The sequence below is a fragment of the Clupea harengus genome, chromosome 6 (assembly GCF_900700415.2).
Source record: "Clupea harengus chromosome 6, Ch_v2.0.2, whole genome shotgun sequence".
Taxonomy (NCBI): Eukaryota; Metazoa; Chordata; class Actinopteri; order Clupeiformes; family Clupeidae; genus Clupea; species Clupea harengus.
Genome location: NC_045157.1, coordinates 12,498,741 through 12,570,829, shown reverse-complemented (window position 1 = coordinate 12,570,829; position 72,089 = coordinate 12,498,741). Strand labels below are relative to the sequence as shown.

At 42.9% G+C, this 72,089-nt stretch overlaps 3 protein-coding genes across 4 annotated transcripts in view; all 3 read left to right on the top strand.

The window, feature by feature from the left end:
* Nucleotides 1-9,269, top strand: part of furina (furin (paired basic amino acid cleaving enzyme) a) — a 115,187-nt gene extending 105,918 nt beyond the window's left edge. For both annotated transcript variants that reach the window (XM_012836554.3, XM_031569032.2), the window contains exons 13-16: nt 91-270; nt 561-685; nt 1,829-1,957; nt 4,385-9,269. In XM_012836554.3, the coding sequence (XP_012692008.2) occupies nt 91-270; nt 561-685; nt 1,829-1,957; nt 4,385-5,058 (1,108 nt within the window). In that variant the 3' untranslated portion in view covers nt 5,059-9,269. The remainder of the gene's footprint in view (nt 1-90; nt 271-560; nt 686-1,828; nt 1,958-4,384) is intronic.
* Nucleotides 9,270-13,584: 4,315 nt separating this feature from the next.
* fes (FES proto-oncogene, tyrosine kinase) lies at nt 13,585-46,659 on the top strand. Its single transcript, XM_031569034.2, has 19 exons — nt 13,585-13,833; nt 14,373-14,546; nt 16,508-16,604; nt 17,102-17,285; nt 18,568-18,705; nt 19,981-20,100; nt 21,857-21,982; nt 24,017-24,209; nt 27,164-27,244; nt 27,982-28,104; nt 28,519-28,605; nt 28,901-29,023; nt 31,139-31,192; nt 31,360-31,478; nt 33,357-33,451; nt 33,757-33,880; nt 34,280-34,437; nt 36,035-36,157; nt 44,972-46,659. Exons 1-19 carry the CDS (start codon nt 13,609-13,611, stop codon nt 45,103-45,105), a joined length of 2,478 nt encoding a protein of 825 aa, XP_031424894.1. The 5' UTR covers nt 13,585-13,608; the 3' UTR covers nt 45,106-46,659.
* Nucleotides 46,660-62,577: 15,918 nt separating this feature from the next.
* rhcga (Rh family, C glycoprotein a) lies at nt 62,578-69,370 on the top strand. The gene is made up of 11 exons (XM_012836557.3): nt 62,578-62,923; nt 63,750-63,942; nt 64,503-64,653; nt 64,955-65,102; nt 65,217-65,383; nt 65,676-65,813; nt 66,389-66,525; nt 66,895-67,019; nt 67,544-67,617; nt 67,791-67,864; nt 68,344-69,370. Exons 1-11 carry the CDS (start codon nt 62,698-62,700, stop codon nt 68,375-68,377), a joined length of 1,467 nt encoding a protein of 488 aa, XP_012692011.1. The 5' UTR covers nt 62,578-62,697; the 3' UTR covers nt 68,378-69,370.
* The last annotated feature ends 2,719 nt before the right edge of the window (nt 69,371-72,089 follow it).

Sequence of the window (72,089 nt, the reverse complement as noted above, 5' to 3'; positions counted from 1 at the left end):
AGCTGTCAAAGGAACACTGAAGCTGATTCCTCACAGCCTTCGGCTGTAGTTGCCATTTTGACCAGGGCTGCATTTTTTGTGTGCGTGCAGGAACATCGGCGGCCATCTTGTGGTGACTAAGACACTGGATGGGTGTTCGGGGCAGGCCAACTTCGTCAGCTCGCTGGAGCACGTCCAGGCCCAGCTCACGCTCTCCTACAACCGCAGGGGCAACCTGGGCATCTACCTGATCAGCCCCATGGGAACCCGCTCCACGCTACTGGCCCCCAGGTACAGCAATTGCTCATACACACACACGCACACGCACACTCACTCGCTCACACTCTCTTACAAATTACTCCCACTAGAGAATATCTACCTGATCAGTTTTAAGGACCCCCAGATAGACACATGCAGGCATCTACACTCGCAGATGGAACTAAACTAGTGACCACAGGCACTTGGTTGACATGGCTGGCTCACACACACACACACACACACACACACACACACACACCCCCATGTAAACCCCACGCGCCCCTGCCCCCTGTCTGTGCTGATTGTGCTCCCTGCTCCTGCAGACCCCATGACTACTCGTCTGAGGGCTTCAACGACTGGGCCTTCATGAGCACACACTCCTGGGACGAGGATCCCCGCGGAGAGTGGACACTGGAGATCAGGAACACGGCCGGAGCCAGCGACTACGGTAAGCACTGGGACTGGCTCCTCTAAGGAGAGAGGGTGGGGGGAGAGAGGGGGAGAGAGAGAGGTGCCAGGAGAATTAAAGATGCTGTGTCTTCTAAGAGACAAAGCTGGGACAGACTGAGAGAGAAATAGGGGAAGAAGGATGGAGAGAGAGAGAGAAATGCATAGAGAATAGAGACATAGAGAAGAGAGACCCAGACAGAGAGAAAGAATGAAGGACAGAAAGAAAAGAAAGATGGAGAGAGCAAGAGAGCGGGGGGGGGGGGGGGGGGGGGCTTGAGGCCAAACGAGCGCACCCAGCCTCCTCCCTGAGAATGTCCCTTTTGCTGATTTGTGTTTTTATGAGCGTTCACAGTCCACTAGTTCCACGCCCCACTCTATGGCAGTTTAATTGATTCCCTTTCTGTGAGTAAGTGTGTGTGTGTGTGTGTGTGTGAGTGTGTGTGGGGGAGGGTATAAGAAGGAGAGTCAGCCCATGAGACCTCTGAGCACTTGCTCAAAATCAGTTCATTCACTTTCCCCCGTAGGCCGTAAATATGAATGAAGTCTCAGCCCACCCAGGTCACTGCTGTCCTCCCCCTCACACATGCACGCACACACACACACACACACACACACACACACACACTCTCACGCACATGCACGGACGCATGCACACACAGACACATGCTCACGCTCACACACACACTCACTCATACATACACACACACACACACACTCACTCACTCTCACACACACACACACACACACACACACACACACACACACACACACACACACACACACACACACACACACACACAAACTCATTCACACTCACACAAGGCTCATTGTATTTGCTCTGGAATGGAGGGTCACACAGCAGACGCATAGTGGTGTTGTGCGTTCACATGATCCCTTCAGGGTCTGCCAGCACAACAGTCCACTCCAGGCAGCCCCTGATCTCTGGAGCAGAGCACGGCTCTTAGCGCCTGGGAGTGAGCTAACAGACATGTGCCAACAGTAACACTGCCCCTCTGAAATCTGCCAGACATCAGGGAGAGATACTGTGTGTGTGTGTGTGTGTGTGTGTGTGCGTGCTCTCTGATGTGGTGTTCTGTGTATATGTGTTCTGATGGTGTGCGTTCTGGTTCCTCTGTCTCAGGCACTCTGACCCAGTTCATGTTGGTGCTGTATGGCTCTGGCACAGACACCGTCGACACGTCCAGCCCTGACCTCAGCCAGGCCAACAACGGCAGCTGCAAGACCTTTGACCTCAACCAAAACTGCATTGGTAAGGCTGTGTCTCTCTCTCTCTCTCTGTTCATCAATATGTGTGACGTTGGATGCTAGTGTGTGTCTGTGTGTGTGCTCCCAATGCGCTTTTGTGTGCATTAGTGTGTGTGATTGTGATTCTTGTGTGTGTGTTTGTGTGCAAGTGTGCATTGCACACACACTCCCAAGAGTATGTCTTTGTTGTGGCAATACAGTGACCCCTGCTGGTCTGCTTTGGTAATAGCAGGATGTGTGAATGACACCAGATGAGGATCCAGACAGATGGATGACCAGTCATACTGAAGTGAAATGCTCTCATAATTGCAGTCTGAGAAACTGTTTACACTTGTTTATCCTTTTGTTTGTTTTTTCTTACAAATCCTTTTAATTACGACTCTTATGATTGCTAGTGTGTGAGAATTAAATTGCTTAGTCTTGAATATCAGTAGATCTGTCATAAGTGTAATCCCTTATTAAGACTCTCTAATTAGACATTTGCTGGAGAGCTTCTGACTTGCATTAGACACCGTGTTTAATAGTCCTTCAAGAGCTCTGATCTCGAGAGCCGTGGAGCAGCGTAGCTGTAGCCCTGATCTCGAGAGCCGTTGAGCAGCGTAGCTGTAGCTCTGTGCAGAGCAGCGATGCTGAAGTGAGGGAGGCAGCAGCCGCGGCTCGTGTCGGCCTCTCTGTTAGTGTTTTGTAAGGAGCTGCCGTTTGTGATGGCCAGCCCTCTCGCCGCTTCTCTGACTCGAGCGGGAGTCTCTCCAAACTGGATCTCTGGAGAGAGAGGGAAGGAGGGAGGGAGAGAGGAATGGGGAGTTCACAAACATGCTCCCTTCCATCTCTTTTCTCCTCTCTCTTTTTATTGTCTTCAAGTTTAAGTGCGTCTTTTTTTCTACCTTTCGTCCTCTTTTTCCACTCGTCTACACCCCGTTCCCCTTCATCTTGTTTTTTCTACCTCCTGTCACCACCTCTTTCCTTCCTTTCCTCCCCTGTCCCTCTCTCTGATCCCTCTCTTTCAGACTACTCCAGTTACCCTCAGGCTCCTTGTCCCCACATCTCTCTCTCTCTCTCACTTGCTCGCTCCATCTTCCCTTTTCACACTTCTTCTCTCTTTTCTCCTTTTGTCTCTTTCTCTCCTATGTCTTCCCTCTGACTCATTCCTTTCTCCTCCCATTTCTCCTCACACTTGCCTCCCTCTCTCCCTCCCCCCTCTATCCCTCTCTCCCTCTCTCTCTCCCCCCTCTATCCCTCTCTCCCTCCCCCCTCTATCCCTCTCTCTCTCCCCCCTCTCTCCCAAAGTGACTTCATGGGAATGATCGTTCACATGCAATTACACAAAGTATGGAAAGACAATAAAACACAACATTGCCTTTCTCGAAAATGTTATCCAAACCTCCAAGTAATTATTTTGATATGTGGACAAATGGTACGCCATTTAATGACTATAAGCCGCGTGGTTCTGATTAGTCCCCGTGGCTCCCCGTGCATGCCGAAGGCCCCAGCCCTCCGTGGGCGTCCATGTTTGGCCCGGCCGGCGTGTTGGTTAGTGTCGGCTAAAGACGCTTCCTGTGGGCTCCCACAGAAAGACCATCTGGTCATCTGAGAGGAATCTAAATACATTCATTAGACCCCCAGGCAAAGAGAGAGCAGTCTGTCGGGTGGTGTGTGTGTGCGTGCGTGTGTGTGCTTCATTAGCAGCTAATCTAAGACATTGAAATCCGGCGGAGGTGTCTAGGCTGTGCATTAGGCTCTTTAATCAGTGAGGGAAATGCAGGGGTGTAACAGGAAAACACACACACATATACACACACACACACACACACAGACACATACAACTACTGCATCACACATACTATGGATAAAATTGTTTGTCTTTTGACGAAACTGTAGTTGAGTAGAAATGGCATCCCCTGTGTTTCATCACTGTCTTCAGCAGTCTGCCTCACATTTACTCAGTGTGATGGCTCGGCTCCTGCTGTCAACTCGGCCCTGTTGAGTTCTGGGATTTATCTGGGATTTGTGTCATGATAAAAAAGATGAAACTAGGCAGTAAAGCGCCGGTCTAAGTTAGGACGAAGGCCAGGGCTGGCTGTAAAACCAAGACGTGTGATCTCATCGCATGGGTTTTAACAGGCGTGATTTACGTTATCCCAGAATGCACCTCAGCCTGACCCACTCTGCCTCTTTTACCTCAGAAAGGGTTGGATCATCAGTTCTTCATGCGCAGCACACACACAAATATGAGCATGTGAACGAGCCTCTTGGATTTGTGTGCTCTTATGATGTTCATTCCTTCTACAATATTTGATACTGTGTGTGTGTGTGTGTGTGTGAACGCGTGCGTGTATGTATGATTCTTGTGTTTTTATGGTTGTTTTATTGTTTACAGGAACGTGTAGTTCAGTCAACTCACCTCTCTCTCTCTCCCCCCTCCCTCTCTCAGAGTGCAGCCCAGGGTTCCTCCTGTTCCAGCAGGGCTGTGTGCTTGCCTGTCCCCCTGGCTACACAGGAGGCCCCGAGCCCCTCAAGTACGCGCAGGGCAACTGGGTCACACCCCCGTCCGTCAAGACCTGCCAGCCTTGCGCCCCCCCCTGCCTGACCTGCCGCGGCCTCACCTCACAGGACTGCCTCTCCTGCCCCCCCCACAACCACCTGGACTCCGTCACCGGCACCTGCCTGCACCAGAACCAAATCGAGCGCGAGTCCCCCGACACGCTGGCCGGCGTGGCCGGCGTGGCCAGCCTGCACGAGTCCGGCTACGCGGGCGCGGCAGCGGGAGAAATAATGGGCAGCAGACCCCTGGACTCGTCCTCGCGGATGCCCGCCACGGTGGCCGTCCTGAGCTGTGCCTTCATCGCGGCAGCGTTCGTGGCCGTGTTCGCGGGCCTGCAGCTGCGCAACGGCCCGGCGCCCAAGCGGCTGCTGCTGGGCGAGACGGGCGCGGGCTCCCTGAGGGAGGGCCTGCGGGGCCTGGGGCTGGGCTTGGGCACGAGCCGCGTCATCTCCTACAAGGGCATCCCCAGCGCGTGGCGCGAGGACGGCTCCGACTCCGAGGCCGACGAGTTCGACGTCCACAACGAGAGGACTGCCTTTATCAAAACACAAAGTGCTCTTTAACGTCCCTCCTCCCCTTCCTCTCCGTCTACTCCCCCCTGACTGCTCCCCTCCAATCCCAGGTTTCCATTCTCCCTCATCCTTAGCAGTCCAGACCCCCCCACCCCCCTTATTTCTCTTAAGGAACTATCACTATTTCCAATCATTTTGATCTACATTTTGATTTTTGCTCTTCTCCTCTTTCTGGGGTTGTTTGGGATTTCTTTCACTCTTTTTTTCACTCTGGAATTCTGGGACATTGTCCTCTCCGAAGCGTCCGTCTCGCTGGTCTTAGGGGATCTTCAGGGTGACTCTCGCGAAAGGCCTGTTAGCGCGCGCGCTCCCGGCTTGAATGTGACTTGAGATTACAAATCAAAGCTCTCGGCTCTCCCGTGGGAGCCCGAGGGGACGATTATTTTTTCTAATGTTAGAATAAATCATGCTCATGGTTCCTCGTGTTTTTTACACCCGCCTCCTTCACATCTTTGCTTTCCAGCCTCCTCTTTCATATCGAGGTTGCCCGATGAGATTGTAAGTCGTAAGGGTGCAAGGTCAGGCTTGTCTGTGTGTGTGTGTGTGTGTGTGTGTGTGTGTGTGTGTGTGTGTGTGTGTGTGTGTGTGTGTGTGTGTGTGTGTGTGTGTGTGTGTGTGTGTGGGTGTTTGCCTTCTAGTGCCGTGTGCATTTGATATAGCCGGCCATGCTGCACTTCTGAGTGTGCCAGATTGATCCTGAGGTGACCAGTGAGCTCACAGAGATAAATACTACATGTCCCACTGGCCTCTTGCATGACTTAACTCCTAAGGCCGGTTAGTGAGATTGAGTGAGAGTTAAAGAGGTTCATCCACTTCTCTGATGTTAATGTGTGTGCATATTTGTTCTTGCGTGCGTGTTTCTCTGTGTGTGTGTGAGTGTGAGTGCAAGACAAAGAGCACCGGGTTGCTGTCTGCTTTGGATGAATGTAGAGTTTCAAGAGATTGCAGCAGCCTCAACTCTTTCACACACTTACACAAACAAACAAACACACACACACACACACACACATGTGACGGCATGAAAGAGAAGCCATCAAAGTCAGTCAACATGGCTTAAAAATTGATGTGTGATTTTTGCTGGGCTGAATGAACTGCAGTGATCACTGTGATGCGTGTGCGCACTCAAGCACACACACACACACACACACACACACGTTCAAAGTTCCTGTTTAAGAGTAGTGCAGTGTGTCCCTGTTAAAAGTTGAACAGGACCCCTCCGAGGCCTGAGCACTGGCGGTACTAAGGCCTCTGATGTGCGCACACACACACACACACACACACACACACACACACACACACACACACACACACACACTAAGGCCACATTAAAGAGGCCCATCTCCTCTCAAGTCGTTCATGAGCGCCTGGCCATCTGCTAAGAGAGTCCACATTAAAGTAAACCGAAACTCAAAACCTTTTTTTTTGTTTGTTTGTTTTATTTGTACTGTGGGCACTGCTAAAGGGGTCTGAAACATTTAGATTTTTCTCTTTTATCCTCCCTTTAGCAAACCTCTGAAACTGTATGTCTCTGAGGTCTGACACACATTGGTATTTTATTTTTGCCACCATGCGGTAATTGCTGCACTAACCTGCAGAGGAAGTATAAAGCCGAAACATCTGTTCACACCGCAGCCTTACTAGAACCATCCCCGATTGCTTGCCTGTAGTTCTCAACAGAGCCGTGTTTGCGCTTTACTGTCAAAGCAGTGATCGTTGTGACGCGGGGAGTGTAGACGACCCAAAGGCCCAGGCAAACCCTGTTTTTCCCTTGTGCAGACCAGTCCAAGATAATCATCCAGAACATTAAAGTTGCACACACTACAGGTTCCTTAGCGACATTGGAGTCTAATATGTCTGACATAAGAACAAGACCTAGTCATGGACTGCAGTTATAGTTTAGTTCTAGAATAGTTTCATAGTTAGCCACAGATATGACCCCATTTTGGTTTCAGTTTAGGCGTTGATTGGACAAAGTCCTCGTTTAGTAATATTTCACTATTTCTATATTCTCTTTCAAAAGACACAAATCCTCAAGATCAATTCTTTTTAACACTACTCCTTTAATCCAAATTCAGTCCAGATTTAGTCATAAAATGCCTTTTCCTGAGTGTCTGATTGAAGAATGAAGATCACCTGATCGATTTGCATATCTCAAGCTGTGAGCCCCCTTGTACAACTGAGCTCCTCCCCTAGTTATCATGAAAGCCTGCTCAGCATATCGCCTCATATCCTAGACACGAGCTGGAAGAATCGTGCTGCACTAAACCTGCCATCATTGCTGTTCGAGAGAGACGAGTTTGTGCCTGAACCCCTTGTGCGAGGGTCCTTAGCGTGCAGAGAGGGCAATCACCTCCATCCAGTGTTCTCCGAGAACACAACACTGCATTATCAGGTGGACTGAGTATGTGCTATGAGCATCTGCGGTTTACCAACTTAACCCGTAAGACCAGTCACCCCCCAACCACCCAATACCACCGCTTTCTCCCAGTGCTTCCATCACAAACACTGGGCAGACGACATCAAAGTTCGGGATTGCAGAGTGACACAGTGGTTTGCCATCTGATGACCTCTAGGGGGCGCTCAGCTCCGGCAGCCCTTGTGTTTTATTTCTGTGGTTGTTCCAGAGAGGCCTGTGCTCGTATCTGATGCGTGTGCCTGGGAGTTCTAATGCCCACATCACAACCCATACCTCATCGCTCCTTCAGCTAACGTGCTGAAATAAAATAGGGGTTTAAAATGATCTATCGTCCAAGAGAGGGAAAGGTGACTGGATTGATTTTTCATCCGAGCCCTTCCTCTGCGATGAAACTTCCCATATTTTATAATTAAATATAATAAATAAATGTATGACTTACTGTAAGTGGAAAGCGGGAGAAGAGTGCTTGAGTCTGAGAGGGCCTTTCTTATTGAAACATTTTTAATGGACTATCAATTTATTCATCTTTTCAGTGCCAAGCTTCTTTCTGTCTCCCCCACCCCCTCATGCCCTCTCTCTTTCCCCCTCTCTCTCTCTCTTCTCTCCCCCTCTCGCTCTCTCTCTGCGGGAAGAGTTTTACGGGAATTGAATTTATTGCTGTACTATATTGTTTCTGTGTGGGTGCGGGAACGCTGGGAAGTGTGAGCCCTGAGCTCTGCAGTTGGTGAAGGCGTGTGGGTCTTAACCTGAGACCTGCATTTTAACCAGCTTCAGCTTCAGGTGGAGACCAAGAGGCCCTGCTGTCTCTACCGGCTCTCTACCATCCCATCACTTCAGGGCAGGCCAGATACTAAACTCCATCTGTTTTTTTTTGTTTTCTTTTACACAAATTAAGAGGGCATTGGTTACTGTAGTGAAGCAGGCCGTGCCCATTTTAATCCACTGCTCGAGGTGGTTCCCCTAAAGTGGTCTATTTTTTGTATTCTCGAAGAAAAGAAAAAAAATCCTCTGATGCGTCATTCTGTATAGTATCCATTGGTAGTTCACTACGCCCCCTACTGTTCAGTCTTCGCAGTACAGTGTGTAAATAAGTGTGTGTGTGTGTGTGTGTGTGAACGAGCACGCAGACGTGGTGTGAGGTGTTGGGGGCATTACCAAAGACTGATGGTGTGAGTGGTGTGTTTGTGGAGCGGCTTGAGCCTTCTGACTAAAAGCAGAGTTGTTGGTATATTCGTTGCTGCTCTGAGCAGCGCCTCCGGCTTGGCGTGGCCCTGCGATCATTAAGTTCAAAGTTCACCGCCTCCCCTCCTAGTAGCTGCCGAGGGCTCCTTCTTCAGCCTGTAGGAGCAAAAGAGTGAATGTGTTCAATTTTAAAGGACAGCCTCTTGTATGTAAAACAAACACATACATAAACACACACACACACACACACACGACACAGCATACACGGATCAAGGGCTGAATGTCTCTCTGTGTGCACTACAGAAAACACACACACTGATTTATATTAGACCTCGCTCTATCTTTCAGGCTGAGGTCACAAGCCTTTGGCTGCGTAGAGACATCTTAGTAACAGACACCGATGAGATATGATGGATTGACTACCTGTGATGGGACAACTAATCTAAAAATAAGGCCTATTTTTGTACTATATATGGTGCAGTGTCATTTACATGTAATTTAAAAAGATTTTGCCTTTTTTGTTTTGTTTTTTTCCTTTTTATTTAATTGATGTCAATATGCGGATTATAGATTTTACGAAAAATAAAGATCTATGCAAACTTCAGTATTCTGTTGTCAGTTCTTTGCAATGATATTCTGGTAACTGAAAGACATGAATTATCTAACAGAAGAAAGACATGGTCATCAGATGAATTCTCCCCTCCCAGAGGCATCTATTTGAATTTTACTGTAATTTCCCCTTTTAAATGATCATCTTTAGTAATAACCTGCATGCAATGTCGCATTAATTAAGCATTACTATCAAGTCAAGGTCACCAATTATTAAATGAAACACCTGTCTCCCTCTCTGACACATATCTTACCCAAGCACATTTTTCTATCAGATGAATCTTGCATTTCAGATAATTGGAGGCTACTTAAGGAGAACTAAGTTAAACATGCAGATCTCGCGAAAGTGATCTACCCTCCTGGCAGGATCATAAATGTGTGTATTTTTCTGTCAATGTATCAAATCAAAGGACAGCAAGAGTAATAGCCACGATAGCAAAAATAATAGGCTTTCAGGTTTCATATGTAGATTTTGGGGTATTAGGTTGCTTTAATGTGTTACCCGTCGCCAGTTAATGAATAACCTCGGCTGTAGCGCAACAATGACGCGGCGATTTTCATGTCTGACCGACGATCATCAATGCCCCGCAATGCTTATATCTAATATTCCTGCAGCCTTTATATGCGTATGCTAACGACGGTGTTTATATCATACCTGTCACGAGGGCGAGTTCACACACGTTCTAAAACCATAGCCGTGCTCTTCCTGGTTTCAGCGTGCTCTCGACGCCGATGCGCTGTCAGTGTTCTCGTTCGGTGCTTGTATGATGTGCAGCAAAGGTTGAGTTTACATCAGAGTGGCTGCCTGTGTTTCATCTGTAAATGTTTTGTCCTGTGGCGGACCACACACGTCTTGAGAGCGGGTTTGCAGTGCAAGATTGTCAAGGTGAGAGAGCCGCAAGTGACTGACAACCAGTCAGATGTTTATGTGAAACGGCAACTATCACGGACTATTATGTTTCTAAAGAACATAGATATCAAATAATCACTGGTTCTAAAAAAGAATCGAGAAATGTACTTGCTGGAAAAGTTGAGGGATTTAAGCTCATATAACAGGTTTTTGCTGGTCTGTAAAAGGCTACTGCAGTGGCCAAATGGTTAACGTAGCCGCTGAACCCGAGATACCAGGTTGCACAGGTCAGGTCATGGTTGTAACGCTTGACAAAGAGCATGCAATTCGCCAATTATCCCTAAAGTTGGGATACAAAAAAGGGGCAGATAGTAAAACCATGCTGTAAGCATAGCGTAAACTGGCTTTTCCACGCTAGGCTATCTCATGCCTATTTGCCATTAGCCTGGGCCTGTATGTTTTAATGGTCAGGCCATCCTTCCTTAGACGTGTCGCCAACAATAGCCACACCATAATTCGAGTTACTCAGAAGATGATTTGGGATCTCTTTGCTTGTGTGTATATTTGTTTGTGTGTTTTTATGCTTTTAGCACAAACATCAATTTAGTAACGTTAGATACATTTTGGTAATCCATTTCTGTAGGCTGCATACACACATTGGCTACCGTGGGAGGCATTAAGGACATTGTGAACTTAGAATAATAATTATTATTTGTAAATGCATGTACCATGCTTAACAAATGTGTTTTTCTATCCACAAACATAGAATTCCTTGCTTGTGACTTATACGTCCTCATTTGAATAAACGTACTATGATTTGTACAACTTAATGTGTATCTGTAAATATATACTTTACAATTTGTAAATATGCATTATGCTTTACGTGTGCATTTGTCATGAAATGTCATTGGTAACTCTGTAATTATGTGTGTGAAGTGTATGTGCATGAGTGTAAATGAATGGGAAATCTCTTTTTGGTTGACAGACACAAAGTGGTGTTCAAATTGTTCTAATTCTACAAGGCAGGCATAAGCACTTGAAAACATCAGCCTTCTCTGGATTTTTCTGGTACATCGTGATTATCAGTAGGCCTAAATGCTAGCTAGAAGTAACTCACTTTGCTGGGGAAGTTGTTTCACGCAAATTATGTTTTGCTGATTTTGACAAATACAATGTATAGCCTAGGATTTAACTCGTCTCGTAGTGCCATTGCTTTGAAAATAATTTTGATCAGTAGGCAGAGTAAAGATAGAGTACAGGCCTAGCTCTAGGTATTTGCTTGCAAGATGTAGACTATGGCTTCAATGCGACCTATGCTAGCAAGTAGGCTTAACCATGCATTTCTGAAGTCCTTATCTTCTCAATATGCTTAAAAAGAAATTAAACCGAATAACAATTCTACTTGCACCTCCTTGCACCCCTCCATTGTTTTTTTCTTCCCACAAAAACCTATATCATCATATCAGCCGCAAACATAGAAACCTATGGTCCTCTGCTGTAATGTTAAGCTATTTAAGGACCTTTTTTCCTGTGATATTGGTCAAAAATGACAAAACATTTCCTTTTCACATCTACAGTTCAAGCAAACCACTTTGATAGTTTTGATAAGCTAATTATTTAGTTTTGAAGGGCGATCCTGTTGTGAAGTTGTATAGCCTACACTATGGTAGGTTATTTTCCAGGAGATAATGGCCATTGAATTGGAGATTGTTTGATTTCTACATATTCAATTGTTTAATATTACACAATTGTTTAATCGTTTAATTTCAGAGTAAGAGCCTACACAAACACCACCAAACATGGAGGTATTAATGTTAAGTCTAAGTGGTTCTCGTAGATGTTTCAATGTCCAAATCTGATGAAATACAGTGCTGAATCAGTCAGGCAAGAGCTATCCATCACGCCCCTGTTCAAGACACGATTAACCTTTTCTCAGTTATAGTAGCATACCAGTTTAAAGGCTAGCCTAAAAAGTCAAACCCAGACCTCGCATTAGTATCTCATCACATCTGTCATCCAACAAAAATTTTAGTATGAAGTGTTGCCATGTTTATTTACGACATGTTGCAGTCCTGAACTAAACGCTCAGCACAGATCAGCTTGGTTTGTTTTCTAAAGTAGCTGTGCACCATTAATCAGTGTAGGCCTATGTCATTGTACAGTACTTTTCCAATTCAATATGAAAAAACAACTCTCAGTGCATAGTACTCAGTACACTAATCAACTAAAGAGGATAAAAAAAACACTTGTCTGTATGTATTAATCTATTTACTATTTCTAACGAGTAAAGAAGACATAGGTTAATATAATATATAAACTTATAGTACTATCACTAATAAAGTAAAACAATCTTCTATTGCGAAAAAGCACCCTGAGGGTCCAGAGTCCTGTGGCTCATGCTCCGGTGCTGAAGAACATCTCTGGGGAAGCACTGTTCCTGTACTCTTCCGTGGAGCATTTTGTTGTGCAAATTTCTGCAGCAGGATCCAGTTTCCACTTCAATTGGACACATCCTAACTAGGCTATTAGAAAAGGAAGGCAAGGCAAGTTTATTTATATAGCACAATTCATACACCGTGGTAATTCAATGTGCTTCACATAAATACACAATGGCAGTATGGAGAATGGAGAAGGTTGTTTCATTTTTACTCAATAGACTAATGGATGCAGTTTTGTGTACATGTAGGTTGTGAAAGGTGGAAATTTCATTAACTGTCCTTGAAAAGTCATGGGAAAGTTTTGAAATGTTGTCAGTGAAAATGGATGGCAACCTTGTAGGCGTCCTGGACATGGACATACAATAAGACAGGGTTTAGTGGTTGGGTGTGAAGTCCTCAATTCACAGTTTGACAGTGTCGTTTTTGGTCAGCAGTTATGTTTGAAAAAAAGGAAGTGCATGCCAGTTTTTTCACATCCTTTTATATGCATGAATCAGGAAGTAAAAAATGTGTAAACAAGTTCTGTTTGGTTTGGTTCTGCTTTACCTACAGGGAGCCCAATGTTGGGATGTATTAGATCTGCACAATGTTGGGATGGCATTAGATCTGCACAATGTTGGGGATGGAATTAGATTTGCACAATGGTGGGATAGTATTAGATCTGCACATTGGTGGGATTGTATTAGATCTGCACATTGGTGGGATTGTATTAGATCTGCACATTGTACTCCACTGTTTGTCATTGGATCATTTTCAAAGAATCAAAAGGAAATCCAAAACGCCTGAAATAACAAGTCCGACTGCTTGTGTTATTGTGTCTGTTTGTGTGTGTGTGTGTGTGTGTGTGTGTGTGTGTGTGTGTGTGTGTGTGTGTGTGTGTAAAGGGGTGGTGAGTGCTGGTTTGGTTTGTGTGTGTGTGTGTGTAAAGGGGTGGTGAGTGCTGGTTTGGTTGTGTGTGTGTGTGTGTGTGTGTGTGTGTGGAGAGCAGTTCTCATTAATGTTCATGCTTGTGTGTGGTCAGCAGTGTGAAGAGGGCTATCTTCAGGATGGGCTTCGGAGAGGAGCTGTGGTGCCCGCAGGCCCACGCCTCCCTCATGCGTCTGCAGGACTCGGAGCTGCGGCTCATGGAGCTAATCAAGAAGTGGATGACCCAGAGGACCAAGAGCGACCGCGAGTTCTCTACCCAGCTGCACCAGATGGCCGTCATGGTGGAGAAACTGGAGGGCACCCAGCCTGGTGGCGGCCTGGACTACATCAGCCAGCTAAATAAGGTATGGACCATAGGGAAGCATGTGGAACCACACAGGCAGGCTAGCAGATGACTGTGTTAAAAGATGAAACTGTAAGGCCGGTGTCTGCTGTGTTAAATAAGCGTATGGCAGTAAATTAGACGCAAGACATTCTGTAGAGATCATAATTTCAGTCTAATTTGAAATAGCTGAAATGACCATGAAATACTGACAAGTATTAATGCTTAAAAACCTCCCAAATTATTTATCATCAACAGCAAAACTCAAAGCCACTTTCCAGTCTCTATGATTTTAACCCTGTTAAAAAGCCCCCACAGATGACCAGACACATGTAAATCAGTGAGGTGTGTGTGCTCCACACAGAATTAACCCTCCACCCTGACACACTCACTCAAACGTGCGCACATACACACACACACACACTCACACAAACGTGCGCACATACACACACACACACACACTCACACAAACGTGCGCACGTGCACGCACACACACACCTAAGAGCTACACAAAGTAATTGCTAACACCAACCATGTCCTCCTTCCTCTTCTCCCTCTCAGTCGTGGAACGTGCTAGTGAGCCAGACCGAGAATCTGAGCCGCATCATGAAGAAGCGCTCAGAGGATCTGTCAGTCGGACCACTCAGCAAGCTCACCCTGCTGATCCGGGACAAGCAGCAGCTACGCAAGACCTACAGTGACCAGTGGACGCAGCTGAACCAGGACCTGTGCAAGGTTAGCGCCACAAAGAACTCACTGAGAACTAGCCCAGCTCTCCTCCTAGCTCTATTCAGATATTACCATGACCTTCTTACAAGAGATTGGCTTTAACAATCTCAATTAAAAAATAACGTTGGACTGTCATGAAATAAGGGAGGGAATAAGTATGGGAGCAAAACGCTTTTTTTTTTTTACAGGCCTACCATTCTCAAACAGTTCTGAGAAGCTACAGTTATGTTTCAATTTTTTTTGTTTGGAACAACAGAAGATGCACCAAGATACTCCAGAACCCACGGCGATATTGACATCTACTTACATATTGTAATTTAGTCTGACGCATTCAGTTTAAAGGGATTGCTCGACAATGCTATTGGTCGGCTTTAACCAAACCTTCTGCTAATTAACTTCAGCCTGGCGCTGCCCACTTAGTGCCTTTGATCACACCTTCACCACTCGCGTTATCGCTTGAGCAACAGTGCCCCAAATAGGGGCCAAAGTCTTCAGAGGGTTTCAGTTCACCTTATCAAAGCACTCAGAGACATTTCAGAATTAATCTGGATGTTGGCAAAACGTCACTGTAACAGGTTTCACTTTTGTGTGGAACTCCCTTAGTGGGAAGGAAGTGCTCCCGGGCAGTCTGAGATTCAGCTTTTGTTTTCGTTTAGTGTCCTAGCTGCTTAAAAATAACTCCCTCATTCGCAGCCAGATCATCTGAGCTGACATTTGCAGAAGGGGTTCTTCTGTAAATGTTTTGATTTTGTTTTTTTGTGGCCTATTTGCGTTCACAGAGGACTTAGAACCCATGTTCACCATGTCACCATGTTCACCAGTTGCACCATGGGATGTTTATCAAGTGTGATGTGTGTCACAATCACAAGTATGAGTCAGTCATCATGATGCATTACACTTCTGTTGTAACAGCTAACGTGTCTGCTGTTGTCCTTAATTATATAACAGCATCTATAACCCAGTATTTCACAGTTTGTGATTGATCTGTGGATTACATTTCATAGGCATTGATCGTTAGCACAAGCTCCTGAGCAAAGGGTTGTTACGGTGCAGGTGTATGGACTCAAGCAGTCAGTATGTGGAACAGAATGTGTCTAAGCTCTGCCTGAGCTGTTCAAGTCTGTAAGCAACTGATGGCACCTGTCAACTGATGTTCAGGGCCTGGCCTCCGTAAAGAGACAAATTGCCTTGACACAATTGTATTGTTTTGGCGTGATATAAATACAATTAAATTGAATTGCTAGAACGATCGCGAGGGTGCTGAAAGCCAGTAGGCGAGCCAAACAGCAGGAGCCATGCTGAGGATGCTCATATGCGAGTAGAAAGTGTTCTTTTTGTGCATCTAGCACATCCACAGGAGGATCTGCCCGATTGAGCTTTTCACAGTGTGTTTCATCAACCTCCTGAATAAATTGTTGGCTTGTTCTAAAGAGAACACAGTATTGTATTTGTCCGGGTGATACACTAGTTATTTTGTTTTTGCTTTCAGTGAGAATACTGACTGCCGTCATCCAGAGGTTGTTCAGAGAGTCAGAGGGTGTATCAGCTTTATGGCTGTTTTGGTTGCTTATCTATGTCAGAGGGAAACTGTCTGTGTTGTATGATGTATTGTATTTGCATGTGTGTGTGTATGTATGTTTGTGTATGTATGTGTGTGTGTGTGTGTGTGTGTGTGTGTGTGTGTGTGTGTGTGTCCTTGATATACAGGATATCTGTTTTTTTACATGTTTTTTTACATGTTTTTTTTATTTCATGGGAAGTGTCTGGTGTCGCTGCCTCTTAATAATACTCCAGTACTGTGGTGGTGTTTTACTCAGTATCAATCCAAATAAAATAATGAAAAGTTAATTTGTATAACTGCTCACACTTCCCTGTGTGTGTGTGTGTGTGTGTGTGTGTGTGTGTGTGTGTGTGTGTGTGTGTGTGTGTGTGAGTCTCATCCTTGTGTCTCACCCTTGTTGTATTAGGTGACTCAGACCGAGCCAGAGAAGTTAAGGGGCAGCTATAAGCAATTGGTCAGGGAAGCTGCTCAGGCCAAGAAAAGGTACCTGGAGGCCAGTAGAGGTATGCCAGCAGCTGGTGTGTGTGTGCGTGCGTGTGCGTGCGTGTGCGTGTGTGTGTGCATGCGTCTGTGTGTGTGTGTGTGTGTGTGTGTGTGTGTGTGTGTGCGCGCGTATGCACGTGTTTTCAAGCTCCTGCCAGGAAAATTCCATTGTTGCACTCACTGACCTTCCCAAGATGAAATAAGCATCAAACACTAAGAGCATTGAAATGGATTTACTGAATAACCTTACGTCTCCACTGTGTTCTCTCTGGGGCTGCCAGAGGTGTTGTTCAAACACTGAGTGTTGTTCATTTAGAGGGCCTCTCCGTAAATGTAGTGATGAGTGTAAAATAGTTCAGTGTTGATATTTCAGCGTTAAAGCAAATGCTGCCTACTTTCATCAGCAGGTTTTTGACTTGTTATGATTGCCTGTTGTTCTTTATTGTTTTTTATTGTTTTTCTTCCGCATTCTCTTTCCTGGTCTCTCTCCTTCTCCATCACGTCTCTCTGTGTTGAGATCGTGAGCGTGACCGGGCGAGGGAGCGCTATGTGAAGGCCACGCTGAAGCTGCACGAGCTGCATAACGAGTACGTGTTGGCCGTCAAGGCCGCGCAGGTCCACCACCAGCAACACTACAACCTGAGCCAGCCGGGCCTCCTCGGGGCCCTGCAGAGACTGCAGGAGGAGATGGTGCTCGTGCTGTAAGTCAGGGGGGTGTGTGTGGTGTGTGTACGTGTGTGTGTGTGTGTGTGTGTGTGTGTGTGTGTGTGTGTGTGTGTGTGTGTGTGTGTGTGTGTGTGTGTGTGTGTGTGTGTGTGTGGGGAGGGGTGGAGGTGAATGTGTGTGTGAGTCTGTGTGTGTGTGTGTGTGTATGTATGTGTGCATGTATGTGTTCAGGTATGAATGAGTGTGTTTATGTGCATGGCACGTTCGTGTGTTTGAAAAGTAAGTATGACCTTGTAGCTTGTTTTGTGTATATGTGTGTTAGCTGCTTTATGTCTTTGTGTACCCTAAATGTTAGCTTTTATTTGTGAATAAGTGTGCGCTTGAGTGTTTCTGTGAGAGAGAGGGTGTGAGTACCGGTGTGTACTGTGTGTTATTTACATCTCTAATTCCCCTTTCCCTCCCCTTAATCCAATGGCGAAAACCAAGTGATAAGGGAACAGAGATGGTCAACACAGACAGTCTGCACTCAGACTCATGGAGACCTGCTTTGTGTGTGTGTGTGTGCCTGCGCGTGTGCGTGTGTGCGCGCGCGTGTGTGTGTGTGACTTGTTGTGTGGCTCTGTAGAGCAGCCTGGCTGGCTGCCTGCCCCCAGTTGTTTCAAATAAATTCTGAGATGAAATGAAATGGGAGATATTTCAGTCAGTACCTTAAAGACACATAACATAATAACTCTCCTGAACACCCAAGGGTTGAGGATCGTGCATATAGTCAGCGCTAACCTTTTTTTTGTGGGATTTAAATCGAACACTTGCGGTCCTTTTATTTAAATCTGAAACCTGTACAGAGCCTAGATAGAGAGAAAAACAGAGGATTTCCTGGTTGTAGAAACACAGTGCTGGATCTGTGTCTAAGTAGAGGAAGTTGCTCTGATTTATTTGACTAAGACAGTAGTTCCGCCTAACAGCCCCAAACATTGTTACCTAATCTCTGTTTTAGTTATCAGCCTATTCTGGAAATTAGAAATACGATCCTGCCTTTTGTCCTGTTGAATGCGGAAGCTATCTCTACCTGACCTGTGAATGGAGTGTGTCAACCCAAGTTGTCTTCCCTTAGTGCCCAGTGTTATGTAGTGGAATCAAAAATACCTTTAATGTGGGAGAACCAAAGTCACAACAGATTTGACAGATGACATTTCAGTAAACTTTTGAGTACAGATAATATATATATAGTGTAAAGCTATATAAACAAAATTGAATGCAACATAAATATGACATTTACTTAACTGTTTGAATCCACTTTGACTTTGTACGACCCAGTAAGGAGATTCTGCAGGAATACTTTGACCTGACCACTCTGCTCCATGAGGAAGTGGTGTCAGTTCACAGGGAGATGACCAACGCCCTGAACGCCATCAACCCCCAGAGGGAGTACGACAGTTTCATCCAGCAGAACAGGTACTTTAACATGCCAAAACATCATCGTAATAAAAGACATCTGACGAAGAGAAAGCTGTAGTTCTCCCTTTCCTGCCCTGATAGAACTCTGTGCTCACTAAAAATGCATGAAGGTTTTTGAAGGGCAACAGGCACAGGTACAAGGCCCTGTGTGGATACAGACAGAGTGAGTGCTGCTGGCGCCAAGATTGACTATCAGTCTTAGATCTGTCAAGATCAGTCCCAACCTTACAGCTAATAGGATACACGAGAATGATAGCTGACTGCACAGTAGTTTACAGTTAAGAACAGCATGTTCACAATATATATTTTTTTTTTCCATCATGTAAAATAAATATTTCTTTTCATAAATATTTGAATTTCTAGGCTTACAGTATTTTTTTTTATTATTATTCAAGATATGACTGTTTTGCAAACAATGGTTCAGTTAACACCATTCCCCCTCACAAGGTCATACAGCACTGTCATATTGTTGCAACACTGAGGCAAAGAGTAGACGTAGCAACGGCCAGTATTAAGCATATGTATGTTTGACTTGATAGTATTGTCCGTGGCTTTTGATGAAAGAATATTCTAACACCAAATGAGCTTAGTGTCTTCTGCCTTCCACTGATGGGGTTTTAATTGCACCAACATTCTATTACCCTTTTTGCCCCTTACTCTCCCTATCAAAGAGCCAACTGCGGTTGTTATCGTTTCATTAATCAAATGCGGTAGTTCTGCATCAGGGGCACTTCCTAAATACAAACGAGCTTTGCTGGAAGCTTTATTCTCTGTCAGCACACACACACACATAGAACCACACTGGCACATGGACAGGACCTAATGAATATTAAGGAAATGAGCCTGTGGAAACATTTGAAATCTAACTGTGGTTGTCTAAAGCTAACTGGCTCTGTCCATGCAGAACTAATTCTGGGTCACATTTCATAGCCCCCTGTTGGCAGGTGGTAAAAGGACACTGAAACAGCACGGTACATTAGGGACGTCATGATTAGGACTTTTTAATTAGAGCCGCATTATGGGAAATGTGCTGTAAATAAAAATGATTTTTTTTTACCTTTGTAGCTGTGTAGATTTCTTGGGTGTGTGTTTGTGTGCGTGCGTGCTTGCGTGCGTGTGTGTGTGTGCGTGCTTCTGAGTGTGTATGTGTGCGTGTGTGTGCGTGTGTGGGTACATGCGTGTGTGTATGTGTGCGTGTGTGTGCGTGTGTGGGTACATGCGTGTGTGTGTGTGCGCTCATGTACATGTGTGTATGTGTGTTTGTGTTCCTAGGTCAGTAGCAGAGGTGCCAGTGTGGCTGGAGTTTGACTGCAGTGTTCTGGAGGAAGCAGAGAAACTTCAGGCTGAGGAGCTGGTGCTCAATGACCTCACTGTAGAGGGTCTCCAGCACCGGTAAGATAATATACTGGATGTGTCTCTGTTCAGTAGGTTGTGTCTGCAAAGATGCTAAAACATATATGTCTCTATTTACAGTACTTTCAGTTTGCGTGTCAATCCTCCTACCATCATTCTACATCTTTGTGCATAGAGACTAGATCTAGATATGTTCTCATGCACCCCTGGCCACACTGGTTTTGTGGGATTCTATTTGTGTCACCATACTGGTCACATGACCAGAGCCTTGAAAATACAGTGCTGATGGATGTAGATCAGTTTCTCAGGCCATCTTTGTCTAATGGCAGGTTTGATTTCAATCGCTCAAAATTCAGCAGCATTTTTAAGAAAGATAATGATCACTCTACTGCAGCAGTGCTGCTTTTATCAGGCAGGGCAGAATGAGCTTTTTTGGATGTGCCCTAGAAGTTGTGTACGTCGCAGTTGTGTGTGATAGAGTTGAGGTCCTTTGCCAGTTTGGCCCAGATATGGGATGAAAGCAGCTGAGACCGATGCACAGAGCGTTTGTCCTCCGGAGTTAGACAGCAGTATGAGGCTACCTCTGCATGCTCAGTGGTGACTCAGATCCACCAGTCATGACAAACGAATACACTTGCCAAATATGGACCCGAATGATGACGAATGATGGTCGTGACTGTGTCGTTTTCTTTAACGACTGCTGCACTAGTAGGTGCCTTTCCTTTTATTTGCTCCTGGACTAAAGTTCACTTCAAGAGCACTTCCCATTGTCAGGACATACGGTACACAATCCAACTTCCTTATTCATATTTCCATTTAGTAGCTCAACAAGATCAATAACAGTGCATGATTACAGTCAGCGACAGTAGGAACGTTGTGTCATTAGTAATTCAGTCCAGAAGAGCAATCTCTCTAGCTGAAGGATTCCATTATTCTTCCACTGCCTGATTCGTTATGGCCACGCTCACATTCGAGCATTGTTAGGTATGCAAAGCTAGGCAAAAAGAGGGAGAATTGGACTGGGAGGACATGGTACCATCATTCACTGAACTGTACATTTGAATGAGCACAGTGTTCATCTCCCCACTAATATTGCCTGAAACTGAGATGCTACTCTCTCATTATCCCTAATAATTGAAGCATAAAATTCTCAATTTCATTGTGATCGATTTCAGAAATCGTTGATTGACCCCAAAGTAATGTTCCCAGCTGTCCTTAGTAATGAGGCAATCATCATAGAGCAATGTTTCACTTTAATAATGCAATCATAATGCATCATCAGACCTTCTAATTATCGACTTCCTTTCTCCTGCAAATTCTGCAGATCGGTCCGTTGTTGATGTCGGCTTCATTTTGATGTAATGCAGGCAGAATGAATACTGGGACAGCCTGGGAATAGTGAATCTTCGGCTTACTTTCCTATAGGCCTTTAGAAATATCCACAATCCCACATTACATGTGCAATCTGTAAGGAATCATTTATCCATGGATTATATAGATTGCATACATAACCTCTTTATTTAGTTCCTAGGGAGCGCATGCAGTTACTGCAAAATGTACCATCACAGTATCATGACGCTTCCTTGATTTTTAATCACCAAGTGTATTCGTACAGAGAGCTCCGTACCTAATATGGAGAACAATAGCGATGGACCAGTCTTATACGCTAGGTTTCGGCACAGACTTACAGATTTACATTCTTAAACGGATCTGGTCTTGGCCAGATGTCATCCGTGCTGGAGGCTGTTACTTTAATCACCAGCTCATTCTCTTCCTCCTTCTTCTCGCTGTGCAGGCTGACTACGGTGGAGGACGAGCTGCTGAGTCTGTCGGCCACGCTGGGGAACCAGCAGGCTACTGTGACCCAGCTGGAGCTGGACCTGCAGTCGGAGGAGGAGGGCCTGGTACCCAGTGGGCACAGGTGAGCCCCAAGCCACTTACACTATTGGTGTTTGCGTGCATGAAGACTATATCTCTGTTTTACCATCCTTTTTGTCGGCCTCCTAACATCTGCATCATTGAATTAGGTTCTCTCTCTCTCTTTCTCTCTCTCATTTTCTCTCTTTTTCTCTGTGAGGTAGACACACGCATATGGAGTTGAGAGCTTGATAGAAAGATGGCCGTTGAGTGGATCTATTACAAAATGTGTTTTAACACTCAAATATGGGCATCCATATTTCTCTGGAGGAATATTTTGGTCTTGTTGTCAATAGGCCTTTAAAGCTCTGCGAGTTTTTGTCCTAGCGATATAGAAATAACACTCTGAGTGAGTGAAGTTTCAGCTCCTAATGACATGTCCATTAGCAAATGAGAGCTATTCATATGATAACGACATGGTAATTCAGTGATTGCTATTGGGCCATGATGTGGCAAGAAAACCTGTGGGGGGTAGTGAGCCACAAAGACATTCCAGGGCCATTACGCAATGGCCATTGTATTTGACCCAGGTGTCCCAGGTGTGTTTACACCTACTTCATCAATATTCATTGTGTAGGGACAGTGGTTTTGGAAAAGAAAAGGTTACTCTGAAGTAACTAATATTTAGTAGTGAAACCACACACACTTTCTGAATGCTAAAAGAACCTATGTATAGCTAACACCTATGTTTACAAGGTTCAGAGTTCAAAAGTCTTGGCCAGAAATCTTTACAATGTGTTTTTGTAAAAAGTCTGAACACCTCTGAAAGTAGGTTTTTGTAAGGGTATGTTTACATTTGATTTAAATAAAATGTACTACATTCCTACTACTCTCTCTCATCGCTGAGGTCTTCTAGAATATAATCATATATGCCACCTTTGCATCAATGTTTTTAGTTAGGTGACATATACAAAAACATCTAGGCATGTCCGACTACCTAAAAGAGTCTAACAGGCCTTGGTCTCCCAAGTGTTAATGTGTGACCGCGTATGAATCGCACTAGTTCTCACATCTGAAAGTTCTTCTTTTGCTCTCTCTCTCTCTCTCTCTCAGTCTATTAAGGCATTCCTCTAGAGAGCTCTCCTGCATGCCCAAAGAGTATCTAATCTCTGTCCTTCTCTCTCTCTCCCTCTCTCTCTCTCTGGCACACACTGTTTCCCTCTTTTTCTTGTTCTGCTGCAGGACTGATTAGGTTGACGGTGGTGGGGGTGTATGTAGTCAGAATGAGAAGTGATGTAGAGTGGCCTGTGCTCATTTGTCTTGGTTTATGTGGCTGTCCGAAGCCATTAGCAGTTACAGCTGATTTATAGGGAGTTAATACGCTGTATAATTAATAAGAAGCCTCTCTGGTGGATGTCAGACAAGTATTACTCTGATTTTAGTGGGTTCCATCTTTAAAGTGTGTGTGTGTGTGTGTGTGTGTGTGTGTGTGTGTGTGTGTGTGTGTGTGTGTGTGTGTGTGTGTGTGTGTGTGTGTGTGTGTGTGTGTGTGTGTGTGTGTGTGTGTGTGTGTGTTTCCTTGGTTTGGGAGCTGTACAAGCCCTTAAGTCCGCTTTGATCAGTGTCAAACAAGTAGCATGTTGACACAAATTGCGCTTTAATCGTGCACAACATGTCGGAACATCATAGGCGTCCTCAGAGGCTGATGAGGTGTTCTGATTAGCCCCGCTCCCCTGTTAGAGCTCGTTAATGCTGCCTGCAGCACATCAGAGGCTGCATGGCCTGTGAAGTTCAATATTTAATGGAAAAACAAATGATGATCTTGTGGAAGAGTTATGGGAACTTTGGTGAACTTGTGTGGAGTTGTTGTGGGGTGTTGTTTGATGTTGGTGTACATGTGGAAGGGGTTTTGGGGAGTTGCAGGGTCAGTCGTTGTTTATGAGCATGGTGGGTTTCCACAGGATCTGTAAGTGCTGTATACTGCGTGTGTATGTGCTGTATGTCTGTAGGCACTGTATGCAACTTGCTTTCTTTAAATCAAATGTATGTTTCTGCATGTTCTTGTACACATACTTGTGTGTGTGTTTTGTGCCTGCAGGATATATCAGTTCAGTAAGCGTAATGCTCTGGAGGACGGCCGACAGCTGGTGATGGTCTCCATGGTGACGCGGGCGCGGCTAGAGGCTCAGAGGCTGCTGCTCTCCGAGAAGCTGCAGAAGTTGGGCTCCCGGGAGCCGCCGCACTTCGACCTGGACGATGACCGTCGCTCCATCACCTCCTCCACCTCCATCGTGAGTGACCCACTGCACACACACACACACACACATGCACACACACACACACACACACACACACACACACACACATGCACACAGACACGTACACAGACACGTACGTAGACTAGATACTAGACACCTGCAGACTGTGGAGGTGCATATACTAGGTACTTGCAAAAATGAAGTTCTACCCAGCTACTGAAGTGATCCAAATCCTTTCTGAGTCAAGAAGAGAAACGTCTATAGGATGTCAGTTCTGCCCTCAACCTCAGTTAAGGACTGCATCCACTTTCAATTTAAACTCACAGTCTCCATGAAGGCAGTTTGTAATCAGTATTAGGGAAGTGTGTGTGTGTGTGTGTGTGTGTGTGTGTGTGTGTGTGTGTGAAACTATGAGGTATATTAATGATGACCTTCAGTTTATGCAATACATGCACAAATCGGAGGAAATTGTTGGCTACTTAATGATTATGCTGTACAACCTCCATTCTGCACTGTCATTCTGCGTTCCATAATACCTATAGCTTCATTAGCCAATGCCTTAAAGTTGTTGAGAATGGTTGGATAATTTGGCCTAGTTTTGGGAAGTGGTTGTTTACAGAAAAGAGTCAAAAGACTTGGAAGTTCTAATCATCTAGATCCACACTTTTTAGAAACAGAAATAAAATAATATTTACCATTTTGCCGTAAAGGGCTTGAGATTTGTGCAAGATTCAAGACATAATGCCAATAAAATGGTGGATAGTATTTAATGGCCCATAACTTTACATATTGAGCTCAACCTTGATTGGATAAGCTCTGTATATGACTCAGAGGATCCGAAGCGCTGCCTGTGGTTGTTGCTGTTGTTGGTATTATAAGTTCTTCGCAAGCTTGGTAATAAATGTACCAACAGAGTTTTCCCTGAACGACTCTCTAAGCTTTTAACGCTTTTTAACTTGATTGGTAATCAGACGTATGCCCCACACCCTGTCCTAGTGCTGGCTGTCCTGCGTCTCCTCCTGTTGGAAGAAGAACTTAAAATACTCCAATAACAGGAAGAACTTTCATAGCAATCGTGGCGCTTGGTTGTGAACCGCAGACATGGCTTGTGGCGTGTGTTTACTCAGCAGGTTTGATTCAGCCAAAGAGCAGAAGAATAAAGGCATTAGTTTGTTTTAAAGTCCTTATTCAGGCCCTCTGCCGGTCCCCGTTTGACTGTAGGAGGAGGTCTGTTCATTCAAATCAAGCAGATGACTTACAGCACTGCATTACCGTGGAAGAACCCTAGAGCGGGCTTTCTCACTTCGCTCCACCATCAGTGGTATTCCTGCGGAAACCGTTTCACCCAAGTGTGATCGACAGAGGACTGTTTTGTTCATGAGAAGAAGTTCTCCTTTTAACTAGATGGACATTCGGCAGTAGTCAAGAGCCAAGTTTAGTTCCTCATTTTCTGTGGGAGGAGTGAAAACAGGCCTGCTGTATCTGTGAAGCAGCAGCAGTGTGTGGTGACGTACTGTGTGTAGACATATCGAGAGGGGAACAAGCGAGATTGTGAGGAGTGTATTGTCCCATATTACTTAAGATAAGTTGTTTCGGGGGAAGTTCCGTAAGGTTGTATTTTTGTGGGGAAAATCCTTGTACAAAGTGGGTAATTCAGAGACGGGCACCAGTTTAGTAACACAGGGAAGTTTTGCCTTGTATTAAAAAGCTTTAAAAAGGCATTTCAACTAGAGTTCTGTTGGCATCCCTCATATGAAAAGATCCCAACTTTGTCTCCGACATCTTAGCCAAGCGAATGTTTCACTAAAAAACAAATTACCCTCTCTATTCTGAGACCCAGTGTGGACTTTACTCGACACCAAATCATAAAGTAACCTGTTTCAGTGAGCCTGGCCTTCCAGCTCTATCCTTCCGTCTCTGCATGAAACCATGATTGATGTTTAATATTTAGGCTACCCTGATGGCGCTTTATTTGGATGCAGTAGTCAGTGGGATATGGTCCATTTGCTTCAGAAAATGCTGCTGTGCCTGAATTATTTCCATAATACTGCGCCCCAAATAAAGCGCGCTCCCCACAGAGGGCATCCATGCAAATGATGCGCATTGGCACAGAAGACGTACGTTTAGATAAGGCTAACAATACGTGTATGTAAAGAAAGATAGCACAGGGCTTATCTGCATGTTGCAAATGCACAGGGGCCACAGGCTAGACAAAGCACGTTGCCTTGTCGACATGTCATAGTTATAATTGTGTAATATTATGTAATAATTATAAATATACACCGGTTAGATCCGGCCGAACTATTTATTTATTTCTGATTGGACAAGAGGCATTCCATGAGTGAGGATATCCTGGAGCAGCCTCACTCAGACTCATTAGCGCTAGTAGCTAATCGCTTCGCTTTTGATTTATTTTAACCGTTGAATTGTGCAACGTCAATATTCGATTTATTCAAGGTGAGGGAGCAGAAGCGGATTTTAAACCGTTACATTTAACAGTGTTGGAGTTAGGAAAGGGCGCAAACAGAGTAGAGGAAATGTACAAATGATCATGTACCGTGAAGACAGGTGACTGCAGAAACTAATGTGCAAAAACAGCCTTTCTGACTCCACTTGGCTGCAGAGTGACAGCATTGGTTGCTTACTCAGGGTGGAACTATTTCTCAAGACAGAGAATGAATCAACAAAATAAACAAAATAAAACACAATGAGTCGGTAGTAGAGCTGTTGTATGAAAGTGATTTGAGACTTGTGTTCGTCGGGGTTGGTGAAGGATATCCTCACGGCTGTGATTTACCTGCGGCACTCGACCTCTGGACAACCGAAATCATCACCAACCCCATTCTCACTCATGTTATATTGCTTAATAATAATGATGTCTCTCTTTCTCTCCTTTTTGCTCTCTCTCTCACACCTCTTTCTCTCTTTCTTCTTTTAATCTCTCTCATTTCTTTCTCTCTCTCTCCCATCTTCTATCTCTCTCTCAGGGTGGGGAAAGGGAGTTCAAGCTGCCCAACATAGAATCTGTCATGTCCCATCTCAGTGCCCTCTTCAAGCCCAAGTACACGGTCAGTCCTCCTGATGTCAATTATTTCACTCCTATACTGATGCACTCTTGCACTCTCTGGGGCTGTGTGTTACTCTCTCCTCTCCTCTCTCTCTTCTCTCCTCCTCTCCTCTCTTCTCCTCACCTCTCTCCTCTCCTCTCCTCTCCTCGTTCTTCCACTCTCCTCATTCTCCCACTCTCTCTATTTGTTTCTTTTTTGATTCCAACATTTTCTCCCCACCTCATTCTCGTCCTTTTACCATCAGTCGTTTCCTTTTCTTCTCCTTGGCGATACCTGTCAGCCATCCGACTATCAGGCAGATGCAGGTCGTGGCTTTGGGCACTTGGTTTTAGTGCGGTAAAAACGCTCAAGTCTTTGAGTGTTGCCAGGTGTTACCTAAAGCACTGAGGGGGTCACTGTTCACTAGAAGCTTAGGCATGATGAGGAACAACGATGAATGATTGACAAAAATTATGTGCTATTTACAGAAGTAGATAGATAAATAGATAGATAGATGGATACTTTATTTATCCCGAGGGAAATTTAGGACTTCCAGTAGCTTATACAACTCACAAACACACATACACAAATCACCTGTAGAAGGCATTACAGAGAAATAAATGCATGCATTGTAAGTATAGATGGATGGATGTATATTGTGCATTTTTAGTATTGGGCGGTGTTGTACTTTTCTCCCTGTAAGGTGAGTATTACCATCACTGGAGTACAGTAACACTGTCGTGCTCATGCCCTGCCAGGTCCCCCCAGCGATGTCCCCAGTGGCTGAGGTAGAGAAGCCGCTGCCTCAGCAGGGCTGGTACCATGGAGCCATCCCCCGCCTGGAGGTCCAGGAGCTGCTCAAGAAGGACGGAGACTTCCTGGTAATAAGGGCACTAATGGACTAAAAAACGTCATCTCTTCTGTTCCTTTCCAACACACAAAGAGGAACTCTGAAATATCACTGATCCAAAATGGTAGTAAACTACTGTGCTGAGTTCTCCTGTGGCCTGTTTGGCTCCACCACTTCTGCCATGAGGTGATACTGTACATGTGTTAAGTGTCCAATGCTTGAACGACGACTTAAATAAATGTTTGCTTGGTAAATGTTCTAGGAGAAACATATTTAGAGTAAATGATATGTGTTTAATGGTGTGTTTAAGAAGTGATAGTGTACAATGGAGTCAGTTTCGTGTGTGCGCATTGTGCAATGATTGTGTGTTCACTGAGTGTGTGTGTGTGTGTGTGTGTGTGTGTGTGTGTGTGTGTCCGTGCGTGTGTGTTTTTTTTTTTTCCAGGTACGGGAAAGTCAGGGTAAACAAGAGTGTGTGCTGTCAGTACACTGGGAAGGACAGTGCCGGCATTTCCTGATCCAGAGCTGTGATGTAAGAGTGTGTGTTTAGAATTGTGTGAATGTGTATACATTGCCTTAGGGTTAGTGTGGGTGGGTGTGTGTATGTGTGTGTGTGTGCTGGGGGCAGTGGACGCTGAATGTGTTGATTTGAAATAGGTGTGGCAACGGTTTCATTTGTCCCTGCAGATAAATGGGTTGTCAATTCTAACAACAACTCGCTAACCAGTAACTTAATTAAAGTGTGTGCGTGCGTGCGTGCGCACGTTCGCGTGTGTTGTATACATAAGTGTGTCTGATTGTATGATTGTGTGTGTGTGTGTGTGTAGAACATGTACCGGCTGGATGGTGAGAGCTTCCGCAGCATCCCCCTGTTGGTCAACCACCTCCAGAACTCTAATCAGAACGTCACCAGGAAATGCGAAATCAGACTCAAAAGACCCATACTCAAGGTACACACACACACTCAAACAAACAAACAAATATACAGATATGTATTCTTCACACACACACACACACCTCGGTCCCCTACAAATGTATATTCCCTGACACACACTATCTACTTCCCTGAGCTACACTGGATCCTATATCCTAGAGCTCCATGGGATGTCCAGTCCCAGATAAAGGCACACCCAATTCTCTCCATAAATATTGTCTCTATCTCCTGTTTAACAGGTAAACACACGCCTGCCTCCGAGTAAACAAACCTATGGTGTCTGTTGCTTTACGTGACAGTCTTTTGTGGTATTCAGCAGTACAAGCACTGTTCCAGAGGAATGTGGCTAGTTTGCGGTAGATGTGGTCCTCCTCCCATTTTGCCTCACGTTGGAATTTGTCGACTCAGACCCTACTTTATAGAGGTTAAGTTTCATTTTATAGAAATAAATCAGTAGAATTAATTTCCTCTGTTGACGTTCACATCAATTAGTAGAGGCCAAGCCACAATAAATGTAGTTTTACTGAAATGCCTGTTCACACACACACACACACATTAAATTACCCTTTTTATGCTTTAGGCAATCATAAATCATTATTCGGCAGTAAAACTTTTTAGTGTTCTTTGCAGTACATTTTTTACAGGGCCTGAAATGCAATATATTTGTCAAATTCACTGTAATGACCCCTGCTTAAGCTAGTTAAGCAAAGGTCAGTATTGTAATTGCTTTCATATGACAGTGTTCAGACTGTTCCAGAGAGGGAAGCACAGTGTGTAGGTGTGTAGGTGTGTATTCATGTCGGTCACAAATGTCACAAATACATACGCCCACACACATTCACAACCATACACACTCACAAGCACACACACTCACACACACACACACACACACACACACTCTGGCAGACTCAAATAAAGAACTTGTGTGTTAATCACATTTCCAACATAAGGGATTCAAATATTTTCAGGGATGATATACATTATAATAAACACACAGATAATGTAAACATTGCCTGTGTCACAGAGCAAGGCTTCCAGTTACAGCTGAAATGGAGCACAATTTTGCCAGCTGTCTCCAATCGGAGGCTGTTAACTGTCAGTTTCGGAACATGCCCAATGGTATCAACTATCTGAATCAGCAGCCTATATTTGTAACCTAGCTCACTGATATTTGCAGCTAAGGGCTAGTACTTTGTTAGTTTGTCAGAGAGGGCTATGTCCAAGTATAGGTCAAAGACACAACCCATCTGACTGTAAGACCTTCACTACACAAACAACATCAGGGAGGATAGGGATGTTACAGAACACATCATGAAATCTAAAACAAATTAAAACTAAACTAAAATCAAAAACCAGACTAAATACAATTTTAAATAATACAAATTTCAAAACTAATAACTCTGCTGTGCAGTAACCACACACCTTGCATGTTTTTTTTGTTATTGTTTTTATATAATAATGTAGGGTGCAATTGTGCGTGATACGTTTGTAGGCTTTTCCTTTCTAAGTTCAGGTATTTGTTGAGTGTTATCATGTGTTTGCTTTTGTGTGACATCCACCCCTTGAGGGAAGAAACCAAGTGTAAACCCTATGTTGAGTTTTAAAGCAGCATAACGGCGGAATTGCTAATCGCTAACGAGATGCTAGCGGCTAAAACTAGCGAAACCTCTTGAAATGTGCTTACTTTGACACTATGACAAACTAGTAAGTCAACAACTGTCCTAACACAGTCAAACATCAATCAAGTGCAACACAAGACAAAGTAAGACGGCAAATATGCTACTTACTAGTTCGGCAGACAGTAGAAACCGGGCGGCTTCAGGCAAACCTACAGAACGCAGTAATATGACCTGGTATGGCAATGGCACAGAGACGATTCTTCATATTAAAAGTCATTGTAGCACCCCAATTTGTTTTAAGCTGTTATTTTAAGGTAAAACTGCTTATCCTAACCCTAACCCTAACCCTGAAGTACATTTACTACATAATGCCACTTTAAGTCCTGCCAGTGCCCACTGAATTGCAGATTTCTTTTATGAGACTGGTCACACATATTTTAAATTGGAGCGCATTATATCTCATTCACTTTCTCTCTTGTTCTATCTGTTTCTCTGTCTGTCTTTCCTTGAAGGACAAATGGGTTCTGGAGCATGATGATGTCATCTTGGGCCAGAGCATTGGGCGGGTGAGCGCTCTGTTTTGATGTAAAGCGTGTGTGTGTGTCTATTTTGTAGTGTCATTAGTCTTTTGAAGTCTGTGTCAGTTCACAGAATTCACCTTAGGCAGAGGTCTGATGAGAATGTGTTAATGTGTGTGTGGTGTGTGTGTGTGCACGTGCATTTCCATTTACAGGGGAACTTTGGTGAGGTGTTTAGCGGTCGGTTGCGCTCTGATAACACCCCGACGGCTGTTAAGTCTTGCAGAGAAAACCTGCCAACTGAGCAGAAGAATAAGTTTCTTATGGAGGCCAGGTGAATACACACTCCTTTACCCACACACACATAAAGCAACACACACACACCACATTCATTATCTTAACACAAACAGCTCTTCAGTTGATCTTTGAGTGCTTTTTCTATGTACTGTTTTCCAAGGGCGTCAGTTTGGTTTGAAAAGCGACAGACATCTACGAGCCTAGCACTTCAATTAACCAACTACTGCATGTGTTCCACAACCATAGCTGTAACTAGCTTGCCAGTGACCAACCATACACAGCTAAACTTATTGATGATACACGTACCTTTATATGGTCCACTGACCATTATCCACGTATCACACAAGTTAAGGCCACTGTTATTTCGGTCATGAAGCATGATGTATGCTTCGGTGGTGCCACGGCCAAACGACAGGCTAACAAAAATAAAGTCTGGAGTCAGCAGTGTTAGCTAGTGTAATCACTTTAAAAGATGTGTTCGACAAAAGTTTCACACACTGGCGATGGCTTAGGCCGAAACGCGTCAGTGGATAAACTAGTCAAAATAAATAAGCAATGAGACAAGCTTGAGAGTGCGGTTTTTTCTACTTTAAGTTAACAGTCTTTTTCACTCGCACCCAAATTCGCCTTTATTTTGGAACGCACCTATCCTTACAAACAACAAAAGTGTTAACCACAGTTTCTGGTGTTTTTAATGAAATATTTTAATCGATAGTTCCCTCTAAAATGCACACATACTCATTGCCGTGGAGAGAAACACAGCACTTATGTTCTTCGACCTGTAAAAAAATACAATAAAAACTCCAGTTTCGCAATGTTCTCCTGTCGCAAAATGTACAGAAGTCTGGAGCTGGATGAGCTTTCCATTGGCCAGATTTTAGCCGTTCTTATAGTCAATGACATGGATTGAGCGTTCTCAAATCTGGCTTCCCTTTACAAAATATATCTCCTGTGAGTACTGCACAGGCAGAACGTTTCTTCAGTCGCCTAAAGACGATTTAAAACGTTTTGCATGCCACCATGCGAGGAGCGCCTATCAAACTTGCTACTTTTGATCGAAAGACAGAGCTGCAAACATCTATTTGGTTGAGGGGGGTCATAAGGTTTGTAGGAATGAAATTACATAATTATAGGCCTGTAGCACGGTCACTTTTAATTTCAAATCAAATACAGGCTGTTTGCCTTTTTAAGAATCCATCAATCAGCATAATAATAATGCAGTTTGTTAATACAATGTCTTTCTACAATTCGTATTTTTCAAATTAATTCTGTTTTGTGTCTACCTTTTATTGTATGCCCGCTGTTCAATTTGCGCTTGGAATGATGATTATGGTTAAAGACTATATACCGTATGCGGTATCATTATGATTATGTTATGGTTGCAAAAAATTCAGAAAACACACATGCACTAACATATAACAATAAGCTAATAAAACTGTTGATTTCATATAATTCCTTGAATTATTGGATCATTGATTTCACTTTCAGTGTTGGGAACAAAATTGGTGATCGCAAAAAGTGGTCCCATGTCTCAGCATCCCCAGCAAAACTGGCTCCAACGCTGGTTTCCCTCTGCAATCAGGCACTGATAACAGTCATCAAAGCTTTTCTCATTCAGATGGATTGAAAGAGGATAATATTTAAGTACTGAGGTGGAGAACATGTGTTTGAGTACTACAGGGTAGAGCACTAAACAGAGCTGCATAACTGCAACACTGTGTTTCATTATGCGTGTGGACCACAGAGAAAATCTATTGGGTTATTTCTTGGCCTTGAGAGCATCAATTATTTTGGTAGTACTGTAACTACTACTCCTCCTCGAGACCTAGTCTCCTGTAAATCCATAATGCAGTATAAGACCATTGCTCATGTATAACTTGTTTTCATGGCTCATGTGTTGTGAAATTATCGGTAGGATTCTGAAACAGTATGACCACCCCAACATTGTGAAGCTGATCGGTGTGTGTACCCAGAAACAGCCCATATACATCATCATGGAACTGGTGCAGGGTGAGTACACCCCTCACACGCTCACACGCTCACACGCTCTCACACGCTCACACACTCACACGCTCACACACTATGTAGAGAAATCCTTGTCCTTAATATACATAATATACTGTACACATGCATTACATACAAGCAATCACAATAACAATGTACGCATGACTGTACGTGTGCATGCATATATGTATGTGTATGTTTATGTGTCTGAGGCTGTGGCTTTGTTTGTGTATCCGTGCTGTAATATTTGTGTGTGTGTGTGTGTGTGTGTGTGTGTGTGTGTGTGTGTGTGTGTGTGTGTAATCCCACAGGAGGAGACTTCCTGTCTTTCCTGCGCTCTGAGGGCCACCACCTGAGGGACACCATGCTCATCAAGATGGCCGAGAACGTGGCTGCAGGCATGGAGTACCTGGCCAGCAAGAAGTGCATCCACCGGTAGGAGAGAATGAGAGAGCGATTAAGAGAGACTATGAGCAGAAGTATAGAAACAGAGATAGAGAGATAGAGAGAAACGCATATAGACAGGACAAAGGGATGTACTGATGGATCGATGATAACACTGAGCAAAGCTATTTTGAACGAGATAAGAAGAATGTCTTGTTCTGTAGCTCAACAACATGTTTTGAAAATCAGTGACTTATCTCTCTCTCTCTCCCTCTCCCTCCCCCTCTCTCTCCCTCTCTCTCTCACTCCCTCTCTCTCTCACTATCTCTCTGTCACTCTCCCTCTCTCTCTCTTTCTCCCTCTCCCCCCTCTCTCTCTCCCTCTCTCTCTCTTTCTCTCTCCCTCCCTCCCTCCCTCCCTCCCTTCCTCTCTCTCTATGTCCACCTGCAGTGACCTTGCGGCGCGTAACTGCCTGGTGGGGGAGAAGAGCGTGGTGAAGATCAGTGACTTCGGCATGTCTCGTGAGGAAGAGGATGGGGTGTACTCTGCCGCCGGAGGCATGAAGCAGATCCCGGTGAAGTGGACCGCGCCTGAAGCCCTTAACTATGGTGCGTCTCTCGGGAGCGTTCCTTCACACCTCACTGACGTTTCCCATCAGATGCCATACGTGAGGGATTCGCTACTGACACGGGGTCCTGAACTAGCAACTAGAATTAGTGGGGAACAGTGTTAATGTCATTTTTCTTCCAAAACAATAACAGTATACTTTCTCTTGTGTGAGATTACTAGCCTAAGTCTAAATAAATCTTCATGTTCACTGTCTGGTAAATCCCTCCAATAAGCTTTTATTGTATGACCATTATTTGAGCGAAACATGCATTAACACCGTTGTAATCATTTCAACATAATTCAAAGATTTCGGGCCCTAATTTGAAATTTGCCATAAGCGAAGTTTCCCACCGTGGGTTTTTGGCTCACATTAAAGTAGGCTGCTCAGAAATACATACAATACAATACAAGCGGTAGGCTTACTGCACCTGCACCGAGTCAGGACACAACTCTGCTGCTCAGAGAGAGTGAGAAGAGAGAGAGAAGAGAGAGAGAGAGGGCGGAGAGAGTGAGAGTGAGGAGAGAGAGAGAGGGTGAGGAGAGAGAGAGAGAAGAGAGAGAGAGAAGAGAGAAGAGAGAAGAGAGAGAGAGAGAGAGAGAGAGAGAGAGAGAGGGGAGAGAGTGAGAGGAGACAGAGAGAATAAATACAGGTTGACACTCTATCACATGCTCTGCTGTGTCTGCATTTGAATCTGTTTGACTTTGCCCCTTTTTGGGTCTCTATTCATTCCTGCCTTCATGAGAGCATCTTCAGAAATGTTCTGTCTACCGTTAGTGTGTGTGCGTTAGTGTGTTAGTGTGTGCATTAGTCAGCATGTGTTAGTGTGTGTGTTAGCTGGCATGTGTTAGTGTGTGTGTGTATTAATCGACGTCGACACTTGGTGTGTGTGTGTTAGTAAATGATTTCATGTTGAGCAGAACCTCCTACACAAGAACCTCTGTCTCCTCTGGTGCAAACCGCTCCGTTCACAACCAAAAATTAGTTTGCAATTACTGAGCTCCGTGTGAACGTTTTATAAAGTAAAATCATTTTCAGATATAGATATCCTTGCCTATTCCCACTGCATAGTTGATCATGAGCAAAGCCAGTGCGGGGCCTGTTACCCAATGGATTAGGGCCCTCTGTGAGTCTTACTCATCACACTGCTTTGTTATCAGAGAGCAGCTTTATTGATTTATCTTTTTTTTTTTACCACTAGACGCTGTGTTATGTTTGTCTTTTCGTTCCATGTCAGTCACCTGTCGTGTTATCATCACCATCAAAATTTGCCTGGCAGCAAAACTATCAGTTGCCATGCCAGAGAGGAGCCGCTGGAAATTGGAACTGGGATTTAATTTATTTCTGTCAGAGTGAGTCAGAGCTCTGACTGACAAGGCCTCGGATGTGATGCTGGCACACACACACACACACACACACACACACACACACATACACACGCGTATACACGCGCACACACACACACAAGCGTGCGCACACACACACACACACACACACACACACACGCAAGCATGCAGGCAGGCACACAGACGTGCACACACTGGGCATGTGAGGTTAGTGTTTCTCATCTCACTGCTCCCCTCTGCTGGTTGTTTCAGGGCGTTACACCTCCGAGAGCGACATGTGGAGTTTCGGAGTGTTGCTATGGGAGACCTTCAGCCGAGGCATCTCCCCCTACACCAATATGTCCAATCAGCAAACACGCGATGAGGTGGAGAAAGGTAGGCCTTATATATGTCTTGCAGGACTTTCTGGTTCCTCACTGTTTATTCAGACAGAAAAGCCCTGCCAGCATTTGCGGTTTTGTGGACCGGTTTCTTGAAGCTTTTTTCTCAGAAAGGTTGGGCACAGACAATCTGTGTCAGAGCTTCTCTCTGAAGGCATGCTAGAGCAATAGATCTCAGGGAAGCTCATCGTATTTTTCCATACATATATCATATGTCTCTGACATAAGATTACAATCTGTGTTATGAAAGCTGCTTAGAATGCGGTGTGCTTTTCTAACACACACACACACCCTAACTGGAGGCAATGTGAGTAATTCCTTTTATTGCTTTCCCTGTTTGCAAAGTCTCTTCACTAAAGCGTGGTGGACAATAACGGAGTAAAAGACCTAAAACATCTTTCTGAAATTTTTTTTTTTTTAAACATGTAATATAGGAAGTGTATTTTCCCCACTATAAACCTCACTGTATATGAACCACATTACAATATGTTATGTAATTTTATAACAAACGTATGTATTGACGTATGTATGTATAGTTGTGGTGTGAGCGCTACTAGTCATTTAACAGTTGTACGAGATGGGCATTTCAAGCTAAATTGCTACACCCTCTCCTCACATGTATGCACACACACACATAGGCTACCTCATTCCCACTCACAGTGAAAACCATTCATTTATTAAGCATGTATTTAGTGTTATGGTGTTGTGTGGGAATAGATGATAAATGTTTGTTAGATCCCCTGCCAACCATTGAACCACTTTTTAATAACCTTAAATGGAAGAGTTCCATTTGCATGAAATGATAGCTAGTGATTGAGATGTTATAGTCTCCTCAATTTAACTTATAAAATTATAATAGGAAAAGGTGGAAACCCTCAGGGTGCCTATGCAACTTCATATTAACAAGTTCATATAAACAAGTTCATATTCACAAGTTCATATTCACACATAATAACATGAGTTCATCACACGTTAACAGCTGCCAACTGTTAAGATAGTTCCCTAAGCTAGTTAGGATTGGTAAAAAGTTATGATGGGTAGAAACCGTATAGGTGCCTGTGCAGCTTCATATTAACATTAGTTCATATTACACACGCTAGCAACTAGGAACTGTTAAAATGGTTCCCTAAATTAGAGATAGCTAGGACAGTTCATAGCCAGATTAACTGGCATGAGACCTCACACCTCTTGCGGAGGTCCGTGCTCCATAGCATCCTGTTAAATACAGTCTGGTAGGAATACACCTCCCCCTTACTTACCTTATGTTGTTTATCATATGTAAAAGTGGGGAGACTCGTTCACGCTTTACCTGGAAGAGTTACTGTGCACGATACTAATGACCAGGTTTGAAAAAAGCAAAATCAATGTATAAACCGTTGTTAATAGTGGGGAAATTACGGTCATAATATTAAATGTATCTATTTGCTGAAGTGTCAGAAGCAATCCCAGGCTATACACATGCTCACGAAAGTGACGACAGTTCCACCAATTGATAAAGTATAATGTGAAAAAGCTATGTAATCATAACCCAGGTGTACTCACTTTATTGACAAGGGTCTGAAGGAGTCTTTAGGTGTACACACTTAAGTCAATAATACCGTTTACAACTCATTACATTCATGGAAACATTCCAGCCATCACTGGCCACTTTGATGTGTAGAGGACTTCAGAAGCAGAGGGAGGGTGGGGGCAGGGTTGCCCTGAGGATGAGATGGGAAGAACAAACACACAGCTTTACGGAAGAAGCGGGTTATGTAAGCGGTGTTGCTGTCTCATCCTATATCTCATTTGAAAAATATATCAGTGTACCTTCTATGCCGATATGACACCCAGCCCAAATATAGATAGGCTATATTTTGATAAAAAGTAAACAAAATTGTTTTATCTTTTGACATGCATTTAATCTATGTAGATATACCTCCCCAACCTACCAATGCCAATCTCCCTTAAAAATACTTTTTCTGGTTTCTGAGGGCCTGTAGTAGTGATCAGGGATCTTCAGATGTTAGATACCCTTTTCCCATATACAAGTTAATTAACAGTTTGTAGCCTACTTAGTTGTATCGTGGCTATATGTCAGGGAATTATTTCACCCTTTGTATAAGGACTGTATTTAAACCTCAGTTAGTAAGACACACACAACCAAGAATAAAATCAAGTAACAGACATTTACTCTGGCCCAGAGGAGAGTAGTGGTTTCGGAACGCTGTCCCCACATACACTGCCCCTTGAGTAACTTGCCTGACCATTTATTAAGAAAATCTCACAGAACAAAGACAATGACACACCCATGGCTCTGTCTTCCCATGCCTGGTTCCAAAACACAAGAATGTTTACCTAAGACCCCCAAAAACCCTGACTATGGGTCTTAGACCAATAAATCAGTCTTAACCTAAACATTTCATGACAGTCTGAATTCCAAGCTTCTCTTCCCACAGTTTCAAACTTCCTTTCACAGAACAATGGAAAGAGCTTAGTCCTCCATTTAACTAACTAACTAATATCAAACTAAAACACATCATGATAATAATTAAAAAGAAACATTTCTTTCACATTTCCCTCCTGTTTATCATGAAAACAATACTAGTCTAAACATCATTAAACTAAAGCATCATCATCTTGATGGTTCCAGACAACAGTTCACTCCACACAGAAGTACATACAAGACTAGACATGAGAACTTAGAAACATGTAGAAATACACATCATAAAAATACAAAAAGTATACAAATTGCTACAATAGAGAACAGACCTTTCAACATCATTTACCACCATGTACCAGACGTAAACCAAACAACCAGATTTCACCACGGAACATTAACCACTTTGTCTTGTAATAAAGCATCACATAACAACCTTCATTTGCTGTAAGGCTTCAGTCACAGAGACACTATGAATATAATCCAATATCCAAATACACAGATATCAGTCACAAAACTCCCCCACTAGCAGCAGTGAGTAAATACACTAACTAAGTTGGCATTAACAAAATCCTAAACTATAGTTAAGGGTTTCCATTCTTAACATGACTTTTCTTACTCATAGGGCCTGAAACAGAAACAAAATAACCTTGGAGCTGGTGGTCCAAATCTTTTAATCACCAGTCACGTCAATCCCCCCACACGCTGTCATGCTTCTCAACAGCAAATCTCTTCTTACGAGATACTCTGCCTGCGAGATAGCACTGACAACACAAAAATGGTCCATGACCTGGGCGGGGGCGCTTACGCCACCCCAGTGTGGAAGAAGATGACTGTACAATATACTACCACACAACCACAATACCTCTCTCACCTTAGGGGTACCCTTGTCAGAGTGGCAATGCTCTGCATTCCAACCTCAACATAAGGACCTGTTCCTATGGACAGGGTACGACGTTGGCTGAGGAAGCAGTGTTTGATGACAGTATAGCAGTATCGATGACAATTTCATTACACTGTTTCCGTCTCAGAGAGCCTACTCTCGTTGTTCCTCTAATAGAAAAACACATTAGGAATATGGAATGGACTGCCACTTAAGGTGACAGCTAGGTTGTGGCATGTTTTTTAGTTCTGCTAGTGGGTGGGTATTGTTACACAGATCCTGCACCTGGGTATCGTCTGTATCATAAAATGGCTTACTGTAGCCCCAGTTGTCTGGGGCACACTTCTCTCCAACACAGATCATTGCTTCGAATGAGAGTAGCCTTGATTTAAGTCTAGGGTGAAAGTAGGATGTTGGCATTAAGGTACATACATAGCAATTAGTCTTATCAAGTCTGTTCGCTTGCAAAGATGCATATCTATACCATGAATTAATAAAATACAGATGAGTAACGTTCCCCATGGTCTAATTTTCCCCATATGAAATCCACCTCTTATGGATTCTCTCAATTACACTTGTAGAGGACCATAGACCCAACATTACCCCTGAATTAATCATTAATAGTTACAGTTTAAACATTGTTTTACCCAAGTTATATAATGTATACAGAAAAACAATAAACACAAATAAACAAGAAAAACAATAAACACAGATACACCTCTACTATGTTGACCAGAATCTCTAACCCTCAGGGCGCTCCCTGGAGGTTAGGTGACGTTAAGACGGAAAAGAGCTATATTTCTCAACCCCCTCAAGTAGGCACGAAACCCTACTCAACGCTAGTGGTGCATCCTAAAAAAAAATGAACGAAGTTTACAGTGTGACAGATGAATCCAGGTGGAGCGTTCTGCAATTTTAACGGCAGTGGGGGTAGACAGTAGCACTTGATATGTTTCCTCCCCCCTGTCGTCAGACCAGCTCTTTCATTTGATGATTTTGATGAACACCCAGTCACCTTCACCTTCACCTGGCCTTGTATCTGTGGAGACACAAAAAAAACTCGAACAGTATTTGGTTCTTTACATTTCCTAGTTTGTAGTATAATTTGTGACACACCAAAAGTTGGTCTTATTGTTTTGCACAGTGCTTTTGCTACTGTGAAATTTAATTGAGTTATGTATTCGGCATATCTCACATTTCATACAAAAAAATTTTTTAATAGGTTTTTAATCCATATGTTGTATAGTGCTCATGTACTATGCTAACCATTCCCCCAGTTGATACATAAGTATCACCATGACTCTTAATCACTGCCCATTTATATAAAATCACACTAATATGTGCAAGTTGACAATTCTTCCCTCTCACCTCCTCTCCTTTTAAAATACAGCGTGTGTGTGTGTGTGAGAATGCACAGAGGCCAGAGTTCTCTGTTCCCCCTGCTAACAGCCCCCACCCGTGTGCTTCTCTGTCCGTCTGAACAGCCAACCACACAGGTTTGTTTAAAAAGTCGAAGTTGCCGTAAGCGATTTTACGTCTTAAAAAACAATCTACAATAATTCCGGGCTATGTTAGTCACTCAGTACTTTGGCACATACAATAGCTCACAACACATCACAATCTCGTATTTCCATTTTTCTCTTGTTATGCCCTCTGACGGCGCACTACTAAGGTAACGAGAGAAAGTTTTAATCTGATCTTTTTCGTTTTATGTGCGTCGCGCTCTCAGCAATTTTAAATGCTCTCTCTTCACAGATGTTACACAAAATACCTTCAAGTAAACTATGCCAACAACTGGTCACTTGCTTATTTTAGTTTTAAATATCTATTTAAAACGTTAGGTTCCGATCAATAATCTTGCTCCAATGACTGAATGCCCACATCAACGCAACTAAGTTCGTCATTTCATCTATCAGGTTCACACCCTGAATAAAAATATACGGACATTTGCGATTTACCCCACAGGACTTGACCTATCATCAAACCGTCAAATCTTCGTTTAGTCTCGCTTCGGAGCACCAAACAATCTCTTAATGAAACAAATGAACTCGTTTTTGCAAATACAATTCTTGCAACACTGGAATTATTTCCATTCATTACTATAATATCTATATATTTATAGCACTCTGAGATTCTTCTGAATCCCACTCCTTTATTCTTCATTATAGATGCTACACTGCATTTCGTTGTCTCAGTACTTGTACTCTGTGCAATGACTATACAGTTGAATCTAATCTAATCTTAACTCCGGGCCTCTACCCCTGCGGCTATTCATGCAATTCGATTATTTGGATAGAGATTTTTTAGTTGATCAGACCAAAATTCCTCATCCTCAAATCGATCTGCACTTGTATTATTTTATTTAAGCAGTATCGCCATCATTATCATATAATGATACAATGATAATTAGATGATACACAATGATGATCACAATTCCAATGTGTCCCTTCCCCACCTGTGCTGTTAAATCAGCCACAGTCACTGGTGGCTATTTCAATGAGACACATGGATTGCGCGCGTGCGCAGTGTCTGTCTATGCCAGTATCCCAATTTCTCATTCACAAATGCTCAACTCTATTTATGTCTTTACATAATTTCTAGTAACTCCCCCTTCACGCACTTAAGACTAAAAAGTGCGTGCAAATGAACAAAGCAGATAAAATGTATAGAGTTTGTACGTGGCCACCGTAAAAAGCTCTATAGTTTATCAAGCCTGCAGTTTTCCCCTCTTTCTCCACAAGAATAACACTTATCCTCACTTTCTTTTAATCTTCTTCTTAACTTTCCATTGACTTTCTTATCCTCTCTCTCTCTCTCTCTTAAAACCATCTTGCCTTTTTACTTTCCTCAAACCATCTCATATTCATTAATTATGGTGAGTTTTTTTGAATTAAGCAAAATACTTCTCTTGAGTCTATGAAAAATATCCGGAGGCCGAGCTTCTAGATTGATAAATCAATCCGGACCTCCCCGGGAGTTTGTGCTCTCAGATAGTTTCCAAAGTTTTAATTTTGCTTAATTTCTTACTCCAGGCACTCTCTCATTCACTCAGGTGTACACCTATTCACACTCCCCAATCCCAGATTAGGGTAGAAATATTTCTGTGAGGTCCCAGACCTCAAGAGATCCCAGATCTCTGTATAGCTATTTGTCTGAATATTAAGTAACCCCCGGCTACTCACTTATTATTCTTGTTGTGCGTCTCATCTGGATTTGGATCTCGAGAAGGCAGATGTTCCCGGGGGCAGAAGTCCTTCAGCCGGCCCAACGACGAATTCAACGCGAAGGGACTTTACCTATCCAACTATTGGGCAGGGCGATGCATCGACGTACGGCTTCCGTGGTTCTGCTCCCGGTCGATCTTGTCCTTTCTTGAGATTCCGATCGATGGACCAAACTGTCAGGGAATTATTTCACCCTTTGTATAAGGACTGTATTTAAACCTCAGTTAGTAAGACACACACAACCAAGAATAAAATCAAGTAACAGACATTTACTCTGGCCCAGAGGAGAGTAGTGGTTTCGGAACGCTGTCCCCACATACACTGCCCCTTGAGTAACTTGCCTGACCATTTATTAAGAAAATCTCACAGAACAAAGACAATGACACACCCATGGCTCTGTCTTCCCATGCCTGGTTCCAAAACACAAGAATGTTTACCTAAGACCCCCAAAAACCCTGACTATGGGTCTTAGACCAATAAATCAGTCTTAACCTAAACATTTCATGACAGTCTGAATTCCAAGCTTCTCTTCCCACAGTTTCAAACTTCCTTTCACAGAACAATGGAAAGAGCTTAGTCCTCCATTTAACTAACTAACTAATATCAAACTAAAACACATCATGATAATAATTAAAAAGAAACATTTCTTTCACACTATACCTGAATATCCATCTAATCTATATAAATTTAATATCAGATTGGATACGTTGTTGATGCTATAATTATGCAGATTATGTCTCTATAATCTTTTATCTTGCCTGGCAATCGAACTGAAACATGAACAAAAATCATTTTATCAATACATCTTTTGGACACAGGCATATTTATTTCCATTTTGAAAATAGTAAATCATATTAATGTGATTTAAATAGCACTTTTGATAAGTTACGCAAACCTGCCTTGTTTGATTGTTGTGACCCAGTCTGACCTTTCACAACCACACACAGCTACTGCCAGTAGTATCAGTCTCGTAAATCCTGTATGATGGGCTATGCATGTGTCTTTGTATATTGTCCTTTAATGTGCCATTTGTTGGCAATTCAAATCCATTAATATAGCTCATGGCATCATGTTTGATGACTCTGTGTGCTTGGGAGTTTTAGGGCGCAGGAGGATTTAGTGCCCAGGGTTCATACTCCTTCCATGGTCATTCTCTCACTTGCAGTGCAGTGGTCATATTACGCACCACTACGCGTTATGTCTTTGTTTTCTTCACTGTCTGTGTGGTGTTGAGCGTAGTTGCACAGCTTATGTAGCCATTTGGTAACATGTTTTGTTGAGTTAAATGATCGGTCAATTTAGTAACTGAGTGGTTAATGTTATGTTGGCAAACTGTAGAGATTAGATTAGATTAGATTAGATTAGATGTGCCTGCCAGACGCTGAACTACCAATATGCAGGTTGCATTTCAAAGAAGGAAATCAGACACACCGAAAGAGGCGTTCACCCTCGACGGCGCCTAGGCATGTGTGCATGTTACGAGATAACTGAATGAATGTGCCCTCGTAATATAAATAGTTTCATGTAATGTGAGCCTGCAGTGTGCGTATGAACCACACCGCCCTGAAGGTTGTTTCCCAAGGCTGTCATTGTGCACCATTGAATAATAGAGATCATTGTTACATCCTCTCTCTCGTTTAGTTACCATGGAGGGATTATCATTATTAACACACTATCTCTCGTAGTTACCATGGAGGGATTATTATTATTGACACACTACCTCTCTTAGTTACTAACAGTAGTTACCATGGCCGGTGCACAACAATGTTTTCAGGAAACACACACCAGGTCATGAGGTTTCTTCATAATCTTCAGAGTCACAGATTGCGTCTGTTATCTTTGCATACTGTTAACACTAGCGACCACCTGTGGTCCTGTGCTCGCTACCCTTCAGGCACCTTTCTGAAAGCTAATATCTAAGATCGAGGACATCCACATGTAATGTTGAGAGAGTGATGTGGAGTACATTTACATTACATTTAGTCATTTAGCAGTCGCTTTTATCCAAAGCGACGTACAAAGGAGAGAACAATCAAGCTACGAGCAGTAGAGACCTAGTGTAACAATAAATACTACTTTACATAAGAAACAAAAAAAGTGCAGGAATGTAACTACTGTAAGTGCGAGTTAAGTACTAAGTACTAGTACTGGTGTCTAACCCATGACCTGACAACCTACCCACCAGAACTAGCGTCTAAAGCTTTTTTTTATGTTCTTGTGAGTGAAGGTGATAAGGTGTTTTTGCTGTGTGTGTGTGTCATCTTTGTCTGTTTTTGCATGCAGGCTTCAGGCTGCCAGCGCCCAGTAATTGCCCCCCTGAAATATTCACTCTGATGTCACAGTGTTGGCAATACGACCCCAGAAGACGGCCCTCTTTTACTAAAATAAGGATGGAATTAAGTAACTTGTGCCATTAACCTCCATGGGTGTGTTCCAGCACACACACACACACACACTCACACACACACACACACACACACACACACATACATTCATGTATGTACACGTGTTGGCCTACAAATACAGTACATGTGTACACATACCAATGCACTTACACAGATGCGCACAAATGCAGTCTATTGACTCGGGGAAACAAACACATAGTCGCAGACATGCCTATTTGAGCATTACCTCCTATCTTCTTCGAGGAGATTAGAAGAATGAACGGATGGGTCATGGGACGAAGAAGGAGACGCCACCGATCTATAATAATGACCTCCCACAGATGCAAAAAGGATGACAACAAACATCACTCCATGCGACAGACAGATGGGTTAAAAAGACATCAACTGACTTCCCTTTTTGCTCCATAATTGCCTTCTTTTTATTTCTTTTTTTATTTCTTTTTAACTGCCAGGGGTGTTTTCACAACCTGGGACTCGTCCCTTGACTCACTCACGTAGTGCAAGCCCCAACCTCTCGTTTTCACCTGGACTTGGCATGCTGCGCTGCCCCCGGGCTCCTGTGCCTGGTCCCCCACGACCTCTGCCATGCGCCGTGCCTTGATGAGTGTGCTAGAGTGTCTGTTCTCTCACTACTGTGTGTGTGTGTGTTTGCGTTGCCATGATGAGCCAGCGCCCAGTCACACTCACTGGGTTTCACTTAGACAGGTGCCATGCAGGTGTGCAGACTCCAGACTCCTCATACCTCTGCTGGATACGGCTACAGGAGCGGAGGTCATCTGGGGTCACCTGCGAAAAGGATCGCAGTCTGAGCCCTGACATTTATTAAGCTATCTTTTCACTCCTGTTTTAAGGCATGGATATGTTTGAAAACAGAAAGTGGGGATTTTGTTTCTTTTTTTAGCACTTGGGTTCATCAATTGCTTTCCAAACACAGTCCGTCAGTGTTCAGTGTCCTAACAGTAACTTCAGTAAGATTTAAACTGATACCAGTGCACAACCTGTATTAATATGCACATATTTGCCGTAATGTAGATTTTGTTTGGGTTTTGGAAGTGCCATAGCCTGGTGGATATTGTTATTAGATTTAATGATTAAATTATAAAAGATGAATTCCTTTTCATGCAAAATTGTATAGGAGGTTCTATATTGTATTTGTGTTTGATGTGTGATGTGCTTGATATGTGAGATTTTGAAACAGTTATTTTTATTTGGATAAGATTTTGATCAGGGCACATACCTTTTTTTACTTATCTGAGCTGGGTTGGAGCATTCCTTTGTGGTTTGTCATGTTTAGTGTGTGAATGGTTAGCATTACATGTGTGTTTTCTGTGAACAGGAATGTCGGTTTTTTTGTTTTGTTACTTCTTGTGGAACATCGTTATCACACCTGATCATCAGTTTCCCAGCAGCTTTTGTTTCTCTTTAATTGCTTCTCATGAAACAGACATCTCAGTGTAGTTCAGGAAAAGATCATCCAAACAATAGCACATGTACAACTGTTTTGTTTTTTTATATTATATATTTTTTTATATTGTAATATTAACTGAAGTAAAGAAAATTAGTCTTGCTGTTTGTGTGGTGGTCCTTATCTCCCTCCATCAGAGGAAACAAGTAGAACTTGAATCTCCTTGAGTCAGCTGCAGGCGGAATGCTGCGGGTTGAAGTCACCTGGTGAAATTCCAGCCCATATATTTTAGAACTTTAGATAGCTGGTGAACTTAGGTGACTTACAAGAGATGCCATTGTTACTGTTACACATATATGGCTGATCTCCAAAATACTACAAATAAAAAATGATATAATGATAAATCCTCTATAATGAAGTAATTTCATGACACACTGACATGATTTCCAAACACCTGTCTTTAAAAACTAACCGTTTAAATGAACTGGTTTGATACACTGGGCTTGAAGAACCAACCATACATTGCATGTTTAGTACGGAAGACTTCCTAACACTAACACTTCAACTTCCAAAACATTTTGCATGTTACTTCTCCAAAGCATGACAGCTTTGGTTAAGAACTCTGACATTCAGTGGGATCTGAAAATATGAAGGTAATTATGACGTTTGTAATTTATTTTAAGTGACAGTGACCAAACTGACAATCTTGTACACAAGTCACAGCAACTTGAACAATTAAAGGTCCCAAACGCATGCACGCACAGTCACCCAGTCAGTACTAAAAAGTTCAGGTCAGTGTTTCAGATCCTTTCACTTATTCATGCACTGTGTGAAGTAGACCAGACAATAAGACCATGGAAGAAGCATGTTCACAGTCAGACCACCTGAGGGAGTACCCTCCTACTTCTACAGAACAAACTACAGGATGAGGGATGGGACATTTGGCACGGAGCTGTGGCCAGTTCAATGATCAGGCTAACAATTATTAAAAAAAAAAAATAATTTGGCAAAAGCTAGTTTGTCTGATGGAGTGGATCCCTGAGGCATCAACTGGTTTTGTCTACCAGACTTTCCTGTTGTCGGGCCACACAATGGCTTGGGTATTAGTGTGGCTGCTTTCACCACTTCAAAGGTAATCAGTTCATGATTGGCTGTTACTGCATTTAATGGTCTTGGGGTTTCAAACTCCGGCCCGCCAAGCGATTTCATCTGGCCTGCCGGCTCCTCAGAATGTTGCAAAAAGTTCGATTGATTTAAAGGGGGCACCCCCATAGATATATATAAAGGCTAGATGTCTCGTCCGCGTTGCCAGCCAACGGAGTCGAACGTCCGCACATGGCGGCCATCTTGCCCCAGGCAGCTCGCTCACCCATAACATTGTGTTGGTAGTGGTATGTACTTTTTAAATAACCATAACTTGTTCAATTTTCAACCGATTTTTAAACGGGTTGGTTTGTTATAAACGTCAGAGATGTAGTTATGACACTGCATACTTATTAATTATTATGTTATTTTCTTAAAAATATCCCAAAAGCATCCCGAATTATAACCACGTTAATAACGTTTGTAAGAAACCAAACCATTTGTAAATCCGTTGAAAATTGAGCAAGTTATGGTTATTTAAAAAGTACATACCACTACCAACACAATGGTATGGGTGAGCGAGCTGCCTGGGGCAAGATGGCCGCCATGTGCGGACGTTCGACTCCGTTGGACGAGACATCTAGCCTTTATATATATCTATGGGCACCCCAACGTTTACCGCTGCCATTGGCAACGGGTTTTGTGCTTCATATTCAACATCTTTCATATCATTCCGCAAGTAGTCCAGTCATTTTACGCAATGGGAACGTAATTGAAGTCAGCGATTAATGGGCTGCTACAACACCTGAAACGTTCAAGTTCTATTTGCGTGAAGAACTGTTTTTTCTTAGCGGAAGTCACGAAATGGCAACAAAATCATTAAAAATTAATATTTAGGAGGAATGTCTTATATCATTTTGACAAGTAACCGAATAATAAACGGGGAAATGTATAGTCCGGTGGTCATTATCGGAAAATAAATATAGCCTTGTGTCAAAGACATCAAACATTTCAGTGTGTATTCTGTGGTTCTAGACGGGAGTAGGCTACTGACATATTTATTTCCGTGGTGTTAACAACCAGTTTGAAGAGACAGAGGAATCACTTTGTGTAAAAACATGCACAGCTAAGGATATATTTGAGCAACTGTGTGACGCAATTGAGCATGCTGGTTTGTCATGGAAGTCGCTCCGAGGAATATCAACAGACGGTGCACCATCATTGATCAGCATGTAAACTATTAATTAATAGTTATAGTTCATAATATGAAATGTGCATGTATGAAGGAAAAATATAGATGTAGTTGTCAATGAAGATATTATCCCACTATTACTGCTGTATGTCATGGGCTATCAATGAAACAAAGTCATCCAAAAATGCAACTATAACAAACACCTTTATCCAAAGAGCGTCTTGCATTGCCCAGGAATTGAAACTCAGGTCAGCTACTTGTTATTCAACAACACTAAACAATGTACCACTCATCAAAAGTGGTATCTACAGTATTGTGATAGGCAAGCCAACAGATCAAAACAATCTGGGCCCCCACTGACCAGACTGGACGTTCTTTGGCCCCCCGGTAATTTGAATTTGAGACCCCTGACTTAGGCCAACTCTAGTAGCCACACCCATACACAAGCCTAATATATAAATATCTGTCATGTTGGTTGCACTGCACAATACACAAAACACTTCACTAATCAATACACAAAACGCATCTCTAATCAATACAGAAAGACATTAGTGTTGCAATGTTTATTTTTAATTTACCTTTTGCTATTAAGTTGATATTAGGTAAGATGCTTAAGACCATTTAATGTCATTCCTAAAAGCAGTAACATTTGCTAGATAAGTTCTAATAAGATGTTTGAAGAGTGACATTCCCTTCTGCCTTAGCGCAATGGTAAGGCAGCGAGACAGCACGCCACTCAAGAAGAGAATTAGTGGTCTGAGTCTTTTGTGCCATAATCCTCTTACTTCAGCCCTTAGGCTTGTCTGCAAGCTACTGATACCACTTAGGCTTCAACAGGCTGGGATAGGACCGGAGTGGATGCTCATTCTGCCTGCTTTTCGGAGGTGCTGGTTGTAAAGTGGTAACTGGATACACCAACATTGTCTTTTGTCTTTCATAAGAAATTGGTAGGCCTTGAGGGTTTCATGTCAAATACATAGCAGTCGGTTATTGACTGTGCAGGCGTCTGCAGTTTTGTTGTCAGGATAGACTACATGTCTCCTCTCTAGCTTCAGTAGAGCTAGCAATAAGCAAAGTCTGTACTTTAAGTATGGGCCAGTAACTTTTGAATCATCTTGAATTAGTGTTCATTCATATTCTATTCTTATTGGATCTTATGGTTAACATGCCATTGCATTGAATTTACTGACATTTTGACTGATATGTAGCCCATCACCACAAATTTGTTTTACTGCAAACCCATCTTTGAAGAATTTTTTGATCATTTGTATCTCCTTCTTGACAGGACATTTTATTGAGAAGATACCAAGACACTTATATGCTCTTATTTTGAATCTGAACTTGCAACTCAACATTAGCCATCTGGTTTATATTTAGTATAGTATAATATGTTGCCCCTGAATTTTTATACATATCACTTTGTTATGGTGAATCATCCCAGGTGGATGACTGTCGGTTTGAACTTTCTCTGCCATCACGAGGCCCGATGAGACACCTGTGAACTTTTTGTATGTGTCTTTACAGTAAATCCTGCAGGCAGAACCTGTTTGGTGGTTTCATGGAGCTTTGTGTTGTGTTAGAGACAGTTGCTACTCTGTGGTTAGGCAAATCCTGCCAACTAGAGAAGGTGTGAGGATCCAGCTCACACTGAACCACGGAGGCCATACCAGGGGTCTGCTGCTGTCACCTTACAGACAGTCTGTCAAGGACAAGGGGGAATGAATGTGGAATACATTACCAGAAAGGATTCAGCCAGTGCTGGTCACTGCATAACAATTCTTCTGTAAGGTTTCTCGATGTTCCACTGGTGTAATTGAGCAGAGATGGATGAAAGATGGTAGATGGCCTATGCGCAGTGCTGTGGCCCCTGGAGATGACCTATGCACGGTGCTGTTGCCCCTGGAGATGACCTATGCACAGTGCTGTGGCCCCTGGAGATGACCTATGCACAGTGCTGTTGCCCCTGGAGATGACCTATGCACGGTGCTGTGACCCCTGGAGATGACCTATGCACGGTGCTGTGGCCCCTGGAGATGACCTATGCACAGTGCTGTGACCCCTGGAGATGACCTATGCACAGTGCTGTGACCCCTGGAGATGACCTATGACATCAGGCCATCAGGCCGCACAGATAGAATATAAGTACTTTTGTGTTATTTGGTCACTGGGTAAAATAGTTTATGACTCTTCAACTTCCTGGCCAAATTATTCCATTTCTGTCATGTTCAAAAAGATACATTGATGGTAAAATGATTGATGAATGAGTGTGTGAGTTTCATTTGCTATGAGTGCTATGATAAATGACTGGATATATGATGGCTGATAGGACACAACAAAGTAAACGGAATTGTGGCCCATCATAGTCCGAAGCCTGAAGACTAGATCTTTGCAAATGTTGGCTGGTCAACCAGTACATTGTTTTGTGTTTGGCATCCACTCCATTAAATAACTGACAACAAATATGATTTGATTTTCAGAAACTCAGCTCCTCCTACAGTGTCATGAACCCCTGTAGGTTAGATGTCCAAGAGCAACGGGGGTCTCAACTACCACCACCACCACCTGCTCCTCCTCACTGTAAACATTCAGCTTTTAAAAACAAGAAAAAAAGTTACAAAAAATGGGGGATATATTACTTATCAGGAACAGAACAGGAAAATTGTACTTACCAAGATTCTTCAAAATAGTGTGGCCAGAGTGGTGGTCAAACTAGTTTCAAGCACTAACTTGCTCAGAACCAGTAATAAAATCTCAGTAACAAGTTATAATACCTTATTAATTCTGTATTGTCTTTCCTGTTATTGTATATGTAAAGCACATTGAGTTGCACATGTGCATGAAATGCGCTATATAAATAAAGTTGCCTTGCCTTGCCTATTAAGATAATTAAGGACTGAAACGCTTGAAGAAAGTGAAATGCTGTAACATAAAAAGTGCCCGGTAAGAGGAAATATCTTGTCAGACAAAAAACAAGCATATATTGCCTTGATTTAAGATATTAGTATTTAAGATTTACATTTTTGCAGTGCTCCTCCTCCTCCCAATTATAATAATAATAATAACACTTGCATTTGTTTTTATCACAATAGTCAGGTCACACATATTCTGTAATTGTCAGGTTGAAAAGTTCAGCGTGTTTTGTCCGTGTACACTCATATATCACTCATCACCATCATCATGTCATCAGATGTGGTGTGACGTGACCATATCATTAAGTCTGTCTGATTCACCTGACTGATTCTAAGTGACCCTTAAAGGACTATATCCCTGTGGAGGGATATGTAAATGTTTGTTCTTGTTGTCAATAAGCCTTTAAAGCTATGTGAGTTTTTGTCCTAGAGTCATAAAAAGAACACCCCTATAAACCTTAAATATTGTACATATATGGCACTTGTGCATGAATCTTTTTAGTTAGAGGAAATATACAAAAACATCAAGGCATGTCAGAGTACCTAAAAATGTCTAACAGGCCTCAGTCCTTTAGGTTAATCAAATATGACTTTGATTTGACATGGGCGAAATTTTAAAAGATAAGATGATGTTTCGCTTAAACTTTACTCCCGATTTAGAGATGCAATGCTTCACAGACAGAAAGGGAAAAGACACAATAGGTTACTGTTTCAGCAAAATGAGGATCTTTTAGTCGTTTAATATTCAGCATATCATATAAATATGATCAGTGTGTGTTTTGCCTGTACGGTTGTCATTGTTCATTGAATGTTCCTGAGGTGGGCCTGTATTTGAACGAGTAAATGTAGTCAAAGCCCACTGCAGTTTGTTCTTTGCAAGGACAGTGACAGTGCAAACAGTGGCAGTGTCAAATGTGCTTGCTGTTTGATCATCGCTGTTTTCACACACACTGAGGGGGTGGATGGGTGGAGAAGAGACGTCGTTCTCTTCCAACAGTTTAATGAGATGGAAATGCCAGATACAATAACTCATGTCTGCACCTGTCAACCTCGTTCAACCACATTCAGACAAAGGAAGGTCTCGTGATTATGATGATGATGATGATGATAATGATCACGTGTGTTCATGTAGGAAGAAAACACACTGCCAAGATATATCCTATTATCCTACATTACATAAAATGGCCAAATACTATATCTATACCTGGCTCACCGCCATTTGGAATGAAGTGAAAGGATATATTGAGATCAACCTAATTGAATTATTTTTTGCATTCTCTAACAGCTTTCTGTCATAAAATGGCACCTTGATGTGTAACAAGTGAAATAAAAGAATGACAGGAAATAGATAGACTGAAAAACAAGATGAGAAAATATGTTATAGCAAGGACAATATTCAAAAGTATATTGTCATCTGTTATTGACAAACATGTCTCCTACGTGACAGGTGCACAGTATATGTTGCTGAGAAATAGTGATTCCTGATAGCAGATAGTTTCCTGATGGCATGCTCAGCCTCGTGCAGCCGGGGGGGGGGGGGGGGGGGCAGTGTGCATATGTGTGTGTGTGTGTGTGTGTGTATATGTGTGTAGCTACACATGTGTATTCTTTGGTGATGTTTAGCCAACGCGGAAATGTGAGACAAAAAGACGCAGGACGCATCTTGCCTTGCTTTATAAATCACAGACAGTAGAATGTGCCGTGGACAATGGACATGCAGTGTGTCGGCCAATTCAGGCGGACATTGTGAAAATATACATTGGAGCTCTCTATGTTTTGTGTGTGTGTGTGTGTGTGGGGGGGGGGGGGGGGTTACGTGTGTCTGAAAGAAACGTCTCTGTTGGGCTAGGGGTGTACTGCAGAATGAAAGACAAATGCTCCAAGACAATCCTCCAGCTCCTCAGTGTCTCTGACTTGTCCACAGCTGTTGTGTGATGCAGTCCCCCATTCCAAATCTTAGGCCTTTAAGTAAGCTATAGAGAGTCACAGCCTCTAAACACAGAAGCTTGCTGCTCTAACCTTTGTTTTTTCTTTGTCGTTTGATATTCTTTTGTGTTTCATTTATCAGCATGTCCTAATGTTTTGAACACAGTTATATTCTTCAGAAAGTTTTTCCTGATGGGAATTTCAGGCTTTAACTTGAATGGGGACATGAAACAAACAAGAAAAAACAGGATTATTTGAGTCTCCAAAATGAAACAAAAAGGTTTATGAGTGTTCATACATTCATGGTTCCAACATGGTGCTTTAACAGGATGTAAGCCAGAATCCCAACTCTTCAGAGAGCACCTCCCTTCCCAACTTGCACTTCTACTAGTACTTAACTTGCACTTACAGTAGTTACATTCCTGCACATTTTTCTATTGCTCGTAGCTTGATTGTTCTCTCCCTTGTATGTCGCTTTGGATAAAAGCGTCTGCTAAATGACTAAATGTAAATGTAAATGTAGAATAGGTGTTTAAGCCCACTGACATTAAGACATTAAATACGCTAATGTGCTCTGGTGGTGGTTTGACCATGTGACCATGGTATCCATTTCACCACTCTAGATCAATCAGACTTGTTTTTCATTACTAATAAAACTTCTGGTACTAGTCATGCTGAAGAATTTGACCTGCCCCTATGAATGAACCAGGTATCTGAGTCACACCACCAATGTGCTGGGGGTGCTGTACAGTATGTGCTGCTGCATTGTCAGAGCCTACATAAATCTGCGGGGGACATGTTGTGTGTTTCCTGTTTTCGCCATCATTTCCATCAGAGTGGAGAGATGCTATCTTAGGCTATCTCAAACAAACAAAAGGGAGCTGTTTCGAAGATCATGGCACCTGAGGAGTGCACAAATAAAGGCCTCTGAGTATCTCCCATTTGACGTTGGTGGACTTCTTCATTTTTTTGTGCACCTTTTACAGATGGCGCCAGGTAGAGTCTCTAGAGTCTCTGACATGTCAGGTGAAAAGGTCAAGCTGACAAAAGACTTAACAGCTACCAATTGTTTTAAGAGAAAACATTTGGGTGTATCAACATGCCTGATGATTTCTCCTTGTATGTATTAACCTCCGATTGTGATTTCTGTATCAGCATACCATGCATTCCATACATTCACATGCCAAACATTCATACTTCAAACTTCAAGACATTGTTTTAAAACCAACTACATTAGGACAGGACAGGCACCTTCCTATTCAATTCTGAGCGACAGAATATGGTCAGTATAGCTGGCTGTTGGTGTAAACGCTGTAACTCTATACTGGGCATAATTCCCCTATGCTGTTAGTATTTAAGAAGGCAGAGAAATTTACTTTAAACACTGTAATAAGGATTAGGAATCCTCTTAGATCAACTTAAACAACCTGCCCTCCAACTCCACACTGAAATGATCTGAACTGATCAAGGTGTCCAGTCCAAGATCAACATTCATCACACAATATATCAGGAGCACTGGAACCACCAAAGCACCAAAATGATCTGGCTACATTCCAGAAGGGTAGTCTTGTCTCCACATTGCTCAGCTGACAGGCCATCAGGGCAGCACCTGAGTATTGAAGAGAGTGTACTTCTGTTGCAGCGTAGGTATGGACACATTGTTCATCCTCATAGTCAGTAAATGAACACCCCTGCTATGCTTGTCACCCTTTTTCGCAAATCGCAGGTTCATCTGACGAGACGTGTATTTTGGATGTTGCACAAGTGATTGCTATCAGTACAGCACATTGGCCTTGTCAGTGGCAGCATGTGATGTGCAATTGTCTTTTCATGTGAAACAGAGCTTATCGCTCGATCAGTCGCATGTACTGTACTGATGCTGGTTATCAGGGTGTTCAGTAGGTGCTCCTCACTGTGACTACCACAGTCATGTGTCTTGCGTTCTTTTCTGATAGGCTATCTCTACTTCTCCCCTCTGTTTTCTTCCTGGTAGCTCCCCTCCAGCAGTCTGTCACAGAAGTGTTTCCAAAACGTAACTTTCCACTACTTCTTGTCACATGAACACAAGGGTGATTAGAGAGAACAGGTTCACCTGTTAAGTGGTTCGGCATTGCACAGCAGGAGATGCTTCAGGAGATTTGGGAGTACTGGGTTTAAAACTTGTTCTTCTCTAATGTGGTTTTGTTCAGTCTTTGTTTTCCTAAACGTATCCATCAAGTATTTATCTCCCATCCTCAGCGCCATTGTAATTTAATATTATAATATAATACAACATAACGATGTTTGGAAGATACCATGTTGAACAGCAATTTCGGCAAGTCGTTTGTTAGCCCTGAACTGAACAATTTAACTCACCATGCTAATTTGTCTCAGTAGCAAACAGGTGGTCTTTTGTCAGCCATGGTCAACATTGCTTTTTCTTCATCATTAATTTGTGAACAAGTAGCTCGGCTTGAACCAGCGTGATGCAACATTCATTACAAACACATTCCTATGTGTTTTGCTGTAGGAAGTCTGTTTCTTCCAAGAAAATATTCGAGAGCCCATAAACACACACACACACACCACACACACACACACACACACACACACACACACACACACACACACAAACACACACACACACACAGCTACAGCAAAACGTGAGTGTTAATAAATGCATGGTTCCAACATGGTGATTTTACAGGTGAAAGTCTCCAAATGAAACAACAAAGAGCTATCAGGGTTAATAAATGCACCGCTCCAACATGGTGCTTTTACAGGATGTTAGCCAGAATCAGTGTTTAAACCTGCTGAAGAGACCTTAAATACGCTAATGTGCTCAGTTGGTGGTTTGACCATGTGACGATGGTATTCATTTCACCACTGTAGATCAATCAGACTTGTTTTTCATTACTAATAAAACTTCTAGTACTAGTCATGCTGAAGAATTGTATCTGCCTCTATGAATGAACCAGGTATCTGAGTCACACCACCAAAATGCTGGTACATACATCTATATATAATAAGCTGTCTATATATATTCCTGACAGTACTTTTGACAGGTACTATATATATATATATATATATATATATATATATAGTACCTGTCAAAAGTTTGGACACACCTTCTCATTCAATGGTTTTTCTTTATTTACATTTTTTTCTACATTGCAGATTAATATTGAAGACATCCAAATTATGAAGGAACACATATGGAATACACCAGAATATGTTTTTATTAACAGGTGTGCCTTGTCAAGACTTAATTTGTGGAATTGTGTTTTGTGTTCAAAATGTGTTTGAGACCATCAGTTGTGTTGTGCAGAGGCAGGGTTGGTGCACAGTTCTATACAGTGAATAGGCCTATTCGACTACAGTTCTAATCCATATTATGGCAAGAACCACTCAACTAAGTAAAGAGAAACGACATTCCATCATTACTTTAAGACAAGAAGGTCAGTCAATCCGGAAGATTTAAAGAACTTTGAATGTATCCTCAAGTGCTGTCGCGGAAACCATCAAACGCTTTGATGAAACTGGCTCTCATGAGGACCACCCCAGGACAGGAAGACCAAGAGTTGATGATACGTTTATTAGAGTTACCAGCCTCAGAAACCTCAAATGAATAGCACCTCAGATTAGAGCCCACATAAATTGCACTAAGGGGGTTCAGGCTCTGGGCTCTGTAAAGCGCCTAGAGACAATTGTATTGTTATGGCGCTATATAAATAAAATTGAATTGAATTGAAAATTGAATTAAATGCTTTGCAGAGTTCAAGTAGCAGACACATCTCAACATCAACTGTTCAGTGGAGACTGCGTGAATCAGGCCTGGTCGAAATGCTGCAAAGAAGCCACTACTGAGGAAGAAAAACAAGAAGAAGAGACTTGCTTGGGCCAAGAAACACAAGGAATGGACATTTAAACCAGTGGAAATCTGTACTTTGGTCTGATGAGTACAAATTTGAGATTTTTGGTTCCAGCCGGCGTGTCTTTGTAAGACGCAGAAAAGGTGAGCTGAAAGTTTCTACATGTGTGGTTCCCACCGTGAAGCATGGAGGAGGAGGTGTGATTGTGCTTTGCTGGTGACTGTTGCTGATTTATTCAAAATTCAAGGCATACCTAACCAGCATGGCTACCTCAGCATTCTGCAGCGACATGCCATCCCATCTGGTTTGCGCTTAGTGGGACCAGCATTTATAATTAAACAGGACAATAACCTCAAACACACCTTCAGGCTATGTAAGGGCTAATTGACCAAGAAAGAAAGTGATGGAGTGCTGCGTCAGATGACCTGACCTCCACAATCACCCGACCTAAACCCAATTGAGATGGTCTAGGATTAGTTGGACCGCAGAGTGAAGGCAAAGCAGCCAACAAGTGCTCAGCACCTATGGGAACTCCTTCAAGACTGTTGGAAAACCATTCCAGGTGACTACCTCATGAAGCTGATTGAAAGAATGCCAAGAGTGTGCAAAAGCTGTCATCAAAGCAAAAGGTGGCTACTTTGAAGAATCTAAAATATAAAACATATTCTGGTTTGTTGAGCATTTTTGTTTTTGTTTACCACATAATGTATGTACCAGCATTTTGGTGGTGTGACTCAGATAACTGGTTCATTCATAGAGGCAGGTACAATTCTTCAGCATGACTAGTACTAGAAGTTTTATTAGTAATGAAAAACAAGTCTGATTGATCTACAGTGGTGAAATGAATACCATCGTCACATGGTCAAACCACCAACTGAGCACATTAGCGTATTTGTCTCTTCAGCAGGTTTAAACACTGATTCTGGCAAACATCCTGTAAAAGCACCATGTTGGAACGGTGCATTTATTAACCCTGATAGCTCTTTGTTGTATTTATATACAGAGAGAGAGAGAGGTATGTGGTGATTTCAACCTCATAAAAGGCCCCTTTCTATAGTTTTCCTTTCAAATTCATGTTTTATTGTACAAAAGTGAAAACAACACTTCGGCATTTGGGTATCCATGATAGTGTGTGAGAAACTGTCAACCTTTCTACCCAGGTAGGAAATGAGAGGGCACCGAATTCTCCCCAGCTTTCTAATTTGGCTTTTTCACTTTTAAGAAAGGTCTCCTTTTCCTGCCAACATTTGTTTTAATTATTATTTTCTGATTTCCCATTTTTATAAAAATGCTGTCAATGTGCTGCTGTTATGCAGAAGCCTAATGGTGTCTTGACATAAGCACTAAAGATACTGATCAACCTTGACTTCCTGGAGTCTCTTTGGAGCTTGAACTTTCTGCCTATGAGATGTTTGGAGATAATTCCAGATTTACTGCATTCCCACAAGAATACACAGAAAAAAATGATCGTGTCAGTCAGTCTACATACAGGTGTTTACAAACTGGGACACCCCTATGAACTCTTAGCTGGCTACAACACGTGCTTGCCAGCGGTGACATCTCTCAACCTCTGACTCAATAGAGTGGCCTCACTTTTGCATGTTCCACAATTTCTGTGTTTTTACATTCTTTTTCACATGTTGTTGTTGTTCGCCTTCTCACTCCATAGTGGAGCATAGTCCATTGATAGCGAGTTTCCACCGGATTTGGTATCCTCTTGTTCTCGATGTTTCAGTAATCTAGTAAATCCACTGGGTATCGTCTGGGTCGTATTTATTTATTTCCACCTCAAAGATCAAATATATAATCTGTAGAATTTCCCAAACTTGTGCATACAACTAGGATGTTTACATTATTTCACACCATTGTCTCTTATTAGCTGATCTTTTACTTTTTCTTGAAAGTGCAGGTTGTTCACATTCACATTCATCATACAGACATATACATTCAAAGACCACAGGACACTCTTAAGACATACACGCCACACGCCATAGGTAAATTCCCTTCCTATGTCCTTTCTCCAGAAAAACAGAACTCATGTAGGGTGTGGAAATAGAGCAGACCCTTGTGCCTGTGTGTGTGAGTGTAATGAGATCTCTGTGTGGCACCTAGGCCTCAGGGGACATGTGCGTGCGTTAACTCAGCCCTGAACCTCAACAGGACACAGCTTCACAGAAAATAGACAGGAGGGTACAAGAAATTAAAAACAGAAAAATGAAATTGCTGGCGTGGCAGTGTTGACGTGGCACTAAAATCACTTTGTGGCTTAATAATGTTTCATAAGAAAACGTCTGGTGTTACGTTATCCATGCCTCTTCTCCATCTTGATCTTAACAGGGAGTCATAAGACCTGCTGAACTGCATCTCGCACAGAGACACCCTCCAACCATGTGATCTATGGCACGACAGTAATGTGGCTTTTCAGCTATATCCTACCAACACACCTTAGAGGTACACAGGCTAAGTCACATGGGATATCTCAAGTGCCCCTCTAGCAGATTCTACAGATGGCTTGATTTGATTTTTGTGTCCTGTTGACACTTGTGACCTCTCCATTCAGAGGGGTCATTGTCGGAATAGCTGGAAGCTTTTGAAACACGTGGACCAGGGAAGGAGTGAACATGGTGTTGCACATCACATTTGGAGACACATGATAGATAAATTCTGTGTGCTGTACTGACTAAAAGGTATAGTCTGTGATTCTGGTGAAAGGTTGTTGATAATTGAGCTCAAAACCTAAAAAAATAAAATGACACCCCTCCCTTCCGTGCTTGTGAAGCAACATATTGATTGCCTGGATTTGTTTATGGCTCCAAAACTCCAATGGGTCCAAGCAACTTTTCCCCCTTTTCCACCAAAAGCAGTTTGTCTGGGGCGAATTGTAGGTTCGAATTTGAGTGACACACAGAACGGACAGCTAGAGGGCCGTAAGGAACAATTTGCTGAATTAGATTAAAACCGCAGACTTTGCCTTTAAAGTTAGATCTGACGTGGTTTGTTAAAAATACATTTCTCTCAGAATTAATGTACTTCAATTAAAGGTTGGATTTTTCTCAGTGTGAGACTACGTTATCTCCCCAAAAGGTGAATTTCTTACAACCCTTTTCCCTCATCTTTACCGAGGGTGCCAATGATGGAGGGGAGTGTATATCCATGTATGAAAGTATAGAGGTATGAAAAACAAAGTATCAAAAACATTCAAATGTATTGTGCTTCCATGACACCAGTCACCTAATTTCAGCTGTACCGAAATGGATGAGCACTTTCACATGTTTACATGCGGTCAGTGAAACTACTTAATGGCTTTAGATAACACATGGATTATCCGGCCTTTAGCATTGTAAAAGGCGTGAATCCCTGATTGTCAAGGCGATAGATTTCGACTGTCAGCATTACTTCACTCTAAATTGGCACAACCAACTGGCTGTATCCAAGCTTGATCGAAGCTGGGCTCACAACTGATTCTTAAGTCGCAACAAACAAACTGAACTCAGGGGTATCACTTCTTCTGAGAAAAACAATGACTTTGTTATGCAACAACGTGAGTGTGTAAGTATTTGAACACTCCCTCGAGTCATCTTTTGACTGATAATATCTGGTATGTTCTTTTCATAGTGCCATGTGAGATCGGGCCTCAGTGCTGCAAGTGTATCAACATTCCTCCACTTACATCTGATATAAATGTTCAGTCTCTTAATCTAAAGTGGGCGGTAGAGGTTTAATAGCATGTTAATATAGCACTAATATGACTGATAATCAATCAATTAGCAAAAGTTCATGTTTTGAAAGAGAAACATGTACATGATTCAAGTTTAAATAAATACAAAATAAAAAACTGTCCTGGTATGTGTAGGTCATGAGACAGCTGACTCAGACTACATGAAGTCTCATTTGTGTAACCTGTTTTTATATCTATTGTGTTTTTACAAAGATTAACAACAATGATCATACAGAATAATACACTATTCCATTACAATCCAACTTCACACATGCATGCACAGACAACTTGTATTTTTATTCAACATGAAAAAAGACATGATATTCCTTATCCACAGCTGTGGATTTATACAAATTTTGTTGCATGGTGTCAACATATATGGACATTTAATTTTAGCACAATTTTGAATGATAAAAACAATCTTTTAAAAATCTGATAACGTTCATAATTCAAACGTGAAAAGTGGGAAACCATGTATCCCCATATATCTCAATTTTACTTATTTTGCATACAACTTTTGTTTTTTAAACTATGTGGTATCAATTTCATCACTTTTCATGTGCCCCATCGGAAGAGCCCCCAGATAATCAAAACAAATGTATAAACATGAATGTTTATAGTGAAAGTTAGAAATGGGAGGGTATGTATGGGTATGTATGATGTAAATGTAGTATGTAGTAAATATAGGATATGTAGTATGATGTAAATATCCTATGCCGTAGGTCATTTAGGAGGATAGTGTTTAAATGGAGACAGATGCGCTAGGTCAAGGTAGGCACCTGTTTTGATGTAAATGGTAAATGGACTGCATATATATCGCTTTTCTATTCATAGAGCACTCAAAGCGCTTTACAGATGAATGCCTCAGACATCTATCTATTCACACACCTATGGCGGAGGCTGTACATCGGGAGTGGTTGGGGGTTCGGTGTCTTGCTCAAAGCACTTCCACACTTGGTGAGGATGAGCAACATTCCAATAGCTGAACGACTCATCTACCTCCTGAACCACTGTCGCCCCCGCGATGCAACGATATGACTCAAATAAACACAATTAAATCTCATTTTGTGAGCTAGAAACATACAAATGCAAAGACTTACTGTTATATCTTTCTAAAAAGGAAAATGGTGCATCATATTTCCATAACTACTGTACTGTTGCTATACTGTTGGGCTGTTATAGATGGTTAGTCTCAAAATACGTCCCGGTTCTCTCCCCAGATCACTAAAACCCAAACCAGTTTGCATTTTTTTTTTCTTACCCACCCCATGTTCCTTTTGCTCCCTCCCTTTCCTTCACTCTCTCCCAGAGGGCAGGGCACGGGGAGGGGCAGAGAAGGGGCAGTTTGTCTTGACACGCCTCCACCTCAAGCCATAAAGCATAGAGCATCACGTCCAGGTGTGCAGTGTGCTCCCAGGTGACTCTCAGGTGACTCTCAGGCATCTATCAGAGCCATCCGCACCCCTGGAGAAGAACCTTCTCCAGCCTCACTGTCCTCCCAGCTATAGACCGAGGCCACGATGGGGAACGTTGCCCAGGGCTTTCGGGACTACTTCTGCCGGCCGAAGAACACCAACATTCGGATTAGTCTGCCGGCTGTCTGCTTTGTTTGGCAGACTGCCATGATCATCCTGTTTGGAGTCTTCATCCGCTACGACGAGGAGTCAGACACTCACTGGGTAGAGCACAGGAGAGAGGCAAATATAACCAGTGATCTGGAGAACGACTTCTACTTCAGATATCCAAGTAAGTTTCAACCACTGTTATATTATTTTTGTAGTGTAGTTAGTATAGTATCTATTAATAGAGTGATAAATAAATTCAGGTTTTTTAGCCTCCATGCAAGGACGCCCACTTCCTCCCGTGCACGAGGTTGCCAGTTCGAGTCCGATGCGGGACTGTTTGTCTACACAGATATAATGACACGCGGCCTAAATATTCTTTTGTGCAGTGAAAATGTAGTAACGTCCTCGATAGGGTAATCATTTATACAAGTGAACATAAACACAGAGTCCTTCTTCCTATTCCTATGCCTATCACTTAAAGCCTACTTAAAGAGTAGGCCTACTGTTATGCATTAATGTACCCAGATATCACTTAAAGCCTACTTAAAGAGTAGGCCTACTGTTATGCATTAATGGACGCAGATATTGTGACACAATGTCTTTAGCACACATGAGGGAATGGTGTTTTGCAATCATATTAAGTGAAATAATCCGATAATATTGCACGTTTGATCTCAGCTTTGCAGTCATTTGACATCCTGTTCTTGTGATGAGTGTCAAGCTGAAGGTGCATGACACTTGGGTACATAACAATAAACCTCCAATAGTCCAGTCTGCTCTGTCACAATGGTTATATATCTCAACAGATTTTACAACAGATATCACTTTTTCCTCACCATCCAGAATCAACACAGTTTATGCTCTTAATATTTATTATGGTGCGCATTCCTTCGACTGCTGCAGCAGATGTAGGTGCAAGATCACCAATGAAATGAGTGTAAACAGCTATACTTTAATGATTGTTTTATCTGTGTCCCTCCCTCCTCCGCCTCGTCCTCTCCCCCCAGGCTTTCAGGATGTGCACGTGATGATCTTTGTGGGCTTCGGTTTCCTCATGACGTTTCTAAAGCGCTACAGCTTCGGTGCCGTTGGCTTCAACTTCCTTGTCGCCGCCTTCGGGATCCAATGGGCTTTGCTCATGCAGGGGTGGTTCCACTCGCTTGACCCAGAGACAGGAAAGATCTACATTGGTGTCGAAAGGTAAGAGACGGCACAGCACCCCTTAAGCCCTTGCAACCACATTTTCTTTTTAAAGCACAAACAAAACGGTCAAGCCAAGATGCCTTTATGTCATCGATGGCTTGTAGGAAAAGGAGAGTGAATCACAACTATTACCATTTTATTATCACTGCCCCACTACTTCTGGGACTTTATTTTGCAAGATTCGTTGTGATCATAATCACGTAGTGTCTATCACTCCACACTAACTACACTATCATGTAGTGCAGATCATATCATATGGGTGTGTCTGTGAAAGGATGCGGCCGGTTGTTTTGGGGTCTGACTTGCACTTTTGACAGAGTCTTTGCACTTTGGCAGAGTGATCTGTCTCAAAGGATTGCATAACTCCAGCTGCCATAAGTCATAATATGTGACCTGTCAAACTATTTGTTGCTGAACTCCAAGAGCCAAGAACTTTCACATGATGATCTGGCTCAACTGGTTTTTTTGGACATGCATGACAGAGTGTGACTCTATCTCTTCTCTCCCGCATGTGAACTCAGATGCATTTTCGGTGTCTTTTTCCCCCCTCTGTCCAGCTTGATCAATGCAGATTTCTGTGTGGCCGGCTGCCTAATTGCGTATGGGGCCGTCCTGGGGAAAGTCAGCCCAGTCCAGCTGCTGGTCCTCACGTTGTTTGGGGTCACCCTCTTTGCTGTGGAGGAGTACATCATCCTGGATCTCATTCACGTAAGTTTACTGGGAAACTAGGGAGGGTTTACAGGGAAACTAGGCTTAAAAGTTTGAACAGTGCGTCACGGAATAGTCAAACAATGTTACCACACCCCTAACGTGACAGTTTAAAGGATTTCCGGATACATTAAAATATCGCAATAGCACATCACCTCAACAGGGCAACACTCCACACAGATGTCAAGCAGTCTCTGTTGTAATCTCTAGTGTCCTTTGAAATGTGAAACTTTACACACAAGTGCTTTCTTCAGCTGATCATTAACTACAGCAACAACAAATAACACCATTCTCTGCACAGGCCAGGGATGCCGGCGGCTCCATGGTCATTCACACGTTCGGAGGCTACTACGGTCTGGCAATCTCTTGGGTCCTCTATCGACCAAACCTCCACCAGAGCAAACGCCTGAATGGTTCCGTCTACCACTCTGATGTCTTCGCCATGATTGGTGAGTGGCCATGAGGATCCCTAGGAGACCCTGTGAATGACCCTGTGACATCACTGTACCAGCAGTACTATGGCCACTATGACCTCACAAAACTGTGTGTTTCTCTCCTCTCAGGCACCCTCTTCCTCTGGATGTTCTGGCCCAGTTTCAACTCCGCCATCACCGACCACGGAGATGGACAGCACAGGGCAGCCATCAACACCTACCTGGCGCTGGCCTCCACTGTGCTCACCACGTACGCCATCTCCAGCCTCTCTGCCAAGCGAGGAAAGCTTGACATGGTAAACTCACCCACCCCTCCTCTGTCCCATCCACATTTACATGTGTTCATTTAATGGATGCTTTTATCCAAAATGACTTACAGTACAGATCTACATGTTTTACCCACTGCTGTGTCCAATACAAGCTACAGCCTCAATTTACTGTATGCGTGCGTTCCCCGTGAGGTAGTACATGTCTCCCAATGCTAGAGACACAGGTGGTCTCCCGGGGTAACTGTAAACCAAAAGGGAGACATAGTTTCCGTGGCCATTGGCAATTACTTATGACTTACGATGTCGCTCTATCTCTCAGGTGCACATCCAGAATGCTACCCTGGCTGGGGGAGTTGCCATGGGAACAGCTGCGGAGTTCATGATCCAGCCCTATGGCTCACTGATTGTTGGTTTCTGCTGTGGAATCCTCTCCACGCTAGGCTACCTGGTTTTGTCGGTGAGTACTGTCAGCCCCCTCTCACCATTTGCACACTCGTACAAGTCATGAATCAGACAAGTCATGTCTGGAACATGGAAACCCCTTAAATAATTAGCCACAGAATGTTAGCATGGGACATGGACAGCAGACAACAGCTGATACTTCCTTCCTTCCACTGCAGAGGAGCAAAACACAGCCCAAGCAAGTCTGGGTGATTTTCAGTTTGACGTGGAGTTTCAGGGGATGAGGTTCAGACGCATGCTATAGCTAATGTTGTTGCTGAACCACACAAATGTATGGGAGATGCCTCAGGCAGGGAAAATGAAGTAAAAAACAAACGCGTCTCGCCGAGAGCTAGCACAGGATCTCAGCCTGAATGTTTGAGGTTGGGTTTCCTTCTTTGCCTTTGCCAAGAAGAACTCAAACACAACTAAAGTCATTGATAACAGACTGATAACACTTCCTTAGCACAATGTATATTAGTACATTTATACAACTGTAAATATATGTTTAATACACAAATACAGATGATAATAATTGAATTGGGTGTAGTATTTCTTTGGGTTCAACATTCTTTTGTATGACTGTTGTAGCCTTTCATGGAGAGGGTCCTGAAGATTCAGGACACGTGTGGAGTACACAACCTGCACGCCATGCCTGGAGTCATCGGGGGGGTGGTGGGCGCCATCACTGCCGCTGCAGCCACAGTGGACGTCTATGGCAAAGAGGGGTAAGTCTCAAAACACACTGACTAACCAGGAGTGCGTTGGCCTGGAGCCCCACAGTGCCACGACCAATGTTAGTTACTGCTGCTGTTGCACAACCACACTTCTGGGTAATCCGTGCGAGCAGAATGCAACAGTTAGCCTTAGCACACAAGACATGGCGTAAATGTCAACCACATTCTTAAAATAGTCTTTCAAAACTCTTACTGCAACAGAAACATTCCAGTAGAGAAAGACACTTACAGACACAATAAACTAGAACATTATATTGAAGATTCTGACTTCCCATAGTCTAATTCTTTATTTCTTTCCCTCTTCCTTTCTCTCCCCTCATTCTCTCTCTCTCTCTCTCTCTCTTTGCCTCATTCACCTAGATTGATTAACACATTTGACTTTGAGGGTGACTTCGTGAACAGAACAGTTGGGAGTCAGGGTGGCCACCAGGCGGCAGGCTTGTGCGTCTCCATCGTCTTCGGAATAGGCGGTGGTGCCCTAGTAGGTGAGTGGAGACCAACGATGAGAAACCAGAATAACCAGAAGCAAATTTGAGCAAGAAACTTAAAACAACTGACTGTGCAAGTCTTTGAGGTCAAATGCTTGAAAAAGTCACTGTTGTCAAACCAGTATAAAATCAGGGGTAGGAATATATAAGTGTTTAGCACACTTTTAGAAAAAAACATTGTTGTTTCAACGTAAGGACTGGTAATCTCTTTTGCTATTGCTATTGGAAGTGAGCAAGTGTTCAAAGGAAGTGAACAAACCAGATGTGATTTATTTGGCTGTCGTCAGTTGCAGTGTCCTATTGTGTCATAAGCCACAGACATGTTCTGTATGACATCCTGTCTACTGGGCTGTTAGGAGTTTTGGCAAGGCTATTAATTGAGTAATACTTACTTGGAAAGTTTTCGTTTAAGCATGAGTAATTAACCTACAATCCTGAAGGAACAATTCGCAGAGTTAATCTACAGATGCAATTTAACCAAGGAAGTCTTTTTCAACTCAGTCTCTTATCCTCATCCACAGGTACAATCCTGAGGTTCCCTATCTGGGGAGATCCTGAAGACGATAACTGCTACGATGACGAAGTTTACTGGGAGGTAAGATCTTGACCCGATTTTCAGTGCTGCCCTTCCCATTTGACCGCCAGATGGCAGTATTATACAAGAATAAAAAATCATGAGACCCTGTCTTGGGCCGACATTATGATATATGATCGAGGAATTAATAGGCCTTTATAAACAAAACTCCTCTAAATTTTATGTTTTTACAGCTTCCCGAGGATGAAGAAAGCATTCCTCCTATTCTGGAGTACAACAACCACATGGTGACCAAAAACCCTGACATGTAAGTCCACAATGAAGTACTATTACCTCAGCCTACCATCAATTATATTTCAAAGAAAGACACCATGGTTAGTCTGATTGCCCCAATAGTAAATATCAGACAGCACATAGCCTACCTATGATAAAACGTGTACAATACCAATGTAATGAACGATATTCCGTTGCAGGGCGTAACAAAAACCTTAAAAACGTAATGCCTTAAACACGCCGCAGGGTGGCACCCTCCACCGTACATAACTATCTAGAAAATGCTCTGCTGCAGACGACACTGGAACCTCAGTTGGCCTAACTTATTATTTCAAATCGCCTACATGTTTTTGAATACCCCATGTCAACAGAAAAATTGGTACACTCCAATGTGTGTTGCTGTGCTCAAAACTTGAATAGCTTTTTTTTTTTACAAATAAATTATAGTTTTTACTAACACCCTTTACACACATACAACTATTAATTTTGTTTATATTTATTGTTGTATTTCAGGTCTGAGTCCAACTTCTCCGTGGAGCAAAGTTAGTAAACTACTGTCCATGATCCTACAGCGGGCCAAAACCCCACAGATAATAGTTTATCTCCAAAGGAAGAAAAGCACAACAGCGGACAAGGACTCCAGTCTCCTTGACTTATCTCAGTAATAATTTGTATGGACGTTTCTGTTAACTAAATGAGTGATTATGATACAATTTGAACCAGTGATATGCTTTAGTTGTGGAGGGTGAAATGCAAACATCTGCGCTCGTTCTGAGTTGCACTTCGGTACCTACCTCATAGTGGCTTTGATCACATGCTAGGTAGCCTGGAAACTGGGAACAGCAGTTGACAAAACTTGTTGATTTGACTTGTTGACGTACTTTAACTATGCTAATTGCCATAGGCCAGTATTTACTTTTCAGCTGGTTTAAGGACAATGTCCATTTTAAAATATTCTCTAGGCCTAGCTTACAATACGAATTGTGTATGTCTTATCGAAATGATTTATTCTTTAAATGACTTTTAAAGTCTTTTAACCAACTCTCAGAGCTTGTAACCATACTTTAACTACTCTTGATTCTGCTTTTTTCCTGAGACGATGGTGAAAAGCCTGGCATTGGCTGATGTTTAATGAAGGTTTTTTTTTTTGTGCACAGCGAACCCTGTAGGCTGCTAGCCTATATCTATCTCATTCAGTATTTAATGGCTGCCTGTCAAAACTATCTCGGAAATTTGACTTCCTCTGACTCCTAGATCACCAGTCGTGTGATTTAGAGACACGATTTTCTACCAGCTTTTAATGCTGTGCTCAAGCTTCGAATGGATTCTTTCTATGTATTTAGCCCTTTATTATTAGTTTAATAGAACTTAAAAATATTCAAATGCATTTTTATTTTCATATCTGTGAATGTAGCCTTCTTTGTAGGCTTTTGTATATTGTTGTTTTGTGAAAATAATGTACGTGTATTTAAGGAATATGAATGGAAACGTGTTACTAGATGTTCGTGATGAAATATATTCATTAAAGATGTGAATTAAAGCCTTCTGAAATTACTTCATGAAAAATCCCACGTCAATAGAAAACAGTTTGAATGAAGAAATCGACAGTTGGCCCATGTAAGCTACCGATTTTCGCAAATATCTATATCAGAACTTAAATAGGCTACTGGGTGTTAAATAAAAAAACATGTGTAGGCTACTAGGAGGCTAAATGGCAACTGATATCGATGGCGAATTTTTTTTGTAGTTGGGACCAGCAAAAGCATAACACAGATTTCTATGTAATCATCTGGGCGAATCGAAGATAGGTTGTGTAGATGCAGAGGGCACATATGTAGACCTAAAGCTAGCATAACAAAATATAAACAGAAGTGAATAGTGCTGAATAAACAAATTTAAAATAGCAAACTCATTATCGAATCCATTATAAATGGCCATGTATGGCCCCTTGGGACACGCACTGCACACACACAGAGGGTCCGACATGCGGGGGTCAAAGGTCTCACAAATTAAAGCTCGCTGACAGACCAAAGCAACCTGCTGCACTTCTAAAACCCAAAGGCGCTTAGGACAACCCATGACTTTTTATTTCCCTTTTGAAAACTCAGAGATCTCAAACATTGTTCAGTCTAATCTTGCTGAGGTGGGCGACTCCCTCCACAGTCTGCCTGCGTATGCCAGTTGATGGCTGCACTGTGACCGTGTGGAGAGGCTGCTGCCCTGGCTGATTAAGGACGGGTCGAGGGGCTGGACGAGCTGCTTTGCGAGGCCGTGAGGATGTGGTCATTTGTGAGGGGTCAGACTTGTGTCCTCCCCTCTGATCTGTTCTTTCTCATGCTGATGGGTAGAGGTCAGCTGGGTCTCTCTTCCTGATCAATCACCGTGGCAGTTAATGAACTTTAAACACACACTAGAGATGAAGCAAACCTCTGGGGACACTCAAGGGCCGATTGTCCATTGTGAGGCGATGAGGGACATTTAATGGTTTAGTGGCGATGAAATTCATGGTTTCAGAAATAATAATAATCAGTTCAGTGTTTTTTGTGTATATATATATATGGCTTTTTGAATGCTATGACATTCAGGAAAACCATTTTTTGAAGTTAAAGTTGAAGTATTCACACCGTTTACTGCTATTCCTTACTGCTTCCCGAGGAAGCATCTTCTGATCGAATTTTCAAATGAATGTTTTCACAACGTCTTGTGAAACTACTGTTTCATTTCATTCTGCTCCAAGGCAGGCTCATCTGCAGTCTTCTAAAGGTCCTTAAAGCAAAGCAAAGGAAAGACCTGGGGAAACAAGAGGAGGAGGACAGAGGAAAAGAGAGGGAGGAGGAAGAGGAGGAGGAGGAGCTCAATCGTTTGCTCAGGTTTAAGGGATTACAAGGTACAAATTAGATGGACAGCAGGGGGGTAGGGGTGGGGGTGGAGTGACACAACCCCCCCCCCCCCTCCATTTTCCACGGTTTTCCCATGGGTCGGGGGGGAAAGGGGGAGAGAGGTAAACAGTGAAAGAGTGCGAGTGAGAGGTAGCTAACTAGTCCAGCTTGGATACATGAACAATTGTGGAAGAACTTGAAAAGGATGAAAAAGGGTGAGATAGAAAGAGCAAATCAGAGAGTTTAGGTGAAACATCTCCTGGCTTGATCAAGCAAAGATGTGTGTGTGTGCCTGTGTGTGCATGTTCTTGTAGGTCTGTATGTGTGTTGATATGTCAGTGTGTGTATGTGTGTGTGTGTGTGTGTGTTTGTGTGTCCGTGTGTGTGTGTCTTGTGCACTGCGGGGCTCGAGGCGTGCTGCTGTAACAGAGATGTCCTCCTGTAATCTCTTGTGTGGGGAGAGCAGGCAGGTGGGCAGACGCTGGCTATAGTCTGACCTGAAAGAGAGAGGGAGGAGTGGTGGAGTGGTGGAGGGAGGGAGGGAGGGAGAGAGAGGAAACAAGAAAGAGAGGGAGTTCCTCACTTGGATCACATAGCTCAGAGGCAGCATGTGAAGCCACTCGGCCCGCCATTGTCCTGGGAGGCCGGCCTCGTCTGAAAAGCTCTAGAAGGTCTGTAATCAGATTAAAGATCGCCGGGATGAAGGGACTTTGCATTGGGGAAGAAAGGTGGGAGGAGGGGGTCTGGGTTTTTCTGAGAGTGGGGGTAGTGGTGGTAGGATGGAGATTGAAGTCTCCCCTAATCATTACCTGCCATTGAGGAGCAGGAGAGGAGCTAAATACCCCAGCAGGGAAGACAGGCACTGGGCCTCACGGACAAATTGGCCTGTTGTTGAGCCAGAATAATAGGTGGGGAGGGAGAGAGACTGGGAGAAAGGTGGTGTCGTCCCCCACCCCCTGACCTGGTAGTTATATCACTTTAGAGACCTGATTGGCTTGAGAGCAATGCATCTGGGAAGAGGTCACATTCTCCACCCAAAAAAAAAGACGTCTCTTCTGTAGACTACATCTGTGAACAGACAAGGCCTCAGATATGGTCTTGTTCAAAAAGATGTAATTTTCCCAGCGGACACTGTGACTTGGTTTTGAAGTATGGTCTTCATATATGAAACCGAAATAGAGACCATTATTTGGATTCAGATTATTTTTTCACTTCTGCAGTGACTGTAATTGTCCACAGCTGGATGTAAACCGAATGTGAGGAGCATCAAATCATGTTTGAAATTGCTTGCAGGTTGGATTTGATTCCTTGTTTAGTCATCATCGTTATCAAAGACGAGAGACTTGAATCTAGTTATCTGTGATGGGCAACCCAATTATC

What these genes read in the sequence shown, in the direction of transcription:
- fes (XM_031569034.2), top strand. Translation starts at nt 13,609, where the DNA reads ATGGGCTTCGGAGAGGAGCTGTGGTGCCCGCAGGCCCACGCCTCCCTC. An exon ending in GAGGAGATGGTGCTCGTGCT is followed by an intron (nt 17,286 to 18,567) that starts GTAAGTCAGGGG and finishes TGTACGACCCAG; the next exon opens with TAAGGAGATTCTGCAGGAAT. An exon ending in ACGCGATGAGGTGGAGAAAG is followed by an intron (nt 36,158 to 44,971) that starts GTAGGCCTTATA and finishes TTTTGCATGCAG; the next exon opens with GCTTCAGGCTGCCAGCGCCC.
- rhcga (XM_012836557.3), top strand. Translation starts at nt 62,698, where the DNA reads ATGGGGAACGTTGCCCAGGGCTTTCGGGACTACTTCTGCCGGCCGAAG. An exon ending in CTTCTACTTCAGATATCCAA is followed by an intron (nt 62,924 to 63,749) that starts GTAAGTTTCAAC and finishes CTCTCCCCCCAG; the next exon opens with GCTTTCAGGATGTGCACGTG. An exon ending in ATGACGAAGTTTACTGGGAG is followed by an intron (nt 67,618 to 67,790) that starts GTAAGATCTTGA and finishes ATGTTTTTACAG; the next exon opens with CTTCCCGAGGATGAAGAAAG.